The 61,499-nt window shown below is 38.2% G+C and overlaps 1 protein-coding gene across 1 annotated transcript; it reads right to left on the bottom strand.

The window, feature by feature from the left end:
• Window positions 1–1,625: 1,625 nt before the first annotated feature.
• On the bottom strand, window positions 1,626–32,297 carry LOC107187526 (ets DNA-binding protein pokkuri). Its single transcript, XM_015575645.1, has 5 exons — window positions 31,993–32,297; window positions 5,607–5,852; window positions 3,891–4,553; window positions 2,891–3,140; window positions 1,626–1,920 (listed from the first exon to the last, which is right to left on the bottom strand). Exons 2-5 carry the CDS (start codon window positions 5,821–5,823, stop codon window positions 1,626–1,628), a joined length of 1,425 nt encoding a protein of 474 aa, XP_015431131.1. The 5' UTR covers window positions 5,824–5,852; window positions 31,993–32,297.
• Between the last annotated feature and the right edge of the window lie 29,202 nt (window positions 32,298–61,499).

Below are 61,499 nucleotides of genomic sequence, written 5' to 3'. Positions count from 1 at the left end.
ACATAAATTTATATTCATATATATTTATATATATAACTCTGGCCCCGAATTCCATAAAACTCTTCTCTCTTTTCTTTTTTTTGTCGCTTAATAGAGTTCACTATATCGCGTTTAACTTTATAGTTCGTCAACTTATTCGTGAGTACCTACGATTCAGGGATACGATCGATCCTCAGCGTCGTTTTGACAAACCGGTCACCGTTTATCCTCTCCCCACTTTCTTTGCAGAGACACATTCGACTAAACGCATACTTAGACGTAAATTACCGACGATATTAAATTGGCACAACTGAGTTGGTGCAACGGGAAACTCGCTCTAAAGTTTTATCGAATCCAGGTATTTACAGGATGGATCCTTATCATCTCGGTACGCTGGAAGATCCCCCCCCCCCCGCCCCTCTAAGATCGAACTACAATTGCTTTTTCGTTCGGTTTTATATTACATTAATTTACTTCCTTATCGCCCCCCCAATTTTTTGTTTAGACTTCACGGCGAAGCCTCCCGATACAACAGTTCCTCCCGAATAATAAAAAGGAAAAAAAAAACAAAAAACATACTTTCGATAAATTCGATCTCTAGTCGTACAACTAAGCCATAGCTCACGGCCCCCGGGACAATTTACTTTCACAAGCTAAACTTTACATCACAGAACAACTTTGGAATAAAAATACCTCGATCGTTTCCCGAACCACCGTTTTGTACGTTCGTCGATAAACGCTCTCTATATAAGCCTTCCTAAAGTAGTTCGTTGTAGAAGCGAAGAAACGTTTCACACTCGCGCACGTGTTTTAACACGAAGGAGAAAAAAAAAGAAGGAGATAGAAAGAAAAAAAAAAAATAAAGAAAACGACTGGCGGAATATCCGCGAGAGTTCAGCTTCACCGAAGCGTCTTCCGGAATTGCGACCGATCGACCGTGTCGCCCTCTGTCGACAAGCTCGGTCGATCATCTTACGATTCGAAGTGCGCGCGGGCAGATTGACGAACCACACGTGTCCGGTTTGTGTTACTCGATATCGTTCGGGCCGATTCAGAATCGACGTCGAATTGTCCGTCGTCGTTGTTATCAATCGTCACAATCGACAAAATTGAGACGGGCGCGGAAACAGTAACCGAACGACGTAAATCCTTGGATTATGGTCGTCGACGAGACAGAATTGGCGACATTCCTTCCTGTCGGTTTTTGAATCGTCGTCCGTGGCGCATGCGCCCCGTCGCGATACATAACCTCAAGAATGTGCTCCCATTTTATTATCAGTCTTTTCTCGTTTCTCCGTTCGGGAAACGTCGATAATCCACCGGTTTCTGGATTCATTTATCCGTGTGCCTGGCTATGGTCCGGGTCAGGCTCGACCCAGCCGTGTCTTTACAGGCGACGGTCATTCTGTTGAGCGTCGTTGTCCACCGGAAACACGATTGAGTCACCGGGGAACGGATACGTCGAAGGGAATCATCGTGTGTTCAAGGAGCATTTCCAAACGTGCTCCGGAAGCGAATTCCTTCGATCATGTTTCTCGAGAAACGCAATCCCCCGTTCAGCGGACGGCAAGGACGCGATGCTGTGGACAGTCCATCGACGCTGCCAATTTTAATAACGCGCGATCGTGACAGCACTACGTTCCGCGTCACTTTCTCTCTTCCGACTCCTGATTGGTTTTCACCAGATTGTACGCGTGACTTCTGTATTTCGTGGGTGGATCGTGAAGAGGTAGAGGTTGCTGCTGCGGCTGTTGTTGCTGTTGTTGTTGTTGCTCGTTGGATGGTTGACTCATGCTGGACATCGAGAGGTCTGTTGGCATATCGATTTCCGGCTCGACGCCACTTCCGCCTTCTTCTTCCGGCTCGGACTTTATCCGCATTTGCTGACGCAGCAGAGATATGTTCTTTATGTTCTTCAGCTCCGTCGGATTTCGCAGAAATCTGAACACAAAGGAATTCATTTTAAAACGGCGTTCCGAGTATTTAGAAACAACTTTAGGGTACAATAATATGATTGTCGAATAGGAGACGTTTGTATTGAACACGTGAATATGATAAAGTGGATATTTTCACGAAATCGTTATGTAAAATGAATTATATACAGTGTGTAGATTGATCATGTTTGTCAGATACAATCTTTTGAGTATGTTCATACGGTCGAGTGTTAAAACACCTTAAGCCGCGTTTAGCTACCATGTGATAATTCTGTACTGATATGTTCGTTTATTCTTGTGTTGCACTTCAAATGAACTTTATTATACTTTATAATATTTCTGTGAGGCATTCTAGCACACAAATAAAGTGAAACTTCGATACAGTAGTAAAAAAAATATTTTTTAAAGTGTAAAATTAATGTTAGGTAGAAACGTTTTTTGTCAAAGTATTTGCAATGACTTCATACTCGTGGATACCGTTATGCCGAGTATCTTGTACAGCTTCGTAGATAAATAGGACGTATAGCGGATGAAACTTTAAGACGAAAAGGAGTAAAGAAACAACTTTTTTACATGACAAATGTACACGGAAAATTCTTTATCTGTGACCTGTAGAGAAAAATATTATAATATTTATAGGAAATCTGAATACTTTAATACAGAACGTCATCCATTCTCGTCTTTTTATCAAATTTGATACAGAGGTAGAAAATTCAAAAATACTCAATCTGTATTTCATTTGTAATTGCCTAAAATTCATATTTATGGGTCGAAAGCAACTCTCGATTCAAAATTGCAGAAATGACAAAAAGTAAAACTCGAAAGTTGCTTGTAATTCTATTAACGAATTATATACCATCAGCAAAATTCCAGAAGAACCGTAGTTGAAAGAGTTAAAAGTTTTCGAAGCGTCAAGTAAACATATCGAAAGAAAGTGGAGATACAAAAAGAAATGAAAATGGCTATGAAACACTTACTGGTAACAGTGACGTTCCCCTTGGACCTTCCGGAGAATGTTCACGCGATAATAGTATCGTAGGGCTCTGCTCATTTTATCGTAATTCATCGAGAGATGATTCTTCTGGATGCCCCAGAGCCTCGCCAGCCCGGGAGGATCGACGATTTTGAACACTCCTGTTTCCCGGCTTTTCCACGCGATATAGTGGGTGTACCGTTGCGAGGGGTCGTTCAACAGTTGCTGTAGAAAATCCCATAGAAGTCTACCATCTGCGACAGGAGAAGAAAGCCGATTGAAAGTTTTGTGTTCGTGGATGTTACTTTTAAAGAAAAAGGATTTGCACCCACGTAGACACTGTTATTTCAAATATATTACACACATTTAGACGACAATATTGTCGTTTTCAGAGTCAATAGACACTTCGAATGTAAAAAATACTAATAAGAATTGTGTTTTAAATATATAATTTAGTGTAACAGTTCTTTGATCTGTCCAACACTGTCCCAATTACGTTTTTCTATCTTTAAACACTACAAAGAGTATCTTTTTAAATAAATTGTATTTATTATTAATTCTTCGAGAGTGGAGTATTGAAAAATAGAACGATGACTATGGAGAACACTTCATTCATGATGGCGAGTGCTGCAGTAAATTTTGTTTCATATACCACGTATTTAAATTACCTGATTTATATCTAATTAAACACCCGATAGCGATATTCCATGCACAGCCCATATTATTCATTGAACGCATATACAGGGTGTCCCAAAAAGATGGGACAATCCGCAACATGGATATCTCGGAAATGGAGCTTCAGATTACAAAACGGTAAAGGACTTATCGATCAGATTACACATAGATACACGTCGCAGATTGGCCGATCTTTTTAGCACCTGTATAAGTAAAAAGAAGCAACTTATCATTCGTCACTTTCGTCTCAGTTTTGCATATGGAATCCACCATCTGGAAATGCCCTATATCTTCACGAACACCCTGTACAGCAAAAAGGAGAAACTTACTGGTATTGGGTTCAGGCGAGTCGCTGGGAAAGAACTCCCTGGCCGCGTTCGCGGCGTTCGTTCTGAAGGCACCAGGCGTCAGGGGCATCATCGGCTGCGTCAGCGTGGGGCTCGGCTGATCCTTGACGCATACCTCGCTTAGCCTCTGCGCGGCTAAAGCGGTTGGCGTGGCCGGTGGACTTCCGTTGGCCGCTTGTTGATTGTCCTCGTCCGAGTCGCTCTTGTAGACCTGACTTTGTGCACCCTCGGTGTGCCCAGGTGAGCCCGCTTGACTGTCCACCGATGGGGCCGGGGACAGTGTGACCGAGTTCGCGGACATCAATGAGGCCAGATTCGCTGTGTACGGGTTCTCCGTCCATGTTGGTGTCGGGGGATGCGAATGGGGGCTAAGAGGATACGCGGAAGGCCTGGTCGGTGTCACTGGACTGCTCGGAAGACACCTCTGTAGCTGACTGAAGTCCCTGGCCAGCATCGATAGCACGTTGTGCAACACGTCCCCAGCGCCTGGACATCGCTCGCCCAGATCCGCCTTGGTCAGCAGACACAACGCTTTCCCGTTCATTTGGAACATGTCCATGTCGAACTGCGGTAGATCGAACTCCCGTTCCGCCCAACGGAGAAACGTCGCCACATCCTCTCGGGACCACAGCCGCGGGTCGGACGCTGTTCAACATATGTTCTTTTTGGTTATCGTGTCTTGTGAATGAGCCTGCCATTCAGATCACGTCTGGCGAACGACCGTGTCGAATGTTTAGACGCGGTTTGATATTGATGGTGCATAATCGCTCGGGGGAAACCTTGTACCTTTGGTGTATCGAAGAAACGTTTTCGGAAGCGTTTCAGGCATACGAAAGATCTTGCGAAGGATTCGTAGTTTCGGGAAGTTCTGTTGTTACTAGACTGTGGATTTTATGAAGTTGAATCGCTAACTGCAGAAAGGGGACGTGTTGTTTTCAGAAGATGAACATTTTTAGATGACATCTCCTGGACATGTCCCGTTTCTGTAGTAAACAGAAATTATTGACGTCCATAGCATACTAGATAGGGTATAGATATGATCCTTTTCTGGAGGAACTTGTGTATGCAACTTATAAAAGTGGTACCTTGCCGAAAAGCGAATTCCTTAGAAAAATGGAGATATCCCCTTTTCGCAGATAGCGATTCCAGTTATGGCCTATAGGGCCAGATGAAATGCAATACGAAAAAAAAACTTTTATTCGATGCAATGAGGTTACTATTATATTCGTAGTCTAATAAGATACTAATGGGAAGCATGGAATTCATACTTTTATTCTTGTCTTTACAAATTACTTTATAAAACGTTATTTTGAAAATAATAAATTGTTGTTTTTTTTATCAAAGAGTTGGAAAGTTTTGTTTCATTATGGATCAGACACGCTATTTCCACAACGATAATAGAAAATAAGAATTATCTGTGGTTAAGGGTTAATAATGACCTTCGTCATTTTTCTCATCTTTCTTCAACAAAACCGTTACTAATCCATTTCTTCAAAACTAAGGTACCAAGATTTCACCAAAATCGTATAATATTCGTATCAACGAATAGTATATACGCGTTTCGAATAGGGTGACAATAAACCCAGACAGCACACGACGCCTTAAAGACGGCTTAAATGCGTCTTGGACGTAAAATAGCAGTAAAATGGGCGTTTCAAAGGCGTTATGTGCTATCTAAGGAGTGAAAAGTGGACATACCTAGACTTGCTGGCAGATGAGTCTTGAAGTCGAGGAACGGGCTGGGCGGTGGGTGGGTGGGTGGAAAATTCATGGCCGGGCCGTATCGCCAGAGCAGCTCCGTGGGGCTGAAAGGCAAGGATATGCCTGGTGGCAGCCGTGAGTCCATCCCCGTCATTCCACCCCCGGCCGAGACCGGCGGCAATTGCGGCAGCTGGATCGTCGGCAACAATTTCATAACACGTCCCACTTTCTATTCTCTCCGCTCTGAAATCAACACCGAGGCAATCGATTAATATATACCTGGCGCGTTCCATTTGACGACCGACAACACCGAACGACTAATTATTAATCAACGAGGCGGCAGACGGAATACTTATATCGGTGTGCTTGTTTTTTGGGGGAAGATGGAAACCTATCGTCTCTCAGTAATGTTCGTTTGTGCTGGGACGTATTCAGTTTTATATCGATTCGAGAGTTAAGTGCACCGATGAGTACTACCGTTTTTTGTTTGTCATCGAGGAAACGTAATTCAAATGCTACATGGGTTTCCTTTAGTTTTTCTTTGGTGAAAGTCGCGCAGGATGTCGAACAGAAACGAGTAATATTATGGTAATATATAACAAATAGTGGATTACTCGTTAGTACCTAAAATTACTGTATTTTATATTTACTGTATTCAATTTTAATATTTTAATAATATATCATTTTCTTTCTTGTTACATAAATATTATATTTAAATGTTCTTACTATTGCTAGTTAATTGTTTTGTGCATTCTACCGCTATTGGCCAAAGAGATTTCTTATTTACCTGAACAATATGTGTATTACAACCACTATTAATGCGTTTGCAAAAAACACCAAAATGTAGAACATAATAAAATTAAAAGATTGATAAAGATTACCCTTTTTTTTTAATCCCTTAAATTCGGAATATAAGTTTCCATTTCACAATCCTCATTGCAACTTAATACATAAAAATAGGAGTGTACTTTCATGTCGTTGCATACGTAATGTCGGTTCCAAACTCGCCGAATAAAAAATTAATACTTTCGATTAATTTTAACCATCGAATATTCAAACTATTCCTGTTTTAGCACTCGTTTCCAGTGAACCTAGAAACGACACTGCTTCTGGAAAGACCTCATAAAATTTGGTCCTTGTTATATTTAAACTTTTCTGAAATATTCATAAAATTTCGCCCTCGGTTATAAATTCCTTTGGTAATACGATTGAAAGGCGGGAAATAAAATGTAACTGTCCATTTTTTCAATCCCACTTCGACACAATTTAACTCCAAACCGATTAATCGATCTTCGGATTAATCGTAACTACTTACTGGTCCTAAAAATAAGATACAGTTATATTTCTAACAATAACGCAAAAATCGATTTTGTCGATGCAAATGAAAGTAATTCAAATGAAAATGTCATTGAGCTGTACGATTTCTGGTCGAAAAAGTTTTGAAGCAAGTTCACGAGAAGCACACGTCGAAACCGTAATCGAATGGTCGTGACGCGGTACATCGGCTTAGGAAAGAGGAAAGATTATTAGCATAGACCGCCGTGGTATAAGAATGAAAGGCAGCAGGAAACGCGGATTTACATAACTTATTTTCATCGACTTACAGGCTCTTTCCGTTCTTTTTCTTTCTTTTATCCGTCCGGTATTCGCGATAAAATAATTTCTCAGAGGAACACTCCTTCTCGGTACAGAAATGTCAATGAAAATATTCCAACGCCTCGAAAAGCTTTCGACATTTTCGATTCTCAATACGATATATAATTCATTAGTTGCCTGCAAATGTGATGGCCATTTTTTCAATTTTTTTATCGATACTGAACACATCATTACAGTCTTCGTTGCTCAAAATAATTGTCCCGATTTTCTACAACTTTTCGCTCTTTTCCTGCAATTGTGACATTATAAATATTATATATCGTCAAGCTTAAATGGGCCGAAAATTACTTTTGATTATGCTTGATACAATTCTACAGGGTGATTCAGTGAAATGATCGAGTTTCAAACGGAAATAATAATACTTGGGATAAGTTCACTTACATTCTTACATCCGGATCTAATGCATAGTTATATTTTATAAAACTACTATTTAACCGCCACTTTCTAATCTTTGCAGTTGACGTGATTTCAGACTCGGCGATTAACCCATTTGTATCATTGGCGTATATACATATACGTGCAATTTTCTTGGTCACTACCACGGAAGTGTATGTATACACGCATCACACTGTACAAAACGATTAGTTTAGATTGCTCAAATCAATGAAATATTAACTTTTTTTATACCTTACTATTTGTAGTTAAATATAACAAAAACGAATTTCGTGTTAACGGGCTATTTTTCATTTTTTTTTAAATAATGCAAATGAACGACACCTCCGTATACTGCTGCTTTTCACTGCGTATCATTCGAATAAAATTCTGCCCAACTCTGGTACATGCGTACAAGCGACCACAGCTTATTAAGCCATCGGGCCGGAGTTAACCTAACCTTAAACCTGGAAAGGAGTTTTCACGGTTGGATAAGCCGCTAATTACGTGGGTGGTGTACCCTGGGCCCCGTCGATTAACGCCTCTAATCGAATTGTTCTACCGTGGACGAGCTGTGAGATCGTAAGGGGAGGGGAGAAAAAGTCTCGTTAGGAGGGAAAAAAAGGCAGAGATGCTGGCATGCGAAGGTCGATGTGCCGTTGTCTCGACACCAGGAAATCCTCGTTCGGGAAGCTTACCACGTGTACCGACAGCGGAACAAAGAGAGAGAAAGAGAGGCAACCATGAGAGGTGAGAAAGAGGGACACAACACTCGAGAGGAGACCTCGAGATCGTTCCTGCTTTCAACCGATTTTTAGCTTTAACGTCGCTTCGAGTTATTCTTACGGAGCTATCAATTACAGCTACCGACGCTTATTTTTTTCCTGTTCGAACGATCTCCGCTTCCGCCTCGGGGAGCCACGTACACGTTGTACGCGACACGTCGCGTTGTTGCGACGACTCGTCAGATATCTTCGCTCAGATACAACGTGAGTTTATACCAGAGTTGGGCAGAATTTTATTCAAATAATGAACACAGTGAAAAGCAGCAGTATCTAAGGATGTTCTGAGCTTTAAACAGTTAATGGGATTAAAGAAGTATTATTTTATTATAAAAATTGAAATTTCCACGTTTAAACAATTGAAAATAACGAAATACTGTTTTTACCTTTTTTTCGTTATTCGAAACTTTTTATCTAGATAATTAGTCAGCCCATCTGTGGTTTACACCGTCCTCTTTCTTGGGAAATTAACACTAGAATTACCAACGATAAATGCATATTTGCTTCGATCGGTGGATAAACGTGAAAAACTTTTGAAAATTTAGAAATTTAGAAATTGACTAATTTTTTCACTTTCATATCGTAATAAAAAGTGCAGAAGATCTGAGAAAATGAATTGTCATAACATTTTAATCGTCGTTGTAAGAGTGTATTGACAAGTCATTTTGACTTGTTTGGTAGTTCTTGGGTTAAGACGTGGGGCGATATTATTCGTGTATCCCTTTACTTGAATTAATACGAATGTACGAAATTAATGTGCTTTATTTGCTGAATGACAGAGGTACATACAGCAGAAGTATATCCGGTCGTACCATACATGTGACATATTTTACATCCGTATTCCATTAACGTTAAAGGTCGAATTAACGATTATAATTTATGTTTGTGTAAACCTTGATTTAATATACTTCAGCTTAAGCGCTTGCAACTGAAATATTATACGCAGGTTATTTTAGGAAATATTGTTATCTTTTTAAAGCAGCAGTGATGCAAAATGTCATTTTATGAAGTGTTTCATAAAGGCAGGAGTACAAATAGAAAATTCCTTATTTTCTCAGGGACTTTACTGAGGTCGAAATAAAATATTAAATTTTCGTCTTTACTGTATTTCACATACTTCTTCATGCTACAAATGCATAAAATCCGAGATCTAGCTATCACGCTTCTAAAAAATTTACTATTAAGTACGTTTTCTCATTTATCTAGAGAACTCTGTTATTTAGAGTTTTAACTTATAAGTATCTGAAATTGTGAATTTTTTTCATAAACTTTCAATCATTACAATTTCTGCCAAAAAGATGCTCTCGTATTTCACTTGGAAGAAGTCACGACACAGATGGGCGTGGCGTTTGAAAGAAGGAAAATTGGAGAAATAGGTGAACAGTGTCGCGATCGAGGGGATTTCGATCCAGGAACGTGGCCAACCGGTGCTGGAATCGTGTGTAACAAGAAAACTGGAACGAATTCCGGCGGACGAAATGTGATCGATCGATCATCCGGGACGGACATTTCCGGCTTGGAGGTCGCCGACGAGCCAACGAAAGGAGGAAGTCATGCCGGAAGTCGTTCGCCGCGTAAGAAACCAACCGCTCGAATAATCTTCCTTCGGGCAAAAACCGCCACACTCACGGATCCCTCGGCAATTATTGCGGATATTTAAAATCCCCTCCAACGGGTTCACCGTTGAGTGCTGTTTCCGCTACTTTTAACCGCTTTACAATAACTACACACGATGGTTTCGGTGTACAAAACGCCTCAACGTTCCCAGATAAACTCCACGTTGGCTAATTCGCGCGTAGAAATCAGCAAAAAGGATTGAGATATATCTAAAGATTCTAGAATGCTTTTAAATTATCACATAATTTATCGTTGTTTTATACATCTATTTAAGAATTTTATTTGTAAATACACTGCGGATTTTATGCATTTATAGCTAATAGGACTTTGTGTAAAGCAAAAGAGGAAAAACTTTCGTCAGATGGCAATGTATTTTCTATTTTATTCTGAACCCAATAAAATATTTAAGAGAAGAAATAAATTCCTACCTTTGTTGTCAAAAATTACGTTAGAAGACGTCATTTTATATAAAAATCCGCAGTCTATTTCCTTTTTAGATAATTTCGTCTTGTGTCGCAGTATGAATTGTCACTGATACTTTGAAGTTGATAGATAAAGTAAAATGAACACGACGTAAAGTTGTACGAAGTTTGTGTAACATACGTTACAGTGGCGTTATAAACGTATTATGTAAGTGGCGCATCAAAATGTATGGCTCCCAATATAGTCCGTACTGAACTTTTGTTATAAACCTGAGATGGACATTTTTTATTTCAATGAAAAATACTCTATAATATATAAAGTAAAAAGTTTATCGAAGTAATATTTTACATTCCTCATTAGATTATTAATCTCAAGTGATATTAAATTTTATCGATGGGAATGACAATACAATTAAAATATGTATCTTATCATTCGAAGATTCAAGAATTTGTAAAAACGAGTAACTGTACTAAATTTTAAAAGCAATTAAAAGTGCAATATTGGTTTCGTTCTTGACTATTAATAACTGCTATTGTTATTATAATCATAATTTAATAAAGTTCATGTTTCTTAATTAAATTATTTCTGAGACCATTATCAAATAGAAAATTCATTATTATAAATGTGAAAACTATTTTTGATAGTAAACTAAGTTAAATAGTTTAAATAATAATTCGATACAGCCTAAAATTTGCCCTGTAAAATAATGTTTCAGACAGAAACTGCATGCAAACAATTTGTTGAATCTTGTAGACTTAAATAAGAAGCCTAGAGTAGGTCTATAATTTTTGTGACGCGCACTTAGTATCACCCTGTACAAACATATTATTAGATTATCCGGAAATCAATTCCGGATTTCCTTAGTAGCACATTCGTGGCGTTGTATAACGCAGTTAACATTTTGAAGCGTTAGTCTGTATTACTGTTCTTACAAGAGTATTATTCTCAATTATTTCGACCAATTACTCGAGTAATTACCGGTAGTCAAATTTTTATTATTTCATTTAATCATCGTGATACATTCAGATTCTCGTGTATTTATCAGGTGCATGCAGATTTTCGAGGAAAACTGAAGATTATCAACATTTGTCTAGATATTTAGATGACTTTTCAAATTAAAAATAACCATTGTAGATGTTTTCATGCTGTAATAATATAATTGAACAAAATTGCACTTCATATCACCTTAATAGAATCAACTACAAACCAAGAAGGCTTGAAACCATCATAAAATTACAGTCTTATAAAATGTTACCTAAAGTTGACAATTTTTCATCTTTAACGTTATTTTCAATCTTTAAGTTTTATTTAAAATTGTAGAACGAACATGAATATGCTAAGTACATACTCATAAATCTCTCTTTCTTGTTGAAACCATTATGTATGTATCTATATAAAGATCGATTAGGCCAATATTAAAAGAACATACATACGTAGGTACATACTAAAATATATGACTAAAATATAGTACTTTTACTCGATTTAAGATTTCCTTAATGTCAGAAGTTCGTTACCGATTCATCGGTGTGCTTACGTAACTCGCGAGGATCGAACGAAACTACGATTTGGACGACATTCGCACGCTTCCGGATGCGAACTAATTTGCCATTTAGATAAAAGATTCCGCATACCGATGGAACAACGAAAGACTTCTTTTTCTCTTCTTTATTTTTGGTATTACGTCGCATCTATAATCTAGGCGATTAGCAACGCTAAAGCTGGGTAAGCCTAGTGTTAGGTAATCAGATTTTGTGGTATAGGTTAGTGTTTTTCAGATAATTCAAGGTGTTCTCAGTTGATCTTTCGTGAATGAAAATAAGAATTACAATTCTGAAACGAACATCACTGGTTCCAGAATTCCAAGTTCTATCACCGTGCTAAACCTCATGGAAAAATCAGCGTTACACCTGGCGACCTCACCTTGTTAATGCCGAGGATCTTTCGAACACTCATCGAAAATTTACTGCAGTCCGATGTTTACGTATTCAGAGGTGGGATGTGGTTTCCGAGGGTTAACATCCCCTAAACAAAATTTCTTTTAGCATTTCAGCAATTCCGTAATGCCTCGTAACATTCACTGAATATTCGATAAGAGTCCTAATACATACCAACGACCCTGAGTGAACGAAACACTTTCAATCGAAGCTGACGATTAAACCGATTGTGTGCTGAATTACAAGTTCTTTCGATCGTTCTTACAACAAACAATTTCTGTCGAAACGTGCTTCCGTAATAATTATCTACTTGGAAACGTGGACGATCGCCATTCACCGTGAATTAAAACGAAAACACCGTGCCAAAAATGTGTTCAAAAGTTCAGTCGAGCATTGCACGGCTTCGTTCTTCCCCGAAATGGTGGAAGGCGGAAGATCCTTGACGAGGATTTAAGATTTATCGCGGAAGGGGGGAGGGAAAAGAGTCAATCCTTATTTCTTCCGGGTATACTCGACTGTTTCCTCTCTCCTTCTCGCTTCGTTCGTATAGTTTTCTCCGGTTTCGTTCTGAGGCAGTCTACTATTGATTCTTCGATAACACGAGATATCGGCGATAACAGCTTAATCCGTTGCCGTTACGACACCTATTCTTAGCTGCTAATTGATCGACTCTCGTGCAATAAGTCACTCATGTCTTGCGATAGAAGGGTTCGTGACGAAAATGCTTATCGAGAAACACGAAAATTACCTGAAAGCCCGATAGCAAGTGTTTCTTTTTACCTCTGAAGCGCTACTAGTAAATTTGTATCAAAAGTCATCATTAGATTTATATTTGATAAGATTATTAGAGATTCAGTACATTACTTAATAAAATTCAATGGGATTTCTGTTTCATCTGGGATTTAATAGTATCCAACGAAATAAACAAATTTCCAGTTGATCTCAGCGTTTCGTAAACCAGACAATAAAGATCTATGTTTACATAAACACCCGTAGTCTAGTCATAACATTTGCAGCAACCTAATGTTGTCAGCAGACAGCGGATTTTATGAATTTATAGCACGTGTCGAGGGATACTTCGCCATAGTATAAAAATGTTTATGTATAATCTAATAATATATATTCAATATTTCTATTATTCTACCAATTTTGAAGCTACTGACACTTTTAATAAAAAACCTAAATTTCTATAAATCTGTTTTTCTCAATTCGTAAGAATGTGAATTTATATAAACATTAGCATTCTAATGATTAGTTTTAAGAAAAATTCAAACCATGAGTTGATTAACTGAAATTTCAGTAATCCCAATAAATAATTCCTCCTCAGTTTTAAGATTGTAATTTAATATTTAAAAGAATAAGGTAAATAATCTATACAATTTAATTTATTCTTTATATATTCTGTGATCACTTAGGAATAATTGGAAATATAATTACCATAATTTTAAGTGTCATAAAATGGGAGCCTCTACCTCTTGCATCCTAAATCGATTAAATTAAAAGAAAAAAAAAATTATATTTTTTACAGTTAACAATCGAATTTTCTTGTTCCGAACTTCGGAATTCGGCGTAACTTTCTCGAATCTCAACAAAATTGAAAAATTTGATCAATCACTCCCTTAGTTATCATAACGCAAACACGCTTGTTTAAAGGATCGCTGGTAAATGTTCTCAGAAGAATCTGTGTAATCGTTGAAGATTTGCATAGGCGCATGCGCGATAGATCGTTACGCAGTTAGAGCGTAACGTGAATTATAGCGAAGGTAAACAGAGTGCACCGAGATCGAGGAGAAAGTCCTCGGCGGTCTTTGCGGTTCTTCGCAGGTACGCAACCGTTATTATGTAATTTTTTTTATCACGGCGCTCGTCCCGTGCAGACGTCTGAACAATGCACCGTGAAATTCGGACACGAGTTTCGGTGAATTCTTTTCTTTTTAACGATATAATTGGAGAAAACGAAAATTTCCCTCGGAACAGTTGAACACGTGTGACTCGAGGGTAAAACTGAATAATATAATTATTTTTTTTTCTTTCGTTCTTTTACGTCCTATTAGCTATAAAATGGTATTAACTACGACAATGTTCAGTTACATTACACTTATAAGTAGACTGCAGAAGATTATGCAAATTCACAATTTTAGATATTAATATCTGAATAGCTCAAAATTGAGCAAAATTGGTAATTCTGTACTAGAGGGTTTATTACGTTAATAACACATTGAAAGTATTAACAATATTAAAATGTTTATTTTATTGGGTTTTTCAAATTGCAAGCTATGAATGTATAAATATCTGCAGTCTACTTATGAGCAGTTTTGTTTCTTAGTATAGTAATGAAATTGCGATGTTTAGGCATTTATGGTGTACAGAAATGTGGAAGACAGTGAAACGAGAATTTCAATCATGATGATAATAATACGTCTACATTGCAACAGTGTTGTTTACGATATAATAACAAAGTGTGTTATAAATAAATATGAATAATGTGTATTATAGGTGAAAATAAATATAAACACTGTATAAGGGGTAAGATATTGTTAGCCTACCTTACAGTCCTTTAACTATAAATTTATAAGGATATTTCTTTATTATCTCTCTACAGATTATCTTTCTGTAACTTTTTAATGTACTTTTGATGAAATAGTCCTATTAATTCTTTTATACATGCATCCTATGGTGAATAATATAGGGAGTAAATATAGTGTAGGTCCTCTACAAGTAGTTCGAAATTAATTAATATTACTAGTAATACTAGAATATTTTGACCGTGTAATTTTCAAATATAAACGATTTTGTGCCAAAGCAACGATACTTCGAACATTTTAATAGCATTCTTATACTGAGCATCATTCAAGAATATTAAGCGATATTTGAAAGATATTTCGAATATTTAATAACATTATTACATCGCTCGTTATTCAAGTAAGTTAAGTAATACCCGACGGTAGTATCGAAGGAAGCTGTAATGACGGGCGCCTTCGTGCCATCAACTGATAACCCAATGCCGCGAAGAAACTGGTAAACAAAAATTGTCAACACGTGAATAATAACTCGATCGTGCCGTTAATCGATAGATTGAACTGTACAACATTTAATCCTTGGGACAAATGAACAAAGAATAAAAGTATTACGAGTTGTATTTGCTAATTGAAAGTTGTTACTAGGCTACCCACCGATCGCTTGTTAATCTGATTTAATCGTGGCTCTTTAAATTTATCTTTACGATAAGAAAGAGAAGTTGATGATTTATGGACAGCGATATTTTATAAGAGGAAGCTTTGTATGGATACAAACTATGGGATTTCATTTTAGTAAATTCAATTTTAATTACAATTAAATAATTGGATAGGTGTTTAAATAATAGAAAGATGATGAATTAGATTCTTACTTACAAATATTAATTATCTAAGAAGTGATCGGAAGGCATTTCCTAGCTGGGTACTGACAAATCACAAAAAACAAGTAAACTCTTCTCGTTTATAGTAAGTATGAATATAATCAATAGATCATATAATATATATCAATAGATCATTCTGATAAAATTACCAAATGGCCTCTTACCACTTGGTAAATTTAATTCAAGCACTGAAATAAATGTTAAATCGAACGTTAATTTCGCATAAATTTCAGTAATTCCCGATACCAAGTGGTAGAAGGCCTTAACCCTTACGCCGTTTTTTCCCCTAGTGGAAGCCAAGTTTGCTGGTGGGTGTACACTACGATAGCAGCGCTGTGTGGCTAGCGGAAGATTCACGAAACTTTTCTTCATCATTAAGGGATTATCCACACCACGGGAGTTTCCAGACTTATCTCACAGACGAGGTATAGCAGTATACATTTCATCCAATGTATTTTTGTGGCCCCCTCCAATGTATTTTTGTGACCACGTAGAGGTCGCTAAAATCATAGGCTTTTTAAGGTGTTGGTATTACACCCTAGGTGGGCCATCAACTTCCATAAGATGAAAGGTCTACTCCTATACCTCGTTTGTGCTTATGTATACGACCGTGTGTCGAATCAACTGAAATCGGAGGATCCTCCACAATTCACTCCCGAGAGAGTTCGATATTGACGTTTATCGTTTGTGAAACCAAAGGGGGAACCCCGCGCGGAAAACGCAGAGGAAAAGCCGGCTTTTCCGCGACCTTGAGTTGGTCGGTGAACCCGATGCTCGCGCGTCCGCTTACGTCACGCTCTCGCCGCCGCCACCGCCGACGACGACTCGCAAGGAAGTGCTTTCTCGCTCGCCGACGCTAGAGGAGTGGCGCGGCGGAGGGGTGGGGGAAGGCAAGAGAGACGAACAAGCGAGGAGTAACGAGATTCAGAGCGAGATAGAGCCAGCCGTGGCAGGCAGCGGCGTAGCACAAGAGCAAATCAACACGCGCCCGGCCACGTCCATTTGCCCCAACCCTTCGGGGAGCTGTCGCCTGGCGGAGTCAAGATAGCACCTCGGAACCGATCTTACGGCCTGGTCGTGTGTTATCGCAATTAAGAATAATCGCGGGTGTTATTTTTCTTTTATTTTGCAACTGGACGGGAATCGCTTGATAAACGGTTACGTGGTGGAGGACGCGGATCTCGCGGTGGAATATCTTCGCCGCAGTGTTTTACGTACAGTGGCGTTAGGGGAATGGAAAAATTTGGGACGTTCTGGGTGCAGTGTGGCCAGATTTTCTTTTGTGAGATTCTGGCAAGCATAGCTCAATCGAAAATCGCCCAAAGTCGCAGTAGTGTTTTTGGAACAAATTTTTATGATGCTGGGAACGCGGGATTTTTTAATTGAAGTGCTCCTTTTTGCATGATACATTGGAGAAATAGAATATACAATGAATTATACATACATAAATGTATATATAAATTCGAAACGCAAAATTGCAATATGCGCTTTTTTCGAAAAATGTATCGCAACTGTAGTACAAAAGTAGTGCAAATCGTGGTGCAATCGACCGAGTGGTGATTCTATGAGAAAGGGGAAGTCGAAAGAAAGAATACATTTTTTCGTTTGAGGATTCCTTTTCGAGAAAATCGAATTTAAAAATTAATCTCAAACGCGTGTATTTGTTGCGGTGGTAAGTAGAAACGGAATGCAATGAACAGACGCGCTAGTCAAGTCCTGTTCGATAACTGCACGCGGATCCAGTCAATTTTCAAATTCGATCACTTCGAAAATGAAGTTTTAAATGTAAAAATGTTGTGTTTTTTCGACTTATTTTTGCGTGTAGAATCACCACCAGGCCAGTTGTATCACGATTTTGAAACCACCCTGTATTAGGTTGAGTCGTGAACGGGCTGCGGATGTTTATGCAAAGATAGATTTTTATGAGTTTATATATGAGAACTGGCATCAAACAGATATTCGTTTACTTTATTTACTGGCCTACCGGGTTCCGAATGAAATGAAAACTTCATCAAACTTTAACAAATTCTTAAGTATACTGAATGTTAAGAAACTGTGTACGTTATAAATACATAAAATTTGCAGCATATTTATGAATACCTTCGAATTTTGCTTTGATACATTTTCTTCTTGTGTAGATAATTTACAATTTACTACTTATTACTTAATAAATTTTTTCATTCTATTATCCTGTTGTTAAACCAATCAAATTCACCAGAGAAACGATATTCTGTTTAAATTCCGCCTATGTAAATTAAGACTCGTAGTCTAGACATTATATAATTGCTCAATTAAATTATGGCGTATGCTAATTGGTTTCTGTATAATTTTAAGGAAACGAATATCGGGACCTGGAATGTCCCAATACTCGTATTAACATATTCAGAACGGAAATAAATTTTCCGAAACCCCACCGGCTCGACGGCATTATGAGCAAACAGCTCGATACCCGCGCCGCCGAAGCGTTTTTTATCGGCAATAATTATCTTTCCTCTTTCTAGTCCCGTCGCTGGTTTCATAGACGCGTTATTTAACAGATAATGATAATATAATGCGATGACCCACAGCCAAGTAATATCGGCTGTCCCGATGTTTTATCAATTATAGCGGGGTGGCCATTAGTGGGCTGCAATCTCCATTAACAGGCTAAAATAACCCGAATGTATTAATAATCGATTTCTATAAATAAAATTCTATACGAACGAGATATACTTGGAAAGTTATTTAATTTCAATTTAACTGAACCTGTTTCGGATAGTTAATATTCTTTGCGTACTCTGTATACTTTACATGGATGAATTAAAATGCTGTTCATTGTAGTTTACATTAATCGGACAAATTTTAATTTTTATCACCTTATATAAATACCTCATGAAATTCGAAGTATTTTGCAATTATATTTACTGCTTCCAATATACTACACATTTTATATATATCGAGTATATTATGATATTATACAATTTAATTTAGTATACATTCAGTGTTCATAAGAATCTGAAGCAAAAGAATGAGTTCTCGCCATAGAAGTTTTATAAAAGAACTATTCGCAATTTTTAATTAAAATTCATACAAAATATACGATAATACTTGCTCTGTGTTTCTATTATAGCTGGATCTTAACAAACCAAGAGCATTATTACGAATAGAGTTTTATTCGTACAATATGAATAAATATTAACATTTCATAATATTAACAATAAGCCTTAAACTAACGATTCAATTCCATCTTCTGTATCCAGCGTCAGATAAAATTTCTCAGACCTCAACTGGAACAATATTCATAAATCACGGAGGCGTAAAAGCCCCGTTAAGCGTCGTGCCCTCCCGGTGTGGAACGATCCATAAATTATTTAAAAAGGAAACAGATTTTACAAACCACTGAATCGATAACGCAGGTACATACTACCAAGAGACAGAGTGCGTACTTGAATGTCGGCTCAATCTCACGCACCGTTTATGGCAGCAACGCGTCGCTTCTCTGTTCCTCTATCAAATTACGTAAATATGGTAATCGACACACTTGCGCGGACATATCGATTATGCAATACGGTTGAATCGATTACAACGATTTATTACATTATCTACCGGGGATCCTATCGGAGACTCGCAAAACTCCACAAAAATCAATCGAGACAATTATCAGAGTTCGTTCGATTAAAGTTCTCGCGTAAAAACGAAATTTGAGCGAAAAAAAAAAAAAATAAGACAAAACGGAATGGACAAATCATGTCATTGTCAGGTGGGCGATCGATGGCCCACGAGAATCTTTTCGTTTAGGTCAGCGACGATTTTCCTAGTCAATGTTATACTAGGTCAACTTTTTCCCCTAGCGGAAGCCGAGTTTGCACGCGAGGGTACATTCCATTTTCGAAAGTATGCTTAAACTATTTTTTCTTCTTCATACTCGAGTGTATTATAGCCCGTCTTATTATATTATTGAGTGCATAGTTGGAAAAGAAAATATCCGCCTCGAAAGGGTTAATAGGAAGACGGAGGAAAAAGTATGGCGTACCGAGATGATAAAGCAGACGAGGGGGTCAGTGACACGTCGTCGAACGAAGAGGTTTATCAGTCGAGCGACTGGCCCACGTGGTTACTATTCTCCGCCCTCTTTTATAACCTCGATCGCCGCGCAACTATTGTCCGCTGTGTGAGCCACACAGCTGATGGCTGAAGGAGGAGCCCCGGGAGGACCGAACGAAGATGATCTTGGGGTAACTTTCGGCCGCACGAACTCCACCCGCTTAATGAGGTGCTCATTCAGCGTAAAGAAGACACTGGCGAAACCCACGAATTCACGTGGTCCGATTTTTTCCAGATTTTTGGAAGGACATAACCCAAATACACCTCGCAAGACATTAGGGAGTTGTGTTTTCAAGAAATAAATTATTAAAAATGTAAAATTTCAATCGATAAATCAGTGTTAACTATGGTCATAGAAGCACATGTCGTGCTATGGAACCTTTAATTACACAATAGATAATGTTTGATTAGACAAATCCACAACTATGGTATTTTTTGTCACTGTCTTGGTTCGAACCCTGTACCAGAGATTTTTTTTTTATTTAACAAAAGTTTTATCCGTTAGCCTTTAGAGGACGGGAAACCTATTTTTGGGCTTCAAAGGGGTTGTTTATATTTCGTAGTATAACACTATAAAAAATGTATAAAAGTTCGAACTCAAAGTTATAAAAATTTATGAAAAAAACTGCTCGTCCTTCAAAGGTTAAATACTTTGGATATTTCCTATGTTGGATATTTTTCTATGGGAGAATACGCGGTGCATTAAATGCTTCGTTAGTTTAGATACGCACGACATTAAGTCCATTCAACAGTTCGATGGTAGCGATTATTTCTCGTTGAATTCTTACCAAACGGTTCTAAAGTTATAAGATTTTTGCACACCTTTGATTTCCTCTCCTCTAAAGTTTGCAAACTGTGACTCAATATAAAAAATGTACGCTTCCGTTTAAAAAAACGAAGTTGACCTTCATATGACCTTTAAGCGTCCACATACAAATAAGTTACATCAGAAACCGTGGCCCCTGATACCATTTAACTTGAACATTTTTTAATATCGTCATCAGTTTCAGAGATATGCAAATGGGTCGATTCCCCTGATACCATTTAACTTGAACATTTTTTAATATCGTCACCAGTTTCAGAGATATGCAAATGAGTCGTATTAAATGGATCACCCTGTATACAAATCAAACTTCTACAATCCCTGAGAATCTACCCTCCGTAGGGCGTAATCGTACAAGGGTGGAACTTTCGCGCAATTTCATCGAATCGACCTTCGTTGCACGGTTTTCCAACGGTTTTCTTTTTTTCGATCGACGAGAAATTCCTCGGATGGCTACCTGTTACTCTCCCGTCCAGAAAAGGAAGGAACCGAGAAGAAGGGCCCTGAAGGGCGGATGAGAATCTCTGCGGAGGCACAAAGAGAGCATCGAAACCTCGAATGCACGTGCGTGCAACTAACGCCGACCGGAAGTCGATAAAAAGGCTGCTTCACCCTCGTCACTCGGCAGCGGCGGCAGCTCCTCCTCATGGGAACCAGCCTCTTTCTTCTCGCTTCATTCCTCCGTTCCGTTCCGTTCCTCTCCACGTTTCTTGTCTCGTCTTTCCACGAGCCCCCGCCGCGCTGCCCTCCACCCTTCCCAACGAACCGTCCGCCCTCTTCTCTCTCTCTCTCTCCCCCAACGGGGAGAAAGGGCTCCTTTCAAGTGGCCCAGTAAACTTGAAAACCATCCTCTGAAGATGCACTTTACTCTCCAAAGGTGTTTCTTTCGCTCAAGATGTCTCGCTCGACACGGCGAACACACAACCCCCCCGTTTTCTTTCCCCGAGTCGAGTTTATTTTACTTCTCGCCGAGGGGACATCCTCTGTTTTTTTTTTTTTTTTTTTTTTTTTTTTTGTTTTGAAATCTATGAAAAGTATATTTGCGACTTAGGCATTACATTCCCTTCTAATCTAACATTTATTGAACACTACAGCCAATGTTAGTAAAATATCTACAGATTCTGCCATCAATTCTGATAGATAACTTTAAAATATAATCAATTTCTATATCTCTGATTATAAGTCTACTGTATGTGCTTTTTTCCACCAATCCAACGTCCATTTTTCAACACTATTAAAAGCTCGAAAGAAGTGATCATGGTCAATTGTCTGATGACGAAACAAAAGATTCTACCTAAAAACGAATAGTTCTGTTGTGAGTGTATATAAAATTTTAAATATTATTTTTATTTCTTATTATTTTGCAATACCAACAAATATGACATATATTCGTGAAAAAGAAATTAGCAGAAAAAGCTTAATTTTAAAATGTTTAGAAACACAGTGATCTAAATCAATCTTAATTGATCAATTCGCCCCTAGATCGTATAAAATCTTTTTCTGTACTTCCATTTTCACAAAGAAATATTTTGTAACAGTTTTTTGAACCTATATACGTGGTCTTGCAATAGGTATATAGAGTTTTCTTTTTAAATAATAAAACACCATTTTACAGAACACAGCACGAATGTGACAGACTACTACGATTTTCACCCCGCTATAGGTATATCAATTCTCACGATACAACAATCTCTTCTAATTTTCACTGCAATTTCCACGTCAGCTGGACATGCAATTTCGATCAATAATGTATATACGTTAAAAAATAAAGGCCCGTCGAGTTACGAATGCAAATAACCTCAATGACAATTCCGACTGTATTGTCCCGCATTCGAGGGGTTCTTCCGTTTGCGGATCGTGACGAAAATAATCGTAATTCGATGGAAACAGATCGGTTTTGACATCGTAATTACAGTGTCGCGCGGCGGCGAGGCGAGGGAGAGACGGGAGAGTTTGGCAGGTTATCGAGCGGTTGCTGCTGGCGAGTCTGTGTTTATAAATACGGGATGGAGGAAGTACCGCAATAATACCGGCGGGCTAGAGTCCGATCGTTAATACCGCAATATCGAGAAGACCGCCCGAAAACCGGCCGCGAAAGACGGCCGCGACGGAAGTTTTATTTGCTTGTTACCGAAATAATCGTCTGACGTCCCGATATTTGGATTACGGTAGAGTGGGCTACTAATTCTGGAACATAGGTGTCAATTACAGGTGTATTCCCGTGTTAGACGTACAGGTATAGGTTCATCCAGTATTACGTATCGAAAAATATATATGATACAACCCGAAAGAAAGTGATAACGCGTAGAGCTATAAGTTAATAATTACATTCATCATTTTGCATCTTCAATACACATAATAATTCATAAGTACCAGAGCTGATAAAAAAAGAAATAATTCATAATATTCAATTCGTCAGTTCAAACAATCTATTCACGAGCCATCGCGCGCTGACTGATTTCCGTAATAAGTCTTAACGATCGAACGTTTAACTCGATTAACTTGATCAATAGCTTTTCAGATCATCTAAAAGTCAGTTAATCAAGGTTCCACTGTGCATTCAGTCTATCAGCAACGGGGAGAAATTAAGAGGTCTCGACCGAAAGATCGTCGACGTCGTCGGTGGCGCGCTGCCGGGGAGGAAGAAGAGCAGAAGAGGAAGAGACGAAGAGAGAAGAGGAAAAGGAAGAGCACAAAGAAAGGAATAGATAGAAGAGAAGGGCATCGTCTCTTGCCCTGAATCCGATTCGTAATAATAGTTATCCCGTTGCCGAGGAATGCCACAGTGCATCGTGCACTCGCATCTCTTTTCGACGCGTTAACGCAATTACTATATTCGTATATTCATCCTCTATAAATCGATTGATCGATCGAAGAAATTAACCAGAAAAAAAAATATTTTACAACTAATTGTATTATTGTGATAATTACTTCTTCGTATTTCATAACGAAAAAATAATGAATTAGTTTTCTATTACCCCACAGAAACGAGTATTTATATGTTGGAATTTTTTTACAATAAAATTTTTCTGTTACCACTTCAGGTAGAATTGGTTTAAAATAATTGAATCAACTACCGTCAACTGATTTGCCGATTCTTCTGAATATTCTACAATAAAACGAAGTATAAATTGGACAAATAAATCGAAGAATGTAATACAAACACAATTTGAAAATCGCAGATACCTTTTTCAATGGAAAATCACCGAGGAATTTAAAGAGCGGAGCCACGCTAAATATACTTTATATTAACTTCTGACTCCGTTGACCCAAAAAAAGTTTGCAAAATGCTCGGTCTAGATTGTCAATGGCAGGGAATCAAGCACGATCTCGCCAATGATAATAAATATAAAAATATTTTCGCCTTTAAAACGTCAATAAAAAGTTTTGTTCAGATTTCACCGTTTTCAGTATTCATAATTATTTTCTCCCTCAGTACCTATCTGTAATTATCTTCACTGATTATCTTCTATATTAGACAATATTTATGGATTTCATGCAATATTTATTTAATATCTAGTACAGATCTGTTAAAAAAAGTGGTGGCACTTGTGATAATGGAAAGGGTTAATGTACTCAAATTTAAGATCTCAATTAGAAAATAACTAATATACATAGTCCTAGAGTTTCTATTTTAATGCTTGGCCGGTAATGGATTAAGTATCTCACAAACCTACGAGTTTACATTCGCAATCTACTGAAACACAACTAATACCAAGGAGCTTTCAGGCGAAAGACAAGTACCTACACTTGACTGTTTCTTTTTGGGGACGAAAAGTTACAGTCGGCGTAAAGGCCCATCGCGTGGAAGGAAGACTGGGAGGGGGGAGGGCGATGGTATTTTAAACGCAACTTCCTCCTCGAGTTTTCCTCGAAAGAGGGGAACCGGATGCCATCTATCGCGACCGTCTGCTTCCTTTTGCTCCCTCTTGGAATTAACCGGACAAACGGGGAGAGAGAAAGAGAGAGACGAAACCATCGTCTATCCAAAGAAACTACGTATGTGTGTGTACACCGAGAAGCAGAGAAAGGGAAAAGGAAGCGAGAGACAAGAAGAGAGGGATACGGAGAAGGAGAGATGAAGATCGAATCGAGCGCTCCACGAAAGAATAAGGAAAGACCGAGACGACTGGGGGATATGGCGAAAAAGAGAAGTCCAAGGTCCGCGCTTCCGGTACGGATACGGACCGGTTCTCTTCTTCGTCCCGTGGGAGGAAGGGGAGGCGGGAGAGACGCGGACATTTTCTGAAATACTGGTCGTTAAGGAATTCACGTTGCTTACGGTTACTACTCTATACGTACGATATATTTTACATATTTAATCGATGGTGAAGTTAGAAATACTATTTACATAAATGTAGCGGTTTGATTAATATCCTTTGGATTATAATGCATTTATTCTAGAAATTATGCATGTAGTAAATACTCCATGAGTGTTCGAAGACTCCTTGACACTTGATAAGGAAAGGATCCCAAATGTAACATTGACTTTTTAACACTGGAATTACCAGCATTGAATGTATACTAAATTAAATTGTATAAACTATATATATATATATAAACTATATATAAATAACGTTGTACAGATTGATATTAATTGTCAAAATGCCTTGTATTGGTAAATAATCGATTCGCATCTAAATGAGCTGAAATGATACAGTCAATTTGGGTTTCGTGTGAAATTTAATTTTCATGAGAATTAATTTTGACGTTAATATTTCAACCGACGAATATATACTTGGGATATTAAAACAGTTTTAAAAGTGAAACTCAATTGTGTTCTATTCTATAAAAATTGATTGATAATTAACGGACACAGTAAACAATTTGTCTGGGTGTTTCATGAACAAAATTGTAGTAATAACTATCGGTGAAAAACCGTAGGAATAGGTCCGACTTGTTCTTAGGATTTTATTAAAATTACGATTTCGAAACTTACTTTATCGTTACGACTTTATTTTCAAATATAGAATTAACGCATTTTTAATCGTGCTACGAATTTCGGAGCACCTTGTATGTGATACTATATTATACATATACGACGCGATTGATTAAAGAAGCGATTGCTTTTTGCGAAATACAGGATTCTTTGACCTTTTAATTAAACCACACAAACTGTGATAATGATAAATATGCCAGTGTTCTAGAATCGTGACTGTTTACACGTTTTAATATTTGCTTGGGGTTTAAAAACTTTCCGAGTGAAAATTTGTTTTTAGAGGAAGCCACAAAGTATGAACTCTTTTACTTACCTGTTCTGTCAATCAAATTAAAAATCTAATATTACGTGGCGTAGAAAAATTAATATTCATTAAATCTTCCTCCTCTATCAATTATTATATTACATATTTTATTTAAAACTCCAAATATTTGTATTAGATTACCTGTAAAATAAACAAAGAGTAATTTCCATTCTCTTTGTACCTGTCCGTCAAGTTTATATTCCTTGTCGGTACAAGTTATTATTAAACCAAAAGCCGCACGAACTTTTTCCGACAGTTAATATTACAAAACAAGCGTTAAAATTGAAATTCTATCGATGAAATTTTTTATGAAATATGATAATCGTTATCTGTAAAGCTTTCCACGAGAACAATGAATAACCAAAAACAAATACGAAAGAACATACATATGCTAAACACGTAGAAAAGAAAGGCAATACATATTTACAAAGCGTTGAATTATCTTTGTACTAATAAAGATAACAATTTCTAAACGTAAAAAAATCTAAAATTATAAATACCTACTCGAATTAACTAGAATGTCTCTACTATAAATTCCTTTCATGTTTCATAACAGTTCCCAAAAATCTGAAGAATATTAATTAATATACCTCGTTTAACACAAAGCCTCTAACGTTCGCCCAGAGCCTCTAAAGCTCTTTTTATAATTTCATAATGAACATGTAATTAAAAATCTAATGTTACTATTTACAAAAAATACTGAATTAAAAGAAGTAAAATATTTCACAATTATTAATTTCAGCTATTCTGTACCAAAAGCCTCCAAAGAGTTCTTCCGCATTCTATCCTGATGAAGGCCAAATATACTAACCCCCCACCCAAAAAAAATGTATCCAAATTTTAATTTACCCGAAATAAAATAAGATAGGATTTCTCTATATAGTTATCGCCACGAATTGCAAGAACAATTACAGTGAACGGAGAACGGAGAATGGCGAAAGAAGTTGGGTGAAATTTGCAGGTGGTTCAACGTCGACACCTCGTCCAGGATCTTAACGATCGATCGAGTCCTCCCCCGAGGCAACGGAGAGAATTTTCCACCCCCTCGCCATTCTGCGAACGTACCCACTTCCTCTTCCTTCTACTTCATTTCTCCCCTTCCCAGACTCTTATCAGTCCCCTCGACTGCGATAGAAAATCGACGAGGAGACCTTTCGACGAAACTTTTTTTCTCCCTCGTCGCTCGCTCGTTCGTGAACTAACGTGATTAAACCCCTTGCAAAATTATAACGCCGCCACGCTCAGTTTTCTGTTTCATCGCGATTTCGTATTTGAACAATGGCTCCGCGGGTTGGAGAAATCTTAGTTTTAATCCATTTTCCAACAGTTAAAACTGCAGAAGATGGGGAATATCGGAGCGACCCAAAAAAAAAAAAACAAATTTTCTTCTATGAATACAACACTGATTGATTAAAACATATATTTTTAATATTATGTAGTAATATCCCAAAACAACTAGAAACAGTATGAATTTTTGAAACCTCCATAGACACTGTAAATCCTTGACGACCAAAGAGAATTCCCATTTGTCTCCGATTTTCCTACGTATTTTCATTTCCACTGAACAAAGTATTAAACATTTGATTAAACAACCTGTATAATCTAGTAGTTTACCCCGGAACTTTTAGAGGCCTAAACCAGTAAAAAAGTTAGGCTTGGACATAAGCGACCCAGTTCGCCTACGGAGGGTTGACTCTTTATAAGGCCATGGCAATCATGTTGCCACCAACATTTTATTTCTGTCAATTTCAATTTCACATTTGCCCGAGAAATAGTTTATTCCACGAAACCGAGATAAATCTACCTAGGCCTTATAAAGGGTCAATACCCTCTAACGATCATAATGGAAGATCCTAGCCAAAATGAAATCAGATGCACTCTAAAACAATTACCAAACTATTCTCCCTTCTAAACAATATTTCACTCCTAGAACATAGTAAAAAGTTAATTTTCAAGCTATAAACATAAAATCCGTCCGCCAGTGAACAATAATTCAAGGATCAATATTTAAAAGGCCCGTTTTTCGTATGTTCGCCAAAGACACGATCCGTGTGGTGGGTTCAACAATGCGTTTTCCCGTCGCTGTTTCGCGACTCAGGACTCGGGCACCTGGTCGAAAAGTTTTCAATTTTCCCTCCCCCCACTCTCCCAGCAATGGCGACGGATGGAAGAGAAAAAAAAACGGAAAAAGGAGAGAAGGTGAAGAGAGAAACGGTAACACGGCCGCGTTAAGGAGGAAGGAATTATGCATGATTTTGTTCGAGCTCACGTGTTATGTAAATGATAACGTGCAACTTCCTGAATAACGATCAAGGAGCGTAAGCAACAGTCGCTCCGCTTAGCCGTCGCGTCACACGTACAGGAACACACACGTACGTACGTACGCCTGGGGAACAGGTGTGTGCGTACGTGTGTCTGCGCCTACACACCGCCCCGGTGGGAGAAAGATAGAGGGAGAGGTACGAAGGGTGGGGAGGTATATAAATTCATCGTACAGTTAGAAATTGAGTGGTGCAGGGGACGAAAGGTTAACTTCTTGTCGGATATTCGCGGAAGAATATTTAGATTGACATTTTTATATAGGATCCACTTGATATGGAATACCATTGACCGATGCTGGAATTTGAACTCCAAATATCTTCCCGGGCTATTTGGTTTTCAACATGGCGGCGTCTGTCGGAGACTGAGGACCAATGTTAGTAAATCATCGGGGGATATTGCTCTTCCTAGACATAAATATTGAATTTGGTAATAGTGAATATATTGGAGGTGCCGGGGGGTAATCCACTGCTTGCTTTAATGAACTGGTGGGAAAGGATTTAAAGTCCGAACACCTGTCCGCTATGCTGGTTTTTAAAAATGGCGGACGGGAGTACGGGGCAATGTTATGGAAATAAAGGGCTGAGTTTCTTGAATGTAATATTGAAGTTTACAGAGAATAATCTGTTGTGAATGTCAAGAAATAATATATTATTTGATTTAATGAATTGGTACTGGTATTTAAATTCGGAATATTTTCTCGGTATGTTCTTTTTTTTTTAAATGGCGGAGGGTACTGGAGCACGAATACGAATATTATTGGAACGGTACAAGATTTTGATGTTCCTAAAAATGTTGGATTTGGTAATTTGTATCTTAGGAGCATCGATAAGTTCACTATTTTTCGACAAAAGCGATATTAATTTCTACAGAACTCAACAATCTTACACCGTCTTATCGATATTTATCATCAGTTTCCAACACGTTACGCTATTTTTATCCAGTAAAAGGTCAGGCAAGTATTTTTAATTTTAAAAGTAGGGGAGGATACTGGATTATTTATTAGTATACCTAATAAACGTGTTAATCATTTGCTATGATGAATTTCTTACGAAGTTTTTTCTATTTTTGTGACAAACGCGTATTGATAAAATATTTGATGACGAAACTACGATGTAACTTTAAACGTCTGATCGAAGAGAATGCATTTAAGTCATTTGAGATATCCTTTCTGATATCAGCTCCCAGACGGCGGTGCCTGGGTCTATTTTCTACCAGGTTTTCAAGAGCTTGGTCAGACTACTTAACGCACGAAGACTGACTTAAACAGCAGGTGTTTACATTAGAATAAATAGACACGCATGTCTCGAAGAAGTACTTTCTCAAGTATGTTTGAAGAACGAGATCCGTTAGGGGCCTAGACGAACCCAGAAACCACCGTTTTGGTGGTCACTAGAAACGCCATGTTCATTATATGTACTTGTATTGAAAGTAGATTTACGAAAATTGAAGGCTGAAACAGTAAGTACAGAAATTATAATTCCAAGAAGTTGCAATTCAACCTGTATTGCTGACCTATTTTTTTTATATTCATTTTCATTCTTTGCGAATAATACTCATACATCATTTTCGTTCATTAACTCATCACTTTCCTCGTTTTACATACTACACATTTACCTTTACAATGGGTTGATCACCTCCAACTTCAAATTAATTTGTTCTCGTCATTATGTTCATCTATCATACTTTCTGCTGACCATCACGCAATTTGTACCGGAAATAATTATTCACAATTTAAATGTTAAAATAATACGTCATCATTGAAAAGATTCTAGAAGCTATTTGACTTTCGAATAGTGATCAATACATCAACTTATTTATTTATAGTTTTGACAGAAAACGAAATATAATATAACACAGAACGTTGTAATATTGTTACAATAGAATCTGACGGCCCAATGGAATAGGGAAACAGTACGTTCGATCGCGTTGAAGAGCTTCTTGGAAAAGAGTAAGCCCGTTTTCCTCGACAATTGCCGAGTAACACGATAATGGGAATTTCCAGTAATTGTAATCCTGCAAAAACAATTTCACGTCGTATCGTGGCAAAAGAAAATGTTTCCCACTTATTATCATTATGTAGAATAGACTTCAAATTTTCAGTAACACGATTTAACCAAAATTGTTTTTTGTCGTCAATCCTTCATATTTAATCTTTTTGTCGATTACATATATGTGTTCTGCAAACATATCACAATGAAAAAAGACAAAATTTTCATCTATCTACACAATAAATCTCAATTAACGAATAAAAAAAGGCAAATATTGAATCCGTCATTGTTCGAGTGAAAATAAAAAGTATAACATTTTACTTAAAACTAAGAAATGTATAAAAATTAGTTATTCGACTAAATATTATAGTCAAACCTCCATATACTCTTTCTACTTCCTTTCTACCAGTCGAATAGAATTTTGTGAATTTTTCTAACCAGCTGTAATTACTATAAACAAATAAGGACAGCGTGGCCATTAGAGAGGTCACGTCGACATGTAAGAACGTTATCTCCTCATCTACTGTTGAAGGGGGTCATCCTGAATCTGTTAATTACTTATGCAACATTTGACACGAAAAAAGTGTCGCAAGACTTTACATTTGAATTAAAAATAAAAACAAAAAAATAAGACGGGAGAAAGAGAAACTGGATGAGCCGCGAACAAGGAAGGGTGAGTTTGTTTACAACGCGTCTGAAATTTCAGATTGACGCGCTCAGGAGCGGCGATAAATTGCGTCAGCGCGTTCGACCAATTTTTCTCACGGCGTCAAATGATCTATAAAAATCCTTAATTAAGCTCTCGTTCGTTAAGCGAGACGCGTCGTTGCACACAAAGAAAATTGCGTCGCCTCGTGTTTGTTATCCGGCGACTACCATTTTACTGCTGCTTCCGGAAAACGAAGGAAGCATATAAAGCAGCGTCGCCACAAAACCAGATGCAAATCGCTTTGTCAGTGATCGTAATAAACGAATGACTAATTGACGGCAGTTCCGACTACAAAGAAGAGGAAAAATACGTTCGTTTACTACTAGATAATTTTAAAATAACTTTCGTTTAACTATTTCAAATTATTTCAAAATTATCTGCAAATGATTTGAATTACTATGGAACAAACGTCCGAGCAATTACGCGGAAAAATGGATAATTAATTAAACATCACGCTTCGAGTGTGACACGCAACGCTGAATTTGTTTCGCGAAGGCACCTATTACCACAATTGTACAGCCTATAATTGGATGTACAATAGGAGACAGGTTGTCGACAGCGAGCAAAGAAAGAGGCACGTGGGTTGAATAATTAAGATTTTAAAGGGTACCAAAAGAACCCTCTCCCAAGAATGTAGAATGAAACTGAACTCGATCCTCAAATTACTATCAAGATTATTTTTATACAGAACTATTTAAACAAAGTCCATCATATAACCCTCTGTTACTACTATAAACATAATATATTTATGTTTATCTAGTATCCCAATATACTTCTACAAATTCACAAAATAACAATCCACCGAATAAATTTGAAGATCAAATTACCTTTAAATTTCGAGATAGAAAATGGTAACAATCTTAGTAGTTGGTCTTTGAAAAAATAAAGATTAAATACACATATATAATTACGGTGAACAGTGAGGGACAATTAAACCGGTACACATTTTAACGTTCAGAACTCGACGTTACCCGGCAATACGTGGCTCTCGAGATAAGAAAGGAATCAAGGAAGTAAGAGAACAAGATCGTTACCTCGATCACACGGCCTGGCCGATAAACCGTCTGACGCGGTGTAATATCAGTGGCGAAGATCGGCTGGCGAGTAGAGGCGAGTCTCCACGGCGGTCATCGGGCAGAAATCCGCGCCCTAATACGTCACGACTCCAGCCTGGCATCCACAGGTATCTTCGGAGAGACACCGACCACGCGCACGTGTTTGTATCGTTCCTTCCGCCTCTCGTCTTTCCCTCTCCTTCCGTCGCCCACCACCTTATATGTACTTATTTATACATATCCAATCCACTCCGACATATCCCTAAACGAGGACGTGTAAGGCCTCGTCGATTTGTCCTCGCAATTAAAGCGCACACAAGCCTAATCCGCGATCGAATAAAACAAAAACAACGAGAAAAACGGCCAGTGAACGTTCCGATATATCTTCACGGATATACAATCAGCTCGCGGCATCCATACGAGGAAAGTTCAGAGGTATCAAAATATCCATGTATGTGTGAGTCACGTATGTATATCACAAAGCCTATCTTTCATACGCGGGCTAAGTGTATCACAGTCGGCACCACACGAATATCACCCTCCCACCAGTTCGTCCTCTCTCTCACTCTGTCTCTCTTTCCGAGTCTTATCGAGACGAGGTTAAAACAGAGATTTTGCGAGGTGGGAGCGGTGGACGGGACCGCGAGGAGGACGCGGAACACGAAACGGATCTCCTTTCACCTCGACGGACACGATTCTCGATTAGCCTCGCGATTTCGTGTTGGCAGAGCGACGACGACGGCAACGACGACCACGACGAGCACAACCGTCAAAAACAAATTCGTCCGATCTCGAGGCTGGCGAGCGACTGAGCCGCGAGTCACGATTACCGCTGGAAGCTTGCCGCCACACACCCCACTCCTCTCTCTCTAGCGCGCCGCGGGAGACACGACGGCGGTGACGCGCATGCGCACCGACCGTCGCGCCGTGTTACGCGTTCGACGAACGGAGACAAATGGACCACCGAAACGGCACGGAGACCCGCGAGTCGGAGAAGGACAGACCGATAGGAGCCGGTTTATACGCGGCGCGAACGGAAATAATCGAAGCGTTGTAATCGAGTGGGAAATGCCACGAGAAAGTGGTGGGGGGCGGGAGGGGGAGGGCGGACTAGCCGCCGACTTCCTCGTAGCTTCCTCGTAATCGCGATCCCGACTGCCGACGCGCCGCGGACCTGCTTCTTCGCTGGCTTGAATATCTTCCACCCGGAGGTCGAGGCACTTTTTCGAGACCCGGGGTGGACGCGCGCGGTTCTTTGACTTTTCGTTCGAACGGAAATGACCTTTGCGGCGAGAAATGGTTTTTCTTCATCCCTTCACATGTATATATGTTAGTGGCTTCCATTTTCTTTTCTTGATTACCTTTTTACGTTGTGTAATTCGTTGATTTAGTATTAAATCTGATTCAATTAATTATATAAACGTATCTATTTTAACGAATTTTGGTCACTCATTTATAAATTATTTTTAGAAATAATTATTTTAGGGATATATAGAAAAGAGGAATTGCACAAAATTGTTGTAATACAACATATGATGAAATACATTAATCTTAAAAAACTAATATTTATTCTAAGAAAAATAAAATGTTATTTAATCCTAACGAACACTTGATTATAACGGATAATGCTTCGTTATATTTTAACCTTGATTTGATTTATTTTTATATTTAGTACAATTTTTAAAACCGGGAAAGAATCACGACAGATTATCGACCCGCTAATGGGGTAATTTAAAAAAGAACGATTTCGCTATTGACTTTATACAGATACTCGTGTGTAAATGTCACAGTCACCATGGAATTCGTCGGATCGGTGAAGACGTTAGATCATCGAGACTTGGGAAGTAATCAACTCAAATAATTCCGATAAGTTGATAAGAGATAACAAGATGATACAGCGTCGACCTCCAAAAAGTAACCTTTTTCCTTCCTTTCGTTCTTTAGATAAACTTTTATTCAACATTTCTCGATAAGGAAACGAATTTCAATGTTTCCCGAATGTACCTACGTTCCCGTTTTCTTTTTTGTCTATAGTCTCATTTCAACGAACTAATAGACATTTTTTTATCAACGTGTAATTAGATAGGATCGTTAAGTATACGCTCCTCTTTATAAGAATCGGTTAACGGTTTTCAATGATACGTTCAAAGTTTCCTGGATACGCCATAATTTTGTTCAGAGATAAAAATCACGAGGCGGCGGGGTTTCAGAGACGTTAATCGTCGTTACTTAACGAACAGGTGCATAGAGGTGCGCGGTGGTTCGCCCCTTTTTTCGGGTTTTTCTTCCGCAAGAATCGGCAGGCGAGGTTTGAAGAAGGACCCCTTCGAGAAGCAATGCAGGTAGCCCACGTTTCTGGACGCCCACAAACCTGTTTTACCTGTTATATCCTGGCTGGCTTATGAGTACCACCGATTCTTATGCCTGATCTTTTCCCCCTGCCTTCCTTTCCTTACCGAAGAATTCTTCCTACAGAAAAGCAAAAAGAAAGAAACGAACGAATCGAAAAAGGGGAAGCATCGTACGACTCGTCAATCAAATCGGTTAAATCACTGTGAACCGTTGATATTGTTTAAACGATAAACTCACAATAATATAGTCTATTACTCGTTATAGAAGCTAGTACCATGGTCACTATTTCTTTTCTGCTATTCATGAAATAAATTAAATTCTAAGAAATGTTATTATTCGAGTGATAACATTTGAAAATTTCACAAGACAAATATGTAAGACTCGACGCTAGAAAATGATTTATTAGTCGTACAAGAAATACAACTTCTTTATAAATAAATAATTAAAAAGGAATACAACTTGCAAGTTTCAACGGTGGATCCGTTGGTGTCATGGTATTGAAACTTTTCTCTCGAAAAATATTGTGTCGGTGGTTTCTCTTTTAGGACAAGATCCTTTTGGAATTCGAATCCAAGATTTAATAGGTCCCCGAAGAGGGTAGAAAGGAGCCGGTAACTTTTCAGAAGGATCCTTTCTTCGATCGATCAGACACGTAAACGTGAGCAGGGAGGATCCCGGACAGTCCATTGTGGATCATCGTTCTCTTTGAGGGGGGAGAAAAAAAAAAGAAAGATTTCGACCTCGGGAGTTCTGGCCACATACCTGTCCCGTGATTAATGTTACGCCTCCTCGGAAACCTTTTTTGGTGCTTGACAACCGCCGGAAAATCCGGGTAGACCAATAACATTGGCTTTAACTCTGCATCACATTAACACACACAGAAACGGCAGCGAATTCCTCGAGACGTTCACTATCGCTGTTATTTATAACAATTGAATTCTACCTCTTCAATCCTCGTGCACTGGACAATTTGACTCAAGTCAGACATTAATCTTTAGTAATACTTTTTATTACAGAAACTTGTAAATTAATTTGACACCAGTAGTGTGCATAATTAACGATCCCGCGATGTGTAAGTATGTTTCTTTAACCCTCATCCGTCCCTTGTGTTATCTGGCACATTTTACTCTCAAGGAATGACGTTATTCTGTCAAGAAATTTTAGGATGTATGCACTCGAATTGTTAAAACTTAATATTGCATTCCCCGTACCAATATGGTCACACGACGATAATAGTACACATCCACAAGCCTTTCCCTTGCCTGTAACAAGAAGTCTCATCGGTCCGTCACGTCAACACCTAATATTATCCATTGCATCAACAGCAGTACATTGCTGTCTCAAGAATTCCAAGAAGGATTTACGATCACAATGAAATAGATATTTCAAATACTTTCATACAATAACGTAAGATCTCAAACAGTCCCATTATTGGGACTTTTCTTCTGTTCCCCCGTTGGACACTGCCAATTAATTGAACGATGATAAATACGGTCACAGGTGCATAGGATGAGCTCCTGAAAAGACGAACGATTTTGATAAAAACCAGAATTTCGTATATCGAGAAGAAGAAGAAGAATCCGTTTTGTCGCGGTTACGTCAACGCGTCGACCGGAGGAAGAAAGAAAGGGAGATCCTGCAGCCTCGAAGAATGCCGTGTAATGATGCTGCACATCCGGGAGGACGGCTGAAATGACTTCGATCCCCTCCTCTCTCTCTTTCGCCCTCACGGCTGGTCCCTTCTTTTTCCACCTCTCCCCACCTCCGATTCTCCGTCTCCTTTCTTCGCCTCGTGTGTCTCGTTTACGCCACTTGTTTTGATTCTGAACCTTTTATCCGCCTGTTTCTTTTCAGTTTTGTTTCCGCGCCGGTTGCTCCTCCTCCTTTCCTTCAAATCGAGTTAACCGTTTCTCGGATCTTTTCTTCGTTTCTTCTTCCTTCCTTCGTCCATCTCCCCCACCCCCTATTTACCTGACTGAGTGTATGTATGTACACTCACGAGCAAACCCGGCTGCAACTAGGGGAAAAAATAACATAGGGAAACGGCGTCGTACCATTTTTTAAATTTATTTCAGGTACTGAAACAAATGTTAAATCGAATGTTAATTTTGTATAAATTTCAGTAACTCCCAAAACTAAATGGTAGCAGGCCCTTCGTTAATTTCACTTTTTCCCCTAGCGGAAACCGAGTTTGCTGAGCCGGTGTATGTACATATTATCGTGTTTTATTTCGCCCGATATATCTTTTACTCCTCGGCGCTGCAAAGTTTTTCATCCGTTTCCAGGACTTTTGCAGTTGCCGTGCATCCGTGAGCTACCTGGGCTGGTAATGGGATTAGACGGAGGTGAGAGAAGCAGTGGCGTAATCGCTCGTGGTTGCATAGACAGAGGAGAAAGAGAGGGTGGATGTGGAACAGTCGCGGAGAAAAAGAACGGCGCAGACAGAGGAACCTAGCGGATCTCAAGGTAGCCTCTCCATTGGTCCTACTTCTTGGTGCGTCAGGCTAAGAACACCTTCTACGGCGTGTAACGTGTGTCTCTGGGATTAATAGACGATCATTTTCGGTGAAAAGACTCTCGACCGAAATGCTCGCCTTAATTATAGAGTAGGTAATATCGTTACGTCATTATTAGGCTGCGGCAGATGTTGCGAACCGTCTTCGGAATACATTAGCCGGGGCATTTAATTCTTGTGAACGGAAGTTTACGTTTAAAGATGCATTGTAAATACACATTTCTGCTCTTAACCTCTTGGGTATGAATGACTAGTATAATTGTCACGAAGAAATGGCAATTTTTTATGTAATGACTAGTAGGTATACCTGTCATTCGAGAAAAGTAATTGCCATTTGTTATTTAAATTAAAATTTTTGTGCAAGGTATAACATAAGAAAATGTCAATTTTAGACAGTTTAGAATATTTTCAGACTACTTGACTAGGCTAAGTTCTTTTTACATCAGTTTTCAAAGTTTTTTGAACAACACAATTATGTATGTTTAAGTTTTGTAAATAGTATAAATAAATTTAATGAATAAAATTACTCATTTTTGAAAAAGAAACAAGTGCTGTTTCCTTATAATTTAATTCAATTTATAAGAATGGAAAATTTTAGGGTGGTTCCATAGTTATGCCACTCAGTGCACAGTACAGTGTTCTACATGAAGTGAAATATTACTTTACTGGTCTACAGAACAATTCTCTGTCAGAAAAATAAAAAAATAAATGTCTGACAAATTACAAATGTTTCTTACACCTTACACGATAAAACATTTATCCTCATATTCCATAAATAATAGCACGAGCAAATGTGTCAGTCGTAACATCCGCCCAAGTATCAAATACGTCAACATATAACAATCCCCCACGTACATACCTTTTTTTTTTAAAAACCATTAATAAACTTCATTCTTTCGAGTCACATGGACGAATTGATTTCCATTAAATTTTAAAGTCAAACTGAAATTACCGGTTATATAAAGCAATGACGTAAAACGTCGACAATTCCAATTGACTTTTATCCATTGCTGGTATGCACAATGACAGCTAGCGACTGGAAATTCGTGGTAGAAGGTATTTGAACTGTAAAACGTGAAAAATTAAATTGACAATTTTTTACGCACGTGCCGTGAAGATTTTCAAGTATGTGACAGGATAACAGTATACATGCATACATTTACAAACGCGGCACCATAGTCACATACACATACAAACGTTGTTTCGAAATCCGCTCTTTTTCTCTCTCTCTCTCTCTCTCCCTCTTCGTTTCCTTCCCTCCTTCTTTTCTCTTTCTCCTTCTACCTTAGTTTCTTCGCACTCTCTCCCTCTCTCTTGGCCTTTCTTTCTGCGGTCTCCCGCGATTTCTAATTGGGCAACGCAATTTCCTTCCTTCGGCTCGCAGGAGGAATTCCTCGATTGCGCCAACACCAACGTGGATTACTAAACTTCTCTCTGTCTTTCTTACTTTTCCTCTTGCTCCCTCAGCAGACCCTGATTAGGATTAGGAGAACGTATCTTCCATCGACTGTACCTCCTTCTTAATTGTTTTTCTTAAAAAGAATACCTTGATTGTTGCTCTTTTTGAGAATTGGAATACTTACTGAAAGCTTAACTATTTGTTCCTTGTAATACGTTGATAGACTGAGGAAGTTTATGGAAATTCAGAATGTCATTTTAGTTTCAGTGGCTATCCATAAGACGCCTGTTAACCCTCGGGCACTGCACTCGTTCGAATTTGTACCAGTGAAACATTGTTTCCTCTGTAACATTCCATCTGGCTAGCCTAATGGTATCAAATTTTCATAGTTAAAAAATTATCACCCATTTTAACAATCATTACCATTGAATTTCAGAGGAAATTATACCCTAAAAAATATGTTATGTGTTAGCTTTGCTTTTATTCCCTTCAAGTTCTTAATCACCAAAGATTGACAATTCCAATTCGCACTATGTATTGGGGTATGTAGTATTTACGTATGCTGAGGTAGGGTATGGTTAAGGGTTAATTTACCTTTAGTTTAGGATTCAGGAAGAAATGATTACATCATGTTATTAGGGCTGTTTCTGTTTCACGAATATATTTTGTTACTGTGATTGAACGGTTTATTAATAGGTTCTTGATTATTATTGATCGTGGGAAGCGAACAATAGCTAAGTAATAGCTAAGAAAGCTATTAGTACCGCCACTTTATTTATTTTACTTAAAAAAACGTAACATATAGAGGCATGTGTACACAAAAATATATTATTAAATTGGTTATTAAAATAAAAATTATTACCATTAAATACATGTATGTACGTTGGTATTTAAAAATTAAAGTGAAATTTGAGCGTCAAAGATGCGACTGCGTAAGTAGGAAATGATGGCGAAATCATTCTAAAGAAAGAGTCATAATTTTACTATTCAATCTATACATATATATTGTTCAAAATAAATTGTTAAAGTATCTAAGAATTACTTTAATTTTTGAGGCGACAGTTATAGGGACATTCGGACTGCTCACAGATTTCAATTAATAATCCATTAATTCTTCATACTCAATGGACAAAATTATTTTTTTTAAATGAAAGTGATGTTAAATAATATGATGTTCCAAACTGAGACGATTGTTAGGTTAAACTACACGCGAAATGATAACTGAAGTTACTACAATCTTAATGGGGCAGTAATTGGGTTATCTACCCTTGTATTTTTAAATTGTCAATTTGCATGTACCTATTTCTCCAACCAACTAATAACAGCTGAAACATAATACCGACGACACGTGCTTCAATAGATGTTTGAAAACTTTCGTTTCGTCGTCGATTTTATTCTCGATAAATCCGCGAAATTTTATCGTTTCACGCGTACCACGTTAATTCGGTATCCGGTAGTATTTATATCGATTCTTGCACGAATACGTTACGAAGTAACTCGAATTCCTATCGTCTATCCTCGCGTCTAGAGTCGCGTCTATGCGAGGTCGACTCTATTTTTGCCCCGGGTATCCGTCAGCTCGACCTCTTCCTCTGATTCCGAGGAAATCCCATGCCCGACTTTCTTCCTCTATTCTCCTCCCGAAATTTCGGCCGATTGCCAGCGAAGTTCCGAGCGAAACTCAGATCCGCACCGGCTCTCTGTCAAAATGAAGGGATATTTAACACGTTCACCAGCGGACAATTTTTATACATTCTCTTCCCACGACAGGAAAAAACGTTCACAATGGAGGAAGTATTGACTTAGCCAAAAAGTTCGTGTGATTTTTGGCGCCAGTTGTCCTCTGGCGCTCTAAAATGCAACTGACTTAAGACTTGCTTGAGACCAAAATTTGTGTTCGTACAGACCAATGGAATTTAAAAAGAATACATGGAAGCTCGAATCCTGTGACGACCGGAGAAAATCGAGAAAATAATGCGTTCCTGCCTCGGAGGCGGGAAAAGCACGTTTCGAACGAGCCTCGAGTTAAAGTACCGGTTGAAACGGTACGGTATTACGTATTATCTATAAGTTACATTTCCCGATGTATGCACGGCTCTTTTCTCAAGCCTTGGGAACACAGCGCGCGCGTCCGTTAGAAACGCTCGATCTGGATGCGTTTATCTGCAACGTTGACAAACTCGAAGAACGCGACAAGACGTCCGCTACCGCCTTACAGAACCCGGATACTTGGTTATTCTTGGCTGAATTTGCGTTAAATGACGGCTGAAAGGTTCTGTAATTATTTACGGCGGCATTATAATAGAATTTTATGATAGTTCGAGTAATGCGCGGCAATAAAATTGGAATCGATCAAGAGTCTAATCTAGTGAAACTGGTTTCTCGTTTGAGGAGTTCTTTGTATTCTGGTTATTTCATTTTAAGGCTGTGGGCTATCGACATCGGTGAAATGGAGTCTTCTAAATTGTAGAAATAAATCAGTGCAGAAACAATGAGGAGATAAATGTAGAGATAAGGAAAGAACAAATAGTCTTGAGTCAGTAGTTGGAATAAGCAATAGGGATTTTAACGATCATTCGATCTTGTATAAGGTTTGACTTTTTACACTGGTAACGTCGAAAATCAGTAGAGTTTAGATGAAGTGATAGTAATAATTTATGTATAGTGCATAATTCTATTAAGTATTTGGGTATTTGTGAGTGGTAGTGTAAGCAAGGCACGGATGTATCCGAATGGTGGTATTTTGACAATTGTAGTTAAGTAAACACAAATTGCATAGTAGATATATTCGACCATATAATATCATAGAAAACTATATCCTGGGTTCACAAAGAAAGAATAATTCTGGTTAGATTGCAAGAAATACATGTACTGTTCGCCACTGTGTACGTAGCGGTTCTGTTTCCGTCGAAAATCTTCATAAATATTGAACAATTGCTTCAGCATCTGCTATTCTAAATAGTTTCCCTCATTTTTCTTAGCAAAAGTTCAATTTCACATCAATCGAATAAAATAAAACTGCAATATCAGCTTAAATGCGACGGCCATTACTGTTACCTGTACTTAATGCAACAGTACATTTCACCTTCAATGCACACGTGAATATTAAATCGGTGGGAAATAAGCACCCATTTGAGTACGTTAAAATTACTGTTCTTTCCGCTATAATTGCAAACTATGTAGAATTCCTTCGATTGTTTCCATAACATGGCAAGACTGAGACTTTGTAGACTTAAAATGGGAGTTTAGTGGATCACATTTTAATCTGTCTACATAAACTTTATAGCATTCTAACATCGTGATGGGCCATTTGTTTCCCACAAACCTAATAATTTTTATAGTAATCATCCCGTTGGAAATGTTTGAATACCTTCCGCCAGGAGTGGTACCAATTTGTGTCCATTTCAACCTGTTGACTGGGAAAGACGAGTTAACTAATCATTTATGTTTGATTATACGTAATCCATAATAATTCTTTATTTTTATCGTCAATCATCTATGTATATAGAATCTCTCATTCAATCATGCAGAAATACTTGTATTAGTGCAAAGTAGGTCTTACTCGCGGTTGTTGCAGAGCAAAGTTGTTCGGTTAACAGATTAGAACGTTGACTGGTATGGGGGTCACCGGTGTCTGATGACGTCAAGACTAATCAAAACACGCACATTAAACAACTGATAATATTTTATACTTTTCGATACTACTTATATTACAACAAAAACTGGCAACAATCAGCAAAATAAATCTGTGATCAAATGGCAAAACGTGATGTGTACGATTTTCCTAATTTTACAGTACAGCAATTTTAATGTTTATTCAGCTGTGAAAAGTTACAGTATACTTAAAAATAGTAGATCTTTGATTATTTTAAAGATATAAATAATTAAAGTTACTTTTCAGATTGACTATGAATATATGTCAAATTTATCGAAGTATAATGTTGTTTCGCTGGTAAATCAGAGGTTCTGGGATCGAATCCCGTTCACTGAAATATTTTTGTTTTACTTTGCCAACGCAACTTCGACAACATTGAGTTATATTTATAGTACATCTTAAAGGTACGTAACTTTAATTGTTTATATCATCAAGGTTATCGAATATCTACACCTTAAGAATTCAACTGATCATTCCCAAAAAATCGATATTTCCAATTTCGCCCATCGAACTTTCCAAAATTAGCCACCGTCCGCCGCGATACAACCCACGTATTTATGTATTGTCCTCCAGTTAATCTGCCAACGATGTATCGCATTTCGAGCCCATTTCTTTTTTCGTTGCTTGTTTTCCGTAGGATTTCTCGGGTCGTGTGTATATCAGCTCGAACTGGTACACATACGCCCGACAATACGGGGCGAACAAGTTGAGACAAAGAATCGCAATAAGAGGGCGGAAAGAGGGGGCAGGGAGGAAGGGCGAAGGGGGGGGGGAGGGCAAAGTGGAGGCTAGAATCGAGTATTAATAGACTCTGGTGGCTGGAAGCCGGAACTGAAGAGCGCACCTCCTTCTCCTAGTTGAGTCGGTCGTTCGAGTTGCTCGGCCGCAGAGAAAGAGTGAGAGAGAGAGAGAGAGTGAGACAGACGGACAAAAGGATAGAAAGAGGGGCAACACGGCGGACAGAAGGAGAGAAAGAGAGAGGTCGGCTTATTTATAAACGCAAGATAAAGCGTGTGGCAGGCAGTGCCGTGAGAGGAAGCCGTTCGAGCGTGGCTCCCACGCTTCCAGATACGCATTACGTATGCGCCTTAGCCTTTCGACTCCTACATCGCGCAACCAACCGAATGGACACACAGCCCGTGGAACCATCATTATCCACGAAACGGTCCGGCTACCAATTGTCATTCCTCGCCCGCAGACTTTCGGCCAAAGGCTGGAAAATTGCCGTGGTATAATGTATGTCTCCCGTTTCCATCCGCGGAACGGACCAGTCCCCTGTTACAACCGAGGCGAGAAAAGAAATTGACCAATGACACGCGTGTGTCCTGGGGCCTGGTGTCGGAACATACACTGGGGAGGGGCGCACACGGAAGTGCTCGAATGGTCCCGCATGAATTCTTGAATCCTAGAACGGACACGATGCGGTCACCGACCAAATTTTAATTTTGGATACAGGAATGTAAATAAAAATTGAAATAATGAGATTTTCTTTGGAAATTGATCAATGACTCCCGTGTCCTCGGGCCTTGTTGTTTGAACATACACGCAGGAGAGGGGCAATCAATGGTTCCAAGGGTTAAAGACGACATAGTGGAACAGTTTTTTTCAATGTCGACTTTTTTCGATATGACGCAGCTGTTGTCCCTTTAAATGGAAACAGGTTCTAGATTCATCAAGTTTCATCAATTTTTACACAATGGTACATCTTGTCACAATTTTCAGACAGAAGGCATACAAGTTGCACAGCCTTCACTAATTCCTGTTCACGATTCTTTGCCAAATAATCTGAATTAATTATCGAGTCCATACACTGTGGCGGATAACCCAGCGATAAATTGGTATAAGGAAACATATTTATAAAGATCACGAGGCAATTTGATTGATCATTTGATACGGACATGTTTCCTGACACGCTGATAACTCTGTCGCCAAACGAGATGATTTCAAAAAACGTATTGTTTTCAGGACCGATTTCCATTTTCAAGCAATTGCTGTTCTTAGGCGTTACCAATTAATGATCCACTATTTTCTTAACAAGTTGGCCAGATAATTTGAATGTAGTATGTCTGCCCGTCTTTGTGCTCGATCAACATGTCATAGGACACTGAAGAACAATGATGAATATTCTTAGAACAGTATTATCTGTTAAGTTCATTGAAACAAAAATTGATATCGTTGAAAAGAAAGTTCATAAATTACACTCTATACGTCAGTTTTAACCCTTGTGCACTGTTCAATAAACTATTCCATTATTATACTTTGAATTAAAATCGAGTTATGGAAATATATTTGCCTATCGCTAAATTATAAATATAATCTACTGATGTCAGATAAATTTACAAATTCCTATAATAACAAATGTAATTAAAAATCAAACATAATAATACCTGTTACATATTTTGATCCTATAAAATGAGACTTCAACCTTACTTTTAAAAGACTTCCTACATTTATTTGGATATATTAAACTCTGTGCACCTTCCTCTCTGTATTTGACCAAACTGGCGTATGATATGTTGGGGAATATTATTAACACATCTGACATTTTTCAATTGCCAATTTAAATACGTATTATATTTCACAATAATTTAAAAGAAATTTGTTTCAATTGATTCCAATGAACCAACTGTTTTATGAAGTACATCTAAAACAAAACACCTAAAATAATAGGGAGTTATTGATAAGAAAACTAAAGAAGAATTAGAAGTGCATTCGACATTTTTAAATTGCCATTTTAAATATCTATTATATTTCACAATATTTAAAAAACATTTGTTTACATTAGTTCCAATCAACCGTTCTTTGAAGTACATTTTACATAAAACACCTAAAATAATAGTTATTGGAAAGAATTAGGTGTTAATGATTAATGTGTTAAAGTAGAATTTGTTTTTCAATTATCGAAATAACTGGAAAAACGGTAGATTACTGCTCGGTTACACCTGGTATCATCTCAGAGGTGGGAGAGGAGTTGCAACGTTACCTTAGAGAAGTACGATTCTCGCAATTTATTCGAGAGATGCGTATCGTTCGCACGATTATCGGCTGGAGCCGGAATCCGTGTCGACGCAAAGCGGAATCCGCGTGGCCGAGGAATGCACTCAATTATGCAGGACACTCGAATCACGAGGGAGAGATATTCTAGCCGCGTATCCGCAACCGAATCGGTTTCAATCGATTGCGGCAATTGCGAGAATTATCACCACTACCGTATCCCTCGCTTCTTCGACCACCAAATTGAACGACGAACGATCTGACGGCCAATTAAATTAACTCGTGTTAAAGCAAATCGAAATATGCACGAAACAAATCCTTTTTCGAAGGAATATCGCCATTATTCGCCCTCTAACGATGGAATTTTGTTTTAGAAATGTGAATTAAATTAAATAATAAAGTGGCAAATACTACGAGTTAGTTTGTTTAAAAGGAACAATAATTTTATTGTTCCAAAATTCATTAACATAACAAATATTATTAATACAAACTGAAAGAATTCGTAATTATTTTTCTCCAAGGAATGTTAAACTTGCAATAAAACAGTGTTTTTATCATTGTTGCATCAAATATAAATACTACTACTTTTAGAAATACTTTAGGCATCGAAATAAATTCCAATTTGTTAAATAAAACGAAATTTTTCAAAAAGAATAATTCTTCGATAAAATAATTTTTCCTCTCGCTTATCTAAGCGTCATCGGACGAATTGAATTCCGGCTGTCCACGGAACAAAGAGCTGCCTTTAACTAAAGAAGTAGGGATTAACAACGTTTCAGATTAGGATGTTTGTCTTTCCGCAATTTTTGTTGTTGCTCGCCTCGTGTCGATAAGAACCGGTACTTCCGCTGACTCGATGCACCGATAAAGCTCTGGAACTGTTAAAGCTTCGCGAGGAAACGCGAAAGACCTTAATCGCATGGGAAAAAGTCCGGTGAGTCATTGTATAGAATACTTTTTCGAATTCTCACCTATTTCACTCTTATATCCACGGCGAATATAGAACAATTTCAACATTATATAATATAAGTAAATAAACATAATAAAAAGTAAAAAGCATTTTATCACCATCAGATGCACACCTTAAAACCATGTACATCCTATTTAGTCATTTTTTCTTACTTTCAATAGTAGCGGAAATAATTTAGGTGCTCGAGTTAAAATTAACACCCTGTATATAGTATATACTATATAAAAATATTGTATTCATTTGCAAGAATTCGTTACAAATGATATAAAGTTTGCATTTTTGTAGAAATTGATTTTGATTCATTCGTCAGACATATTTTCATTCCTCCAAATATCGAGGCATACTTAACGAAGAGACTCAGCCATCGTTATGAAAGGGTTAAATGAGACTTTTGGTTGGTAATAATCAAACTGTACATCTTCATGAAAATTAATTAATTTGTAATAATGAGAATTAGACGGAATTTTGTTGTTTGTACTAAGGGCTTCGTTTCATTGGAAATGGATATATAGATAATTAAGCTGATGTTTGATTTTCTTATTTAGGTTAAAGTGGCAGAGTATTTGAGGTAAAAGTAGATTTGGTAAATTTTACTAAGTATATAAGCAATATTAAATATTACAAAATCTTTATTTTATATGATTTATGAGATTTAGTAATACCAATTTGACGAAGTAAAGAATTGTTATATATGTATTTCTTTTTATCACTGAAGATTGCGTTTGATATACGATACCTACTTGTGACGTGGGGCTTTCAAATAAAACGTATATTTTTTTGAAAAATGCAGTTACAACAGTTAAGAACTGTTTCGACGAAATGCACTTAGCAGATTAATGCCTAAAGTGGCGGAATCTGTATAAAATTTTGTGTCCAACCGTATCAACAGTGAATTAATTCCTGTGTCGCGAAATTTCTACTAAATTTCGATCAAAGCCCAACAAAACCAGTCTGTTATTACGGTTTTAAAACGCTCAGGTTGATATCTAGATTTTCGATGGAGAAACCACAGGAAGGTTGGGAACCGGCGAGATGGAGGAAGAGGAGAACGAGCGGAACTGAGGTCCGCGGAGCTTCCTTTCCTTCGGACATGCCTCGCTGCTTCTTCGTCCTATCCCACAGATTACGAACGACTTTTCTCTCCTTTCAACGAACGTAGGTGGCTCTCTGTTATCTCCGGTTGTCTCTGTTCTGAACGCGACGATACAGTAACCACGACAATGCCGATCGCTATTACGACCGTCTCGGCCTCGAAAGTAGGAACTACGTTCGACGCACCTACTTCCTGGACGACCATCACCGACATGGTTCTCTCTTCGAACGACAAGAACGTCAGCGACCATCGCCAGACAATATTCAAGACTTTTATTTACTATATCGGATTATATGTTACATAGATTATATAGGGCTCTGTGAAAAATACAGTAAATAACAAAGCTGTAAGTTAATACGATACACACATCGCAAAATTATTGTCGACGGTTGTGTAATATTTGATGTCACGTTACTGTTTACTATATTTTATATGAAATATCATAGCACAATTGCAGGGCAGGCAATTGAAAATTTTATAGATATTATTAATTCATATATTCTTTTTTCTTAACCAACATATTTTCATTTCTTTTTCTCCTGTAATGGACTCTATGAACTATTTCAAACTATTGTTTTATAATTATATTAGATCGTTGTATATAAAATGGTTCTCTCTTTCAACGACAAGAACGTCAGCGACCATCGCCAAATAATTTTCACGACTTATATTTACTATGTATATCGGATTGTATGCATTTATAGATTATACAGGGCTCTGTGAAAAATACAGTAAATAACAAAGATTTCATCAGATGCGACGGATTCACCACTTTATTCTTAACCCTTTAACGCCCAGACCGTGAAATCGTTATTTCAAAGTTAAGAGACTGATTATACACTACCGCTCATAAGTTTAATCGCATCCGTTGAGATGCAGTGAAACTGAAAGTAACTGTAGGAGAAAAATGAATTGTGTTGTATATCATATTACTTGAAATTACAGGGTAATCAGATAATTGTGATCTGTAATCTGATAATTGCGATTAAATTAAACTTATGAGCGGTAGTGTACACTCTCGTGCATAAATATTAGGACCCTTATCGAATATGACGTTGGTGTAATAAGGTGCTAAAAAATTGTTGAAAGCCTGAAATAAATTTTTTTTTATGGGTTCTTAAAGCTCGATGGACATTTGCTTAAATATAAAGTAATAAAACCAGTCCAAAATATATCATTTTTGTGGAACATCACAATTTCTCTGTGCAGATCAGGTGTCCTAATATTTATGAACGGCAGTTGTATATATGTATATGTATACAGTGTGTCCTATTTAAATGGTCTCACTCAAATATCTCCGAAACTGTTGACGATATTAAAAAATGTTTCAAGCAAAAGTTAAATGGTATCAGGGGGCACACTTTCTGTGAAAGGTTGGTATGGTATTTTTCACTTTAACTATAATATCACATAGTTACAAAAATAGTTGGTTACTGATTGAATATAGAGAAACTAAACAGAAATAAGCAATTTTATGTCTTGTAACGTAGTACATGAAAAAACTGTAACTTTGATTATGAAAGGATCTCTATCGAGGCAACTAGTTAATACATATTTGATATTCAGTTTGCTCTCTAGGAGTTCAAGTAACTGCTTCAATTGCATATCGTTAAGTTTTCTTGATGTTGTAATTGTTATGCAACGCAGTATACATAATATTTCAGTATCTTCAGTCACTTCCTTTTCTATTATTCTGGTCTGTATACATCAGGAGAATAGAGTTGCTTGAGAAATAATGATAGTTGATTATAAATGAAGACGAAACACCTGTTGGCGACTCATTAGACCAATATTTTCCTCTTCCTTCTATTCATGACTCAGTTATAAACAACAAATATAACAACAGTTCCAAAAGGTAGTATGTGAGTAGGTTAAGAAAGAATGGAGGGGTAGGTTAAGAAAAATGTTTGAAGGGTTTTAGAATATTTAAAAACCTAACAGAGGGAGTATTAGGACGAGATATAGTGATGTTGAAGATCCTAGGAAGAGTGGAATAACTTTTTAGTAGCGTCGAAGAGCCTAGGAGGAGATATAGCAGTCTTGAAGATCCTAGGAGGACTTAAATAATTTTTTAGTACTGATATTGAAAAGTTTAGAAGAATATTATAATAATACTGAAGACCTAGATGGAGTTAAAAAATCTTGAAGCAGTAGTGACATTGAAGAATCCACGAAGAGTTAAAAAAATTTGTGGTAGTAATGTTGATTAATCTAGAAGAAGTTAAAATCCATTGTTCACAAAAAACGTGTTTAAAATTTTTCATACAAAAACCGCCTTGCATATGTTAATGAAATTTCAATCTAGAATACGTATTTTAACTGTTTCGCTAGATTAAAATATAAAAAAAAATTCATCTTCTCCATCATCCAAAATGGCGCCTGAGAGCAGCGAGATCAATTTTAATTCAAATAACTGCAATTTCAACCCTCAAATAGAAACTTATCGCGAACTACAACTTCCTCTCTGTAAGTTCTTCTATTCCCGGTAATTAGATAACAGCAGGAAACCGCTACGGGTTGCATAATATCGATGTTGCGCAATCGATACCTTCACCTTATGTGCGCCTTACGTCGTCTCGCCAAGTGAAAATCAGTAGGAAAGTGTGTCTGTGCGTGTGTGTGTGGGTTTGTAAGACAGTGGAAGAGGGAGGGAGTGACAGAGAGAATAGCAGGCGAGGAAAGAGAGAAGCAGATATTTCCAGAAAACCGAGCTGATTTCTAAAAATCGAGGAACAAGTATTCGGTACAGCAAATTGCACATTCACAGTTTGTTGACAATATAGAAAACAAAGACCGAGAGTACATCGTAAAGTATTTACATGCTATTTTAGAGATAGGCTAGTTTTTTTTTAAATAGACCTGAGTATTGCTTCAATGAAATGATTTATGAGTGTTTCCGATAAATATTAATTTCGTGGTTTTATAATGTTATTTCTACCTTTGAGACCTTTGTACTTTTGATACCTTTTGAGTCCAAAGTACTGTGTAAATTCACTCGTGAAGCAAAAATTTCCGACCGTCGTCCTTTCTACCATCTTCAAGAACAATTATCAGACCCATTTTCAGAGTTTCATAATTTTACGGAAAACAACTGTTTTAATTTCTACTTGGAAACTTTTGGGACCGACAGTGTACATATATGTATTTCAAAAAATCCACAAAGTTATTCCCTCTTTTATTTAATCAGCTAATACGATCCCCGGTCACCGGTGTCGTCCAAGCGTCAACGCGTTAATGGTTGAACAAAAAAAAACACAAAGATAAATAGTTAAAGACCTAGGGAAACGGTTAGAAACCGCGAAGACATCGAAGAAGAACTGAAAAGAAGAGACAGAGGGTTGGAGGGGACAGGCTGAAAAAGTTGGACAGGTAGGCAATAGTGTGTTGCGGTATGCTCGAGCAAGCGTGATAGGTGATGTCACGACGGCTAACTGCTCCAGAACACGCCAGGACCCTAACCACCGAGGAAATCTATCGCAATTGGGCCGAACGACATACTATCGCTCATACGCCCGTCTAGCATCGAGTACCGTGTGTATGGAGTATCGGGTATCGGGCAACAAGCGACGATCATCGGTATATCCAGAGGACTGCCAATCCGATTACTCAATCCAACAACCGGGGAACACCTTTACCGATGTCGTTAACCCTTTCGTTCCCGTGTTATTTGATGTATTAACCCCTTTTGCCAGGGCCGTTCTTGTCTATATATATATATACATACGTTTTTAACATTTGTCATTCAAAGGGAATATTTCTTAATTTTTACTTTCATAAAATGAAACAAAGATTATTAAAGAAAATTGTTGTTAAATACAAAACTAACGTATAATGTTTGTAATAGTGATGTTACAGTTCATATATAGCGACATAATATAAAATCTGCGATCGCCTCTGGGTTTGGCCACTCAGGTGCGGAGGCACCTTTCGCACTCCACTTTCATTAACTTACGCCCTCCTACTACACTAAACGACGATTATATAGCACATCGTCGAACTCGACTTGACAAACACTATCATAATATGAATAAAAAAATATAGGATTCCATTTAAAAATATTAACTTGATCTCAAAATTTTCCCCACTAGGTACTTTATCTGCGAAAAAGAATTAATTATATCTCATAATGTGACCCTCCACACCAAAGAACTATTATAATATTACGAAAATGGCCTGATCGTAAATCAGATATCAATAAAAATGGAATTTTTCACTTGTTCTGTAACATTCCATAATCCATGTAAAACTGAGTTAAAAATCGAACCACGTAATCTCAAAGATAATTGTAGCTCCATGCAGAGTTTAATTCATCTGTAAATGAAAGCGATATAATACCGAAAAAGGCACCTTCCGATTTCCATGAAACTTGGTAAAATTGCCTCAAATACTCCCAAAGGAACAGGTGTAAAGGTTTTTTTGCGTCCAAAAAATCGTCTACATGTGTTCATTTGGAAGAATTTGAGATAATTTTACCAAGTTTCGTCAAACTCAAAAGATGAACCTTTTTAGATCCACAGCCAATAGAAATATACGCCTTATGGTACATTCGCAATCACGGAAAAAATTGTATTTACTTCTGATGCAAGTAAACGCCTGTACAGATTCCGTAACAATGTTGCGAATCAGGTATGTAACGAGAAAAAAATCGCTTGGAGAAACCGTGGTTTCGTTGGGACAAGTGATAAACAACGAAATTGCGTGTTTCTCTGTTTATCGCGAACTGCAATTCTGACGCACGGCAAGAAAGGGTGGAATAAACCGTGAACGAACGTTTTTTTTTTTGTCAAGTGGGGGGAAGGGAACTCGGACATGAAAAAGTTGTCGTGGTCGAAACGATGGAGAAAGTCTGTTTCCGACTGGTGGCGCCTTAAGGCGTGTTCACACGCCGCCGACGGCGTCGTTTACGCACGGCCACGGATTATATAATCGGTTACGTTGCGAGCAATAATACGGGAGTTATGACAATCCAGCTTATGCCGTCTAACCCAATTCCCTCACATGTCTCTACTACAGTGTTCGTCACATTTTACATGAAATAAGAAAACAAATAATTATTTGAAATAGTGAGCTAAAATTTCAAATAATTTATTATTTTTATTTTACTAATACAACATTAGAAAAGTGGAACCTGCAAACGTTCAGTTACATCTTAAAAGAAACCAATAATTTATTTCGAAAGTTGACCAACAAATACTCAAAGAAAATAAAGTTCTAGTGCCACCGGATTGTGATTGATAGAAAAAAATTTACACTTGTATACAGTCAAAATTTAAAGACACATTAAGTAATTGAAATAAAAATATAAAAACCGACAACGGACTACAGAACAATGAAAATCACGTGAAATGATTACAATTTCTTTTCTTACAAACATTTGAAAAACTTATTTTCATGACATACCTAGATCGTTGAGACTCTTCTGTCTTCCTTATGATAAATAACACTTCCGTTTTTCACACGAAAAACTTCACTTGTCACTCACACTGTCTTAACTAAACGTAAGCACTTTTAATATCGAAGTCGTTCACGTAGAACAGCGGCCACGCTTATTAATCAGATTAATTGGATCGAAGAACAGGTTAGTAAGTGATGAGCGAAGATATGGCGGAGGAAGGGTCAGAAAGCGAGCGGAGAGAGTCGATCGTCCTCCCTCAACCACGCACGAAAAATCACAGCGAGACTTCCTGCGACGACAAACCGTCGACCCTAACTCTTCAGTACACTCTGTCAATTAGTTTCGCCAGGATTTCGGTTCCCACGAGAAACCATTAAACACCTTAACAAGTATACCCCCACCCCCCTCCCCCTTCGTTACGCCTTGGAAAATCCTTCGAGATGGATTGTAAATACATACAAATAATATTGGGTCGGATCATAAATAACTTCCATACAAGGTGAAGAAAATGTGTTTTCCTCCAACGATCCATAGCAGGTCAACGAACCAAGAAATAAAGACTAAGCTCTAGTTCTTAATTGTTCTATCTCCATTGGTTTCTAAACTGAGAAGTTTAGAACGAAGTCTAGGGTCGGATAATTCTCGTCGAATAAATTTATTCAATGGACGCTCGTCGAATAAAAATACATTTTTTATTCAAACTTCGAATAACGAATAAAGATAAAGTTCGAACAGTTATTTAAATTATTGTTTATCTAGATAATGCTCATCTCTGTCCTATACACGTATCAAATTCATTTCCGATTCCCAGAGTTGGGCAGAATTTTATTCGAATAATACTCACTGAAAAGCAGCAGTATCGAAGGGTGTCGTTCTGAGCTTTAAACAGTTAATAAGATTGAATAATTCGATTCCCTAAATCGAACTCAACATCGAACCTCCCAGCCGAGTGCGTTGGCGCGTTCTAAGCGAGATCATTTTCGTTCGTATCTGGTTTTGAAAGAGGAAGGAAAGTAGGCTTTGTTGCAAGATCATTCGACGGACACGTAATTCTTGGACACGCACCTTAGACACGTATTTCTTACCGGCTGTGGTATTTACATGACCGAACGAGAAAAAAAAAAAAGAAGGCAAACGAACAGAAAAGAGAGGAAAAGATCGCGCCGTTTAAAATGCACGACCAATAACCCCCCGTCCAGTGTGTGTGTGTGTGTATTTGTGTGATTTGGTTTATTCATTAGCGACCTTGCGCTATTAACTTATTGTCGAGCAATCGGACCGAGTCCAGACTTAGGATATTATCAGATCAAGCAAGAACGCTTTAGAAACGATCGGTGGAGAACGGCGATGGTGGTGGTAGTAGTCGGTAGGCGGACGACTGGGCCTCTAGCGTTAGAATAATAGCGTTATTAGAACTAGAAACCATGGCGACTTCAAAGGCATTCGTGTTATTCGCCTTTCACCGGTTGCCGTGGCTTAATGCTCTTCAGGGCCGACCTCTCCGGGACCCTCCGCGTTTCTTGTTTCATCATCATTTCTTTCGAGTCACGCAGCTTCCAACACGCAGGCGAAAATCATTGTTGGGATTGAGTTTTACGGGTAATACATGATAAGAAGCAGCAGTATTTAAGATCGTCATCCTGATCATTAAACAGTTCATGAGATTAAATAATTGTTTACCAAGTGTTTACTTGTTCAAGAAGAAATATTATTTTGTTACAAAAATTGGAATTACCACGTTCGATCAATAAAAAAGGAGGAAATATTTTTTTCATCTTTTGCTTTTCAGCTTTTTAATATTATTAATATATCACCCATATGTGGGTGACTCCAGGTCATTTTGTCAGCTGGCCTTGCCTGGAAAACCCAAGTAAAATGCGAAAACAGATGGCTATGGTTTTTAGGCAACTTTTGTCATTTATTGCTGACAATTTGCTCGAAACTGGTTATCTCTAGGATTTCAATGATTGTAAAATAAAAACTCTAAAATCCGTCATGTTGACGATTCCAATAGTTCCAGCGTTAAATGTAAATCAATAGAAACCGATCCAAAGTGGTTTCGCGATATTTCACAAGGACAATAAACAAAAAAAACTGTTTCAACGAAAGTTGGCAATGTGTACCTACCCGAGTTACTGACATAAGAGGTCTAAAAACCGTCATTCCAGCGATCGCGATGGAATCCATTCACGTTTAACAATTTCCTCGTCAACGAAGAAAATATTCCACGAAGCTTTTCCAAGCTCGGCGTTTCGTATTCGAGCGGCGAGATTCGCGAAAGAAGGGCGTGGCGGAGGAGAAGTAAGATAGAACCGCCTCGACAGGGGTTAGCCTGGCTGGGAGGCATTTCATTTCCTCGGCGACTTCCGGCAAACGCGACGCTTCCGCCATATCGGGGCCGCCGCCGCCGTAGCCGTCGCCGTTGCAGCCACCGACGTCGACGTCCCTTCGTCTTCCTGCGCTCCCCGCTTCCGGTTCCGGTACCCCAGCCACTCCTCCGCCATCCCCTTTCTCACCCCTTTTTCCTCGAGCTACCGCCGCCTCGTCCTCCACCCGACGCCTCTCCTCTCCTACAACTTCACGCAGCCCTTCCGTTTTCTCTCCGTCGTTCCCTTTTGCGCTTCCGTTCGTTTCCAACCCCCGTCGACTTCCGGCAACCGGCATTCTCCCGACTCCCCTCAATTCTCCCTCCACCCTCCCTTCCCCTCAACCACCCTGCAGCTCGACGTTACTTCCAGCTAGTTCCGGAGAGATTATTCCTATTTCAGTCCCTGGAATCCCAGCAGCAGCCTTCGGGCGTTATCCTAGACGACCTTTTCCTTTCCCCCACGAGGAGTTCCGATCCTCGAGGAGCGGTGGAAATCGATGCCCGTGGAACACGTCAACCTGGTCGATCATTGTTCAAGGATTCTTCTTTCGTTTCCTTCTTTTTTTTGGTATCTTAAGATCGAATTTCAACGGTGGTCGACAGGTTCAACGTCGTGACATTGAGTTGACATTAAGGTTCCTATTTGAGGTTACTTCGAATTTGAACGGTGTTTGAGATATTTGTGGCCATGATGGTCACTAGTGATCGACACTGAGTTTTTCATTTTCGCCATTTTGGAGTTCGACGGTGTTAACCCTCCGTGACACCCATTGCGTTTACTGATTCTGTCACCCCCTCTGGGTCGTTTATGTATGGATTAGAAATGTAAGTATTCGGATAATCGAACTATTCGAATAGTACGGCGTATTCGAATATTCGAATACATAGTATGAAGTATTTGTGTTATTTGAATATTCGAATACCTATAAAAGTGATCGAATTTCGGATTGTACCGAATAGGAATTTTAAAAACATTAAACTTTAATAAAATTTCGGGATTCGGCAAAACAAACTTGCGGAATTTTCTTCCACCATTTCTTTTCTACCCTCACGTGTAACAGAATTATAGCTCAGTTATCTGATTCTCACCCCATACAAGAAGTCATCACGTATGTGCTGTTTTCATTTCAAAGTCAACAGAACTATGTAAGATGGGTTGTTATTACTGGCACCGTGGTAGGAAAGACGAACTGTTTATCGAAAGACACTTTTCGGTTGGTTCTGGTTAAAAGGACACAAGCAATGATCGGTCGCGCAAGGGAGGCCCACGTGTGTCGCAGTTGGACGAGGGTAACCTTTCGCGTGACCCTAGAACACGAGCCCTCCGGAGGGTCCACAAACATCGTTTCTTGAAAGCTACGCAAAACCCTGCACAGCCTGCGGACCCCGTGTGTCGCGGCTTCCAATTACAAATTCGAGCGTACTTAACGAAAACAGTCGGCCATCGTTTTCTTCTCGGTGAAAAGCTGCACCTGAAAAGGAACCTCATTATGAGTCGACCTTTTTTTTTGGTTTTATGGCCATCTTAGTTTACCTCGTTTAACTGTGAAACTCGTGTTTTACTGATACTATGTATATTAGGGACCGATTAATTTAATTTTCAATTAACTTTCATCTGGATAAAAGGGCATCAGAGGCTCTGTCATTATTTCATAATGAACAATATCATATGTATATATATAGTTATCATTTTATACAATTTAATTTAGTGTACATTCAACGCTAGTAGTTCCAGTGTTAACACTGACGACCGGTTAGTTTCGCGAGTAACTTTCACCCAATACTGGCTATTTTTGTAAAAAATTAACAAGACATGGTTTTTACTATGTATCTAAAAAATTCAATAATTGTAAATGTCTGAAAAGTAGGTACCAGTTGACGCTCACGAAAAATCAACAAAAAATCAATAAATATCCGAATGTAAAGGAAATACCGTTATTTAGGAAACAATAAATAGATAATTCATGCGCCCGAAAATTAAATATCTCGTTTCCGGTCGTCAAAGGCATTTCACTATGAAAATGCAATTTTTCGTAGAGAAACTTATGTGTACGTTTGATCTGTCTATCTGTTTTGTTAGAAATGTTGAAGGGAATATGATTCATCGGTTTTGATGAAATTCTGGAGAGTGTTTGGAGGTTGTTTTCATCCCTTCAATATGAATATTTGCTGATAAAAAAGAATATACGTGTGTAATATTTTTCGAAGCTCTACCTCTGATTGTATTTCGTCGAAATTGGAGATCGACAATACGGACTAGTCCCTTGTAAGTTGCAGATTAGAAGTACTTCTAGCATATAAAACTGCAAAATGTAATATTAATTAAATTTTTAAACGTTTAAATTAATTTAAAAAGTAAAATCGAGATTGTTAAGTTAAAGTAAAGGAGAGTTGCCAAAAATCAAATAACGTTAACTCACGAGTATTACAAATACTTTCAAAAGATAAGAGTCGTTACATCGACAACAAAATAGTAAAAAGATTAATGGTTTGTTTTACGGGAAATCTGTGGACATTTGTAACCACTTCGTGTGGTAAATCCAGTGTATCTCAACATCGATACCTTCGAATTCCCCTGGATCGTTCCATCCTGCTGACTTTCGGCAAAATCTTTTCAACCGATCTAACACAACAGATAAAGAAATGGGGTAGAAATATTCGGAAGAAGCTAACAAGATTTGTGTGAGTATTATTAAAAACTTTTTAACAGTTAATAAAATAATTTCTTAAACTTTACATTATTCCTTCTCGATGCAAAAACTGTGTTCTTAATCTGTAACATTGAACAATTTAAAAAAAATTTCTAGGGACAATACTTGCAACTAGATGGTTGCAAGAAGCAGCAAACAGTAAGATATGCTTAAAATTTTAAATTCTGATACTGCCAACGTAACGGTAATTGCAATTTCATTACCATAGCACTTTAGCTTCATTAATTTTATTTCTGTCTTCAATTTCTCTTTTGGTATTTAAATTCATCCCTCTACTAATGAAAGAAAAAAATAAAATGCTAACGTGTTCCAACTCCTAATAATGTCTACCCAACAATAATCCCAAATGCATTTCATTACCTCATCCGCCTTCAATCAACTCAACGAAAGGAAATAAATCCAATACAGAATAAGAAAAAAAAAAAGCTAAAATATTTCATCCTCTCCGAATTCCACGTATTCAAATAAAAGGAAACGTCGATGCAGGGGCAGGGGGAAGAGAAAGGGAGACGAGAAATGGAAAGCTCGCAGGAAGAACCTGCCAGCCAAAAGCCCGAACCTGTGCGTCGAAAGGAGGGTGTATAGGTCATCCGACACCCTGCCAGGTCTCCAGGGTGAGTTAAATAGTATCATTCCCATATGGAAGGGCCCTGGGCTGCGTCGTAAACCACGCGAGACACCATCTGTGACCGTTTCGACTAGCGTGGCGCTCTTCCCCCTCGTTTTTCCATCGATCTCTCCTTCCCTCCCCCAACCCTCCCACCAACATTCTCCTTTCCACGAACACCACCGATCTATGCCCCCCTCCTTCTCTCCATGGGCCCCCACAGGCTACGTCCCACCGACGAAACCTCTTCGAAAATCTCCGAAACCCTCGAAATCTCCGGGAGGTCTTCCTCCCCGAGGGATCGGCTGTGCCACGAGGATTGCGACACACGTGAGACCTCCCCAGGAATCAACGCTACGCGAACACGATAGAGAAAGAATCCATGCGCACCCATTGCTTTTCCTCGCCCGGGTTCGTTTTCATTTTTTTCTTCTTGTCTCCCGGCTTTCTCCGAGGACAGACCGAGGCAACGACATTTTTTTCCCCCCTTTAGCTTTTCCTGTTAACTTTCCTGCTCGTAAGTATCGGGACACTTATCGAATGTGTAGTAAATGTTTGAAGGTATTACGATATTGAGTGGAACTCTGAAAGAAATATTATTTAGGAGATATTGAAGCTACATAGTTTACCAAGAAGAGAAAAATTAACCAAAACATACGAATTTTTATTATATCGTTTAAATAAATAATTTTTGTAGAAAATAGTTTATATGATTGAATTTCTCATTTTACAGTTCTAAACCCTCTGGTTATCAACATATTCCAAAAAATATGTTTTCAGCCCCCAAGTTTGAGGGCTGCTTTCACCCCTTCAGTATAGACCATTGTCGATATAAAAAAATATTTGTTAAATCAGTTTTCTGTTCCTTAAAGAACTGAATAACAACTTGTGAATATTTTTTTATTTTCTTCGCACATGGTTTTCTCATACTGCTTATATGTACATAGATCTGATAATATATTATCTACTATTGTAACAGTTCATGGAAAATATTTTCCATGGTTTCTATTCTACAAAGTTTTCTAGAATAACATTTACCAAATTTTTTAAATCTTTATTACGAAACCCTCGTGCTTATTCTTCTAATTGTCCTATCGCAAGAATTACTTAGAATGGTAAACAAATGACGTTAAAAGGTAAGATCGCAGTTTGTCGTAATAAATTGTAACGGGAACTTTTTACGTGACTTTAAACTTTCTTTAAAAAAAAATCCTTGCCTGATCCCGGTTGATAGACAGTGTTGGTACTTTTAGTATTCTTATCTATCACAGTTGTAAAAGTATCTCAGAAGTAATAAAATCAATGTAAACACGAATTTCGAGCATGTTAGATAATATTAATAGATCGTCGTGACAGTCCAGCAATAAATCACAAAGTTATTTTTAATTTTAATGAAAAAAGCCCACATTTTACAAAATTGTCAACTTCGGCTTCGCATAATTTGAAGAGCAAATTAAAAATTGGATAGGGCAACCAAATATAGAATAAACCACAAACAAAATACAGTATTTCAGACAATTTACCGAATTTCATGAAAATCAGAGTGTGAACCTTTTCGAAACTCTAGTCAAACTCGCCACTGTGCACAATGGTTGTTATTTCTGGATCCGCCAAATCTCGAGATACATAACGCTGATGATCTCCTAATGCGACCAGTTCGTCGTTGGAGACGCGAACCATAGGCGTGGGTGTCGGCGATAACAGTAAACGAGCGTGAATGGGCAAAAGACATCAAACAGAGAGTTCTTTTTCGCGGCGGAGGAGACGAAGAACCGGGGGGATGAATTTCGGCGAGAGAGAAAGAGGGGCGTAAGTCCGTGGACGGTATGTGATAGGTGACACGTGGAACACAGCGGCGAAAGGATGGTAAAAAAGCATTAGGGAGAAAAGGCAAAATGGATTGAGGGTGGCGCGAGGGGTTGAATTATAAAGATGAAAGCCGTTGTCAATAGGGAGGTCCACCGGCACCCTTCTCTTTATCCTCTCTTCCTTTTTCTTCCGCCCCTTCCGCCTACCCCCACATTTCCCCCCACCCCCTCTCACGATCCACCCCTGTTCTCTGTCACGTTTCTTCTCGTGTGCCTCTCTTTGGTTTGGGCGTCCCTTTCATCAGGCACGGCTACTGATACACCACATCGCCACACGAAAAATCGTTACCGCTTTCGACGATCAATGAGACAGTCGCTGGAATAATTGTCCAATTGTAAAAAAATTGTTGCAACTGACGGTACCCGCTAACAAGGGAAGAACCCCAACTGTCTAGCTTCGATTTTACCGGGGTTTTGTCGGATGGTAATATACAGGTTCTTAATGATTAGACTGCGGAATTTTATGCAAAATACAATTTTTGACTGTAATTACTAAAGACAAAAGCAATTGTAGAAATGTACCTTACCTCTTAAGCATCTTATTAGGTTCAGAATAAAATAACAAACTCGTTGGATCCAATGAAAGTTTTTTTTTTTTTTGTATTTCACAGAGCCCTATATATAGGCTATAAATGCATAAAATCCGCAGTTTAATAATGATATGTGTAAAATATTCAGGTGTAGACTCTCGGTAATTTTAAAGATATGAACAATTAAAGTTACGAACTTTCAAGATATACTATGAATATAAGTCTGTTATCTAAGTTGCGTTGGTAAAGTAAAACAAAAATATATCAACGAATGAAAATCAATCCCAGGACCACGGATTTACCAGCTAAACAACCTTATATCTATATATCTGTATCTATCAAATCGATAAACATGACAAACTTTTGAAAAATTCATATGCATAAATTAAATAATTTCCTTATATCCATACTGCAATAAATGTTGTGCAAGATCCGAGAAAATGCATTGTTGTAAAATTCCAATCATTATTGTAAAAGCGTTCTAACGAATCATTTTAAATGCTTTGGTAGTTAAAGTGGTCCTTTGACCTATTCATCGCAAGGGGGTGAATGTATTCCTCGTTCAAAAAATGGGACAAGTAAATGAAACACGAAGGTTATCGTGTGTGAAAGTAAGGAAGAATGGAAAAATTGAGAAGAAAAATCAGGTCCGGCCGCAGGGTAAGCCGGAATTGATTTGACCTTGCGAAAAGGGGTGGCGGCGCGCACCCCCGAGGCCAGAATTCCCAGCTGCGCCCGAATGACTAATACGCCAAACGTTCGTCCGGGGTGCGAGCAGATTTTCAAGGGTCGAAACGAGCTGCATCGAATCCGAGATCGAACGTGCACACGCGCCTAGCACCCTTCCTCCGCCTCCTGCCACCGATTCGTTCCTACTGCGAAAATTTTCCGCACCTATCGTCGACGAATTTTCCTTCGACATGGTCGTTGTTTCCGCGACACCGACCCATTATTACTGCGACACGTGTTACGTTCACGATCGTTTTACAATTCCGTGGAAAGAGAAAATTCACACCGTTGTTCGATGGA

Source organism: Dufourea novaeangliae, unplaced genomic scaffold, assembly GCF_001272555.1.
Source record: "Dufourea novaeangliae isolate 0120121106 unplaced genomic scaffold, ASM127255v1 scaffold89, whole genome shotgun sequence".
Lineage (NCBI taxonomy): Eukaryota > Metazoa > Arthropoda > Insecta > Hymenoptera > Halictidae > Dufourea > Dufourea novaeangliae.
Note: the sequence above shows the minus strand (reverse complement) of the source record. Positions and strands in the feature narration are given on the sequence as shown.

Bases quoted from the DNA above. Each gene is read 5' to 3' on its own strand.
- LOC107187526 (XM_015575645.1), bottom strand. From the start codon at position 5,823: ATGAAATTGTTGCCGACGATCCAGCTGCCGCAATTGCCGCCGGTCTCG. The intron at 4,554-5,606 runs GTATGTCCACTT...TATGTTGAACAG, and splicing joins TCATCTGCCAGCAAGTCTAG to CGTCCGACCCGCGGCTGTGG. The intron at 1,921-2,890 runs GTAAGTGTTTCA...CTTTGTGTTCAG, and splicing joins GGGGAACGTCACTGTTACCA to ATTTCTGCGAAATCCGACGG.